Source organism: Elephas maximus, chromosome 15, assembly GCF_024166365.1.
Source record: "Elephas maximus indicus isolate mEleMax1 chromosome 15, mEleMax1 primary haplotype, whole genome shotgun sequence".
NCBI classification, from domain to species: Eukaryota; Metazoa; Chordata; class Mammalia; order Proboscidea; family Elephantidae; genus Elephas; species Elephas maximus.
The window spans coordinates 48,043,590-48,115,678 of NC_064833.1; the positions used below are offsets into that span (position 1 = coordinate 48,043,590).

Consider the following 72,089-nt stretch of genomic DNA (forward strand, 5'->3'; position numbering starts at 1 on the left):
CGGAATATTACACAGCAATTAAAAAGACAAATTATTAATACACACAACAGCATTGATGAATCTCAAAAACATTATGATGTGCAAAAAAGCCAGGCACAAAAGAGTACATACCGTATGATTGCATTTATGAAATCCAATTTCTATGATGATAGAAATCGGAATGTGCTTGTAGTTTATGGAGGGAAACTGAATGTAAAGAGGCACAAGGGAACTTTCTGGGGTCATGAAATGTTCTGTATATTGTTTGGATGGTAGTTATACAAACTTTTCAAACACAGCGACCTAAGACCTGTGCTTTTTATTGTATGTTAACTTTACCTCCTTAAAAAATTATAATGACATGTTATCTTATAGCCATAGGCCAGTGAGGCCTGATATGTTCCTATTATATGTCATTTATTTATTACCCATACTATTAATTCCTGTAACAAAATATTCTTTTCCCCTAAAAATGATTTTGAAGATAGTTAAACATACATGTTAATTTGTAAATGTCAAATTTAAAGCGTAAATAAATCTGCTCAGAATCGCAAAGACTGGCAGAGATAAATTAGTGAAAATTACCCCAGGGGAAAGTGATTTGGAGGGTGCATGAATTGGCCTGTCAACTGCGCCTCCCCTAGGTAGAATCTCCGTTCATTGTCAACTCTGGAAAACTGAAGATAGATAAAAGTTTTTTAAACATGAATGGGGTCATATTATACAACTTTTTTTTTTCCAGTCAGTAAGTCTCAGAAATTTTTTCATAAGGCTGTATACAGATCTACCTCCATTTTTTTTTTTTAAACACAGGCTGCCTTTAAACACATCACTTCTTGGTCATTACACATCTTATTTCCCAGGCAAAATTCAAACTGGAGACATTCCTCACTCAGGAAACAATTGGTGGTCAACGTCTGTGTGACCAAACTGAAAGAGTCTCAGAGTGCAAGAAGATACCCCAAACCTTAGTGTCTTGTGACAACTTATCTCTCACACTGTTCTGAGGGTTCAGAATCTGGGAGCAGGTTTTCTGGCTCAGAGTCTTTCATGAGGTTGTAGTCATGCCATTGGCCAGGGCTGCAGCCTTTTAAGAGTTGACTGGGGCTGCAGAATCTGCTTCCAAATTCACTCATGTGAATATTGGGAGGAGGCTTCAGTTCATGTGCAACCCTCCATAAGGCTACTCACAACATGGCTTCCCCCAGAGCAAGTGATCCAGTGGCCAAGACAGATGCTGCAGTGTCTTTTATAATCTAATCTCGGAAGAGATGTCCCATTACATCTGTTGTCTCTTCTATTCGTCATACAAACCAATTTTTGAACCAGATTACACAAAAGTATAATACCAGGAGGCAGAGAACATTTGAAGCCATCTTGCAGGCATGCTACCACATATTCCTAGTACCTAAAACCATAAAGAAGCCCAATAAACACCTGCTAGATCGGACTGCATCTGTCAGTTTGTTGTATCGTGGGGCTTGTATGTTGTTGTGATGCTGGAAGCTATGCTGCTGTTATTCAAATACCAGGAGGGTCACCCATGGTGGACAGGTTTCAGCTGAGCTTCCAGACTAAGACAGACTGGGAAGAAGGACCTAGAGGTCTACCGCTGAAAAAAATTAACCAGTGAAAGCCTTATGAATAACAGCGGAACATCGTCTGTTATAGTGCCGGAAGATGAGACCCTCAGGTTGGAAGGTACTCAAAAGACAATTGGGGAAAAGATGCTTCCTCGAAGTACAGTCTACCTTAACAACGTAGATGAAGTCAAGCTTTCAGGACCTTCATCTGAGGATGCGGCATGACTCAAAATAAAAAGAAACAGCTTCAAAGCCAAAGACCAAGGAGTGCCTGGTGGATCTGAACTACTGACCTTTTGGTTAGTAGCTGAACTCTTAACACCACTAGGGTTTCCGAAATAGCTGCAAACATCCATTAATAATAGGAACATGGAATGAAGTATGAATCTAGGAAAATTGGAAATCGTCAAAAAATCAAATGGAACACATAAACATTGATATCCTAGGGATTAGTGACCTGAGACGGACTAGTACTGGCTGTTTTGAATAGGGCAATCATGTGGTCTACTGTGCCAAGAATGACAATTTGAAGAGGAAAGGCGCTGCATTCATCGTCAAAAAGAACATTTCAAGATCTATCCTGAAGTACAACTCTGTCAGTGATAGGATAATATTCATATGCCTACAAAGAAGACCAGTTAATAGGACTATTATTTAAATTTATGCACCAACCACTAAGGCCACAGATGAAGAAATTGAAGATTTTAACCAACTTTTACAGTCTCAAATTGATCAAACATGCAATCAACATTCATTGATAATTACTGGAGATTGGAATGTGAAAGTTGAAAACAAAGAAGAAGGATTGGTAATTGGAAAATATAACCCTGGTGATAGAAATGACGCTAGAGATCGCACGATAGAATTTTGCAAGACCAACAACTTCTTTGTTGTAAATACCTTTTTTTCAACAACATGAAAGGCAACTATAAACATGGATCTCACCAGGTAGAATACTCAGTAATCAAATCGACTACATCTGTGGAAACAAACAATGGAAAAGCTCAATATCATCAGTCAGAACAAGGCCAGGGGCCAACTGTGGAAGAGACCATCAATTCCTCATATGCAAGTTGAAGTTGAAGAAAATTCAAACAAGTCCATGAAAGCCAAAGTATGACCTTGAGTATATCCCACCTGAATTTAGAGACCATCTCAAGAATAGATTTTATGTGTTGAATTCTAATGACCAAGGACAAAAAGAGTTGAGAAATGCCATCATACATGAAGAGAGCATGAGGTTATCAAAAAGACAGGAAAGAAAGAAAAGACCAAAATGAATGCCAGAAGAGACTCTGAAACTTGCTCTTGAATGTTAAGTAGCTAAAGCGAAAAGAAGAAATGATGATGTAAAAGAGCTGAATGGAAGATTTCAAAGAGCCCTTGGGGAGACAGAGTAAAGTATTATAATGAAATGTGCAAAGACCTAAAGATGGAAAACCAAAAGGGAAGAACACATTTGGCATTTATCAACCTGAAAGAACTGAAGAAAAATTCAAGCCTCGAGTTGCAATATTGAAGGATTCTACGGGGAAAACTCCCCACGCATCTGTCAGTTTGTGGTACTTTGTGGGCTTGCATGTTACTGTGATGCTGGAAGCTATGCCACCGGTATTCAAATACCAGCAGGATCATCCATGGCCAACCAACTGGAAGAGATCCATATTTATGCCTATTCCCAAGAAAGGTTATCCAACCGAACGCAGAAATTACCAAACAATATCATTAATATCACATGCAAGTAAAATTTTGCTGAAGATCATTCAAAAGTGGCTGCAGCAGTACATCGACACGTAACTGTCAGAAATTCAAGCCGGATTCAGAAGAGGACATGGAACAAGGGATATCATAGCTTATGTCAGATGGATCCCAACTGAAAGCAGAAAATACCAGAAAGATGTATACTAGTGTTTTATTGACTACGCAAAGGCATTCAGCCGTATGTGGATCATAACAAATTATGGATAACACTGCAAAGAGTGGGACTTCCAGAACACTTAATTGTGCTCATGAGGAACCTATACATAGACCAACAGGCAGTCGTTCGAACAGAACAAGGGGATACTTCATGGTTTAAAGTCAGGAAAGGTGTGCATCAGGGTTGTATCTTTTCGCCATACCTATTCAGTCTGTATGCTGAGCAAATAATCTGAGAAGCTGGACTATATGAAGAGAAATGCAGCATTAGGATTAGAGGAAGACTCATTAACGACCTGCGTTACTCAGATGACACAACCATCTTTGCTGAAATTGAAGAGGACTTAAAGCACTTACCGATGAAGATCAAAGACTACAGCCTTCAATACAGATTACATCTCACCAAAAAGAAAACAGAAATCCTCACAACTGGACCAATAAGGAACATCATGATAAATGGAGAAAAGATTGAAGTTGTCATGGATTTCACTTTACTGGATCCATAATCAACACCCATGGAAGCAGCAGTCAAGAAATCAAAGGCTGCATCGCATTGGGCAAATCTACTGCAAAAGACCTCTTTAAAATGTTAAAAGGCAAAGATGTCACCTTGAAAACTAAGGGTGCCTGACCGAAACCATGGTGTTTTCAATCACCTAATCTGCATGCGAAAGCTGGACAATGAATAAGGAAGATCAAAGAAACTGAAACGTTTTCCCTTGAGAAAGGGAACCAGACAAGGATGCCCGCTCTTATTCAACATTCTGCTGGAGGTCCTAGCCAGAGCAATTAGGCTAGACAAAGAAATAAAGGGCATCCAGATTGGCAAGGAAGAAGTAAAATTATCTCTATTTGCAGACATGATCTTATACACAGAAAACCCTAAGGAATCCTCAAGAAAACTACTGAAACTAATAGAACAGTTCAGCAGAGTATCAGGTTACAAGATAAACATACAAAAATCAGTTGGATTCCTCTACATCAACAAAATGAACATCGAAGAGGAAATCACCAAATCAATACCATTCACAGTAGCCCCCAAGAAGATAAAATACTTAGGAATAAATCTTACCAAAGATGTAAAAGACCTATACAAAGAAAACTACAAGGTACTACTGCAAGAAACCAAAAGGGACCTACATAAGTGGAAAAACATACCTTGCTCATGGATAGGAAGACTCAACATTGTAAAAATGTCTGATCTACCAAAAGCCCTCTATATATACAATGCACTTCCGATCCAAATTCCAATGACATTTTTTAATGTGATGGAGAAACAAATCACCAACTTCATATGGAAGAGAAAGAAGCCTCGGATAAGTAAAGCATTACTGAAAAAGAAGAACAAAGTGGGAGGCCTTACTCTACCTGATGTTAGAACCTATTATACAGCCACACTAGTCAAAACAGTCTGGTACTGGTACAACAGACACATAGACCAATGGAACAGAATTGAGAATCCAGATATAAATCCATCCACATATGAGCAGCTGATATTTGACAAAGGCCCAGTGTCAGTTAATTGGGAAAAAGATAGACTTTTTAACAAATGGTGCTGGCATAACTGGATATCCATCTGCAAAAAAATGAAACAGGACCCATACCTCACACCATGCACAAAAACTAACTTCAAATGGATCAAAGACCTAAACATAAAGTCTAAAACGATAAAGATCATGGAAGAAAAAATAGGGACAACGTTAGGAGCCCTAATACAAGGCATAAACAGAATACAAAACATTACTAAAAATGCCAAACAGAAACCAGAAAACTGGGAGCTCCTAAAAATCAAACACCTATGCTCATCTAAAGACTTCACCAAAAGAGTAAAAAGACCACCTACAGACTGGGAAAAAATTTTCAGTTAAGACATCTCTGACCAGTGCCTGATCTCTAAAATCTATATGATTCTGCTAAAACTCAACCACAAAAAGACAAACAACCCAATTAAAAATTGGGCAAAGGATATGAACAGGCACTTCACTAAAGAAGACATTCAGGCAGCTAACAGATACATGAGGAAATGCTCTCGATCATTAGCCATTAGAGAAATGCAAATTAAAACTACGATGAGATTCCATCTCACTCCAACAAGGCTGGCATTAATCCAAAAAACACAAAATAATAAATGTTGGAGAGGCTGTGAAGAGATTGGGACACTTACACAACTGCTGGTGGGAATATGAAATGGCACAACCACTTTGGAAACTGATTTGGCATTTCCTTAAAAAGCTAGAAATAGAACTACCATATGACCCGGGAATCCCACTCCTCAGAATATACCCTAGAGAAATAAGGGCCTTTACACGAACAGATATATGCACACCCATGTTTATTGCAGCACTGTTTACAATAGCAAAAAGATGGAAGCAACCAAGGTGCCCATCAACAGATGAATGGATAAATAAATTATGGTATATTCACACAATGGAATACTACACATCAATAAAGAAAAGTGATGAATCTGTGAAACATTTCATAACATGGAAGAACCTGGAAGGCATTATGCTGAGTGAAATTAGTCAGTTGCAAAAGGACAAATATCGTGTAAGACCACTATTATAAGAACTTGAGAAATAGTCTAAACTGAGAAGAACACATTCTTTTGTGGTTATGAGAGGAGGGAGGAAGGGAGGGTAGGAGAGGAGTATTCACTAATTAGATAGTAGATAAGAATTACTTTAGGTGAAGGGAAGGACAACTCTCGATACAGGGGAGGTCAGCACAACTGGACTAAACCAAAAGCAAAGAAGTTTCCTGAATAAACTGAATGCTTCAAAGGTCAGCAAAGCAGGGGCAGGGGTTTGGGGACAATGGTTTCAGGGGACATCTAAGTTGACTGGCAAAATAAAATCTATTAAGAAAACATTCTGCATCCCACTTTGAAGTGTGGCGTCTGGTGTCTTAAACGCTAGCAAGCGGCCATCTAAGATGCATCAATGGGTCTCAACCCACCTGGATCAAAGGAGAATGAAGAACACCAAGGACACAAGGTAATTACAAGCCCAAGAGACGGAAAGGGCTACATGAACTAAGAGTACATCATCCTGAGACCAGAAGAACTAGATGGTGCCTGGCCACAACCGATGACTGCCCTGAAGGGGAACACAACAGAGAACCCCTGAGGGAGGAGGAGAACAGTGGGATCCAGACCCCAAATTCTCATAAAAAGACCAGACTTAACGGTCTGACTGAGACTATAAGGACCCTGGCGGTCATGGTCCCCAAACCTTCTGTAGGACCAGGACAGGAAACATTCCCGAAGCCAACTCGTCAGACATGGATTGGACTGGACAATGGGTTGAAGAGAGATGCCGATGAGGAGTGAGCTATTTACATCAGGTGGACACTTGAGACTATGTTGGCATCTCCTGTCTGGAGGCAAGATGGGAGGGTAGAAGGGGCTAGAAGCTGGCAAAGAAGTCACGAAATGAGAGACTGGAAGGAGGGAGCGGGGTGTCTCATTAGGGGGAGAGTAATTGGGAGTATGTAGTAAGGTGCATATAAGTTTATATGTGAGAGACTGACTTGATTTGTAAACTTTCACTTAAAGCACAATAAAAATTATTTAAAAGAACTGATGCCTTTGAATTGCAGTGTTGGCGAAGAATATAGAATATACCATGAACTGACAAAAGAAAGAAGAAATCTGTCTTGGAAGAAGTACCACTAGAATGCTCCTCAGAAGCAAGAATGGCAAGATTACATCTCACATACTTGGACATGTTATCAGGAGGGATCTGTCCCTGGAGAAGGACATCATGCTTAGTAAAGTACAGTGTCAGTGAAAAAGAGGAGGACCCTCAACAAGATGGATTGACACAGTGACTGCGATGATGGGCTCAAGCATAACAACGTTTGTGACGATGGCACAGGATTGGGCAGTGTTTTGTTCTATTGTATGTGGGGTTGCTATGAGTTGGAACCGATTTGACAGCACCTAACAACAACAACAATGGAGAAAACACTAAACAACACATGATGCATCAAAAGAAGATAGAAGGAATAAACAGTCACTGCACCAAAAAGAATTGGTAGACGTTCCACCTTTTCAAGAGGTAGCATATGATCAAGAATCAATGGTACTGAAGGAAGAGGTCCAACCTGCACTGAAAGAATTGGTGAAAAACAAGACTCCAGGAATTGACAGAATACCAAATAAGATGTTTCAACAAACAGGTGCAGCGCTAGAAGTGCTCACTAGTCTATGCCAAGAAATTTGGAAGACAGCTACCTGACCAGCTGACTAGAAGAGATCTATATTTCTGCCCATTCCAAAGAAAGGTGATCCAACAGAATGCAGAAATTATTGAACAATATTACTAATATCACACACAAGCAAAATTTTGCTGACGATCATGCAAAAGCAGTTGCAGCAGTACATCGATAGGCCATTTTCAGAAGAGGACGTGGAACCTGGGATATCATTGCTGATGTCAGATGGATCCTGGCTGAAAGCGAGAATACCAGAAGGATGTTTACCTGTGTTTTATTGACTATGCGAAGGCATTCGACTGTGTGGATCATAACAAACTATGGATAACACTGCGAAGAATGGGAATTCCAGAACACTTAATTGTGCTCATGAGGAACCTTTACATAGATCAAGAGGCAGTTGTTCGGAAAGAACAAAGGGATACTTCATGGTTTAAAGTCAGGAAAGGTGTGCATCAGGGTTGTATTCTTTCACCATACCTATTTAATTTGTATGCTGAACAAATAATCCGAGAAGCTGGACTATATGAAGAAGAATGGGGCATCAGGATTGGAGGAAGACTCATTATAACCTGCGTTATGCAGATGACACAACTATGCTTGCTGAAAGTGAAGAGGACTTGAAGCACTTACTAATGAAGATTAAAGACCACAGCCTTCAGTATGGATTACACTTCAACATAAAGAAGACAAAAATCCTCACAACTGGACCAATGAGCACGATCATGATAAACAGAAAAGATTGAAGTTGTCAAGAATTTCATTTTACTTGGATCCACAATCAACAGCCATGGAAGCAGCAGTCAAGAAATCAAAAGATGCATTGCATTGGGCAAATCTGCTACAAAGGACCTCTTCAAAGTGTTGAAGAGTAAAGATGTCACCCTGAAGACTAAGGTGCACCTGACCCAAGCCATGGTATTTTCAATCACATCATATGCATGTGAAAGCTGGATGGTGAATAAGGAAGACCGAAGAAGAGTTGACGCCTTTGAATTGTGGCGTTGGCGAAGAATATTGAATATACCATGGACTGCCAAAAGAACAAACAAATCTGTCTTGGAAGAAGTGTGGCCAGAATGCTCCTTAGAGGCAAGGATGGCGAGACTACCTCTTACACACTTTGGACATGTTGTCAGGAGGGATCAGTCCTCGGAGAAGGACATCATGCTTGGCAGAGTACAGGGTCAGCAGAAAAGAGAAAGACCCTCAACGAGGTGGATTGACACAGTGGCTGCAACAATGAGCTCAAGCATAACAACGATTGTTTAAGGATGGCGCAGGACCGGGCAGTGTTTCGTTCTGTTGTGCATAGGGTCGCTATGAGTTGGAACTGACTTGCTGGCACCTAACAACAACAACAACAGAAATTCAAGCCAGATTCAGAAGAGGACATGGAACAAAGGATGTCATAGCTTATGTCAGATGGATCCTGGCTGAAAGCAGAGAATACCAGAAAGATGTTTACTTGTGTTTTATTGACTAGGCAAAGGCATTTGACTGTGTAGATCATAAAAATTTTGGATAACATTGTGAAGAATGGGAATTCCAGAACATTTAAGTGTGCTCACGAGGAACTTGTACTTAGCCAAGAGGGAGTCGTTGAAACAGAACAAGGGGGGATACTGCATGGTTTAAAGTGAGGAAAGGTGTGCATCAGGATTGTGTTTGTTCACAATACCTATTCCATCTGTATGCTGAGTAAATAATCCGAGAAGCTGGACTATATGAAGAAGGCGGCATCAGGATTCGAGGAAGACTTATTAACAATCTGCATTATACAGATGACACAACCTTCCTTGCTGAAAGTGAAGAGAACTTGAAGCACTTACTGATGGAGATCAAAGACCACAGCCTTCCGTATGGATTGCACCTCAACATAAAGAAAACAAAAATCTTCACTGCTGGACCAATAAGCGACTTCATGATAAATGGAGAAAAGAATGAAGTTGTCAAGGATTTCATTTTACTTGGATCCATAATCAACACTCATGGAGGCAACAGTCAAGAAATCAAAAGACACATTTTACTGGGCAAATCTGCCACAAAAGATCTCTTTAAAGTGTTAAAAAGCAAAGATATTTCTTTAAGAACTAAGGTGCACCTGACCCAAGCCATGGTGTTGTCAGTCACCTCCTATGCATGTGAATGCTGGACAATGAATACGGAAGACTGAGGAAGAACCGACGCCTTTGAATTGTGGTGTTGGTGAAGAATATTGTATTTATCATGGACTGCCAAAAGAACAAACAAATCCATCTTAGAAGCAGTACAGCCAGAATGCAAGAATGGCAAGACTTCGTCTCACTTACTTTGGACATGTTATCAGGAGGGACCAGTCCCTGGAGAAGGACATCATGCTTGGTAAAGTAGACAGTGAAAAAGAAGAAGATCCTCAACGAGATGGATTGATACAGTGGCTGCTACAATGGGCTAAAGCATAACTAAGATTGCGAGGATTGTGCAGGACAGTGTTTCATTCTGTTGTACATGGGGTCGCTATGAGTTGGAACCTACTCGACGACACCTAACAACAGATTGGACTGAGCCAGCTGTTGTTGCTGTTTGTGGTGACTGGCAATTTAATCCAGGTGTAACAGTGCAAGATTTTGATGGATGCCTGGTTAGGCTGCCCAAGTTCAGTTGTTTCAAATTGTCCCATACCTGAGTGGAGTTCAGTGTGCACTATGGTAACTGTTATGAATTGAATCACATCCCCCAAAAATACGTGTTGTAAATTCTAGCCTCTGTGGCTGAGGTGGAGCCCCGGTGGCACAGTAGTTAAGAGCTCAGCTACTAACCAAAAGGTCACCAGTTCGAATCCACCAGTCACTCCTTGGGAACCCTATGGAGCAGCTCTCCTCTGTCCTATATGGTGGCTATGAATTGGAACCCACTTGAAGGCAATGGGTTTGGTTTTTTGGTTTTTTTGTGGCTGCGGTTATAATCCCATTTGGAATGGGTTGTTTTTGTTATGGTAATGAGACAGTATTGGTGTAGGCAGCGTCTTAAATCAACCTCTTTTGAGATATAAAAAAGATTAAACAAGAAAGTGACAGAAGCAGAGACAGGGGAAGAGGCAGGCCAACCTACAAGAAGACCGCCCAGGGGCAGAAGCTCAAAGAGGCAAGGACCTTCTTCCAGAGCCAACGGAGAGAGAAAGCTTTCCCGTACAGCCGGCACCCTGAATTCGGGCCCCTAGCCTCCTAAACTGTGAGAAAATAAACTACTGTTTGTCAAAGCCACCCATGTGTGGTATTTCTCTTACAGCAGCACTAGATAACTACGACAGTAATCAAGGAATTGAGAAAAAGTAAAATATGACCATGCATGAACTAAACTGATTTTGTTGTCGGATGCCATTAAGTTGATCCTGACTCACAATGACCCGATAGGGCAGGGTAGAACTGCCCCATAAAATTTCCTGAGCTGTAATCTTTACGGGAGCATACTGCCTGCCAGGTCTTTTTTCCCTCAGAGTGGTTGATAGATTCAAACCGCTGACATTTCAGTTAGCAGCCAAGTGCCTAACCACTGCACCGCCAGAACACCTTTGAACTAAATGAGAACTGTAGACATAAATGACTAATGACAATATGCGAATCACACAGATGTTCTCCTGGTTAACCACCAACCCTTCCTCGTTTAGAATTAGTCAAGTCTCCTACCTATGAGTGGCTAGAAGCCAGATCTCAGTCTGGCTGACCTTGCTTTGTTCTACTTCCTCCCACCCCTGCTTCCACCAACTCTTGAGTTCCATGCTTGCCTTGGCTAGTCTTTGCCTTCTCAATTAGTTATATCTCTAAAGGTAGGCTGGCTGCAAGGGTGCCTCTGAGCCTCCGTATATTTCCCTCAGGGTTTATTCTGCTGTACCTGACCTTTCTACCTCCTTTCCCACCATAGTCCCCCTCCCAGCGTGTTCCACTCACACCAAGGTACTCAGAGAATCTGGAACACATGGTGCTGTTTCGCGTCTGTGTGCCTTCTGCCAAGAACTGTCATTCCTGCAAGCTCCTTTACACCTTTCAAAGCTCTGCTCAAGCATTGTCCCTTCTAATGAAACTTCCCTGACTCTCCAGAGCCTGCCCTGCCCCTGTGGCACACCAGGACAGAGTTAATCACTCTCTTTTCTGGATTATTGTTGGAATTTATACTTGTTTTAATTTTTGAACTGTTTTTAATTACTGAAGAGTAATCACTTTTTTTATACCTGCATCTTCCCCCAAAACTGTGAGCTCCTTTAAGGCAGATCCTACCTTTTATCCACCTTTTACCCCCAACACCCACCCTAGGATCTTAGACTATAATATTCAATGAATATTTCAACAAAGGAATGAAAAGAATTGCATACCTGTAATGGTGCAAATGGTTAATGAGCTTGGCTGCTAACCAAAAGGTCTACTCCAAGGTGCCTTGGAAGAAAGGCCTGGTGATTTAAATCTTCAAAAATCAGCCACTGAAATGCCTATAGAGCACAGTTCTACTCTGATACATGTGGGGTCATCATGAGTTGGCACTGGCTCAATGGCAACTGCCACACTACAATGCACTGCTGAGAGACTTCCCTGCTTCTCACCTGGAAAACCACAATTCTTTTTACGTCTGGCAATTGGTGCTCTCCATTCATCTGTGGGTGGCTCCATCCCCCACGTGCTTGGTGGGCTACATCAATCTCTGCTACTTTCTGTGGATCTTTTCCTCTGCTTCTCAAGATGTCACTTGCTTATTTGGTCACTCATTAGTTATCTTACTTTCTAAGGCTCATTCTGGTTACATGGAGAGAACAGGCCACATGGTGTGATAATTAAACATGTAGACTTTGAAATATATGGATATGGGTTTGTTTATTGTGTGGTGCTGAATGAGTTATCTAGCCTCTTTGTGCTAGGTAGAAAAAAAAATTTTTTTTTTTTTTTTTATATAATAGGGGAAATAACACTTCAGCTTGGTTTGAGGATTATATTGGTCGGGTCCTGGCATGAATATGATTTCATCCCAGATGGTTCAAAGGAATGGACTACTTACAGAGGTATGAGCAAGATGGAGGGAACAAACAACAGCTGAGGCATCCAGAGACTAACAACGGTAGGAAGCCATCCCTTACCATCCCTAGGGCCAAAAGGTCAAAGGGAGGAAGCAGTGCTACGTGAGCCTGCTGAGAACTGGAATCCTGGAAGAGGGGCTGCCTAGAAGGAACTATAGTGTGGAGAGACTTACCTCTGACTGGAGATGCAGCCCAAAGCATGGAAGGAATGAGAAGGAAATTCCCCAGCCTCTCTCTCATCCACCCTCCAATTGCCTGCTGATGTTACCCATTGGTTGAACCCAAATGGCCATCAGAGGCCAGACAGCCCTGGGAAATGCAACCTGCAGTGTTGGGCTTCCTGGCACACAGAGCAGGGCTGGAGAATGGATTGAATAGCCAGACGGAGACCAGGCAGCACAGGATTAAAAGAGAAAATGTATATAATGTACTTTTCACAGGACCTGGCACTAGGAAATGCTAAAGAAACAGTAGTTGTGGTTACTGTTATTACTATGGCTGCAGGATCACTGGGCTTTCTGGCTATACCAGATGCCATCCTAGCGCCTCGAAGCATCAGCCTGGGGCTCTGACATCCCAGTCAACAGGCTTGCTCTCTCTCAGGTCTGCTTAGTCGCATGCACAGCTCTGTTTCTCCTGACACCGGGGCTTTAATAATCCCTCATTATGTTCTCATCAGGCCAAATTGGGCTGTTTAATCTGTTCCCAGGTTTGGAGCAAGAAACAATAATTTCTAGGCAAATCTCTTTTGAGAAAACTGTCCATCTAGGAACCACAGATCCCTTCTCCATCTGGTCAGGTTCAAAGACATTCCTTTTTCCCTCATATCTAATGGACCGAGACAAAGTGGCCATGCTAATGAAAACCATCTTGCATTTGAACTGCTGCAGCCTTAGCATAAAATATACGATTTCTTAAGGGCTAAAGATGATTTGTTTTTTAATCCTTTACCTCACCACTATTCAGCTTTACTGCTGTCTTTCTTCTGTTTTGCGTTCCTCCGTCACCAGGCCAAGGTGTCAGAGGATCTGACATTCCCTGCCCCAATACTGCTTTTAATCACTACAGCAATGGCTGACACCATTCTCTTACTTTTCTCCTTTTTCCTCTCTTTAGGTCTTTTGGCACGTTTCCCATTCTTCTCAGCTTTCATGCTGGAAGGCTGGCCTCTTAGCCAACACTATCAACCAATCAAACTGCTCCTGTCCTTCAAGGAGACAAACTGATTAATCACCCAGGTGAGATAAAATCTTTGGTTCTTTGACTCTTCTTGGCTGCTTGCTTGTTGCTCAGTGTCCAAGGTTTGGGGTTTCTGGAAGGCTGAGTGTGATCACTAACCTCCTCACACAGTAGTAAAATGTGATTGTGCAGTTTGGTTGTGTGCTACAGACTGAGCAAACCCAGTGAATTTGGTGTGGCTTAGAAAAGCAGAGAAACAGAAATGCAGAGAAGTTGTAACTGTAGACAGAGTCTAAGATGGAAAACTCTCTCTCCCCACCCACCTTTGGGTGGAGATAGTAAGGGAAACCCAAGATGAAATACCCAGTCCATTTGGAGATACAGAGTCCCTGGGTGGTGCAGTTAACATGCTCAGCTGCTAACCAAAAGGCTGGAGGCTCACGTCTACCCAGAGGTGTCTCAGAAAAAAGACCTGGTGATCTGCTTCCGACATATCAGCTATCGAAAACCCTGTGGAGCACAGTTCTGCTCTGACACACGTGGGGTCCCAGGAGTCTGAAGCAACTCAAGGGCCACTGGTTTTTTGGAGCTAGGCGCCAGATACTTCCGGCTAGCTCCTACAATCCTTGGTGGGCCCTCAAAGGCACACCTCTTCCATTCTGTGACCGATAGGGAGCTTGGGGTGGGGGAGTCATTAAAGGTTGGGTGGGAACTACTCAGCAACATTTTAGTATGGAACTTAGAACTGACTTTCTGGGTCCAATTCAGTGAAATGAGAAGTCCTTGAGCTCCCTCTCTATAAACATGTCATCTTCCCTGTGGTATACTGTATCTGCGAATGGGGACAATTTGTATATTGGCACTTTGTTTTAAATAGTTCTTAGTAATGGGTTTTAAAACCAGTTAGTTCAAGTTTTAGGAATCATGGTGGTGCAGTGGTTAAATTGCTCTGCTGCGAAGGTCGGCTATTCAAACCCATCAGCTGCTCCGTGGAAGAAAGATGTGGCATTCTATTCTCTGTAAAGATTAATGGCCTTGGAAACCCTATGGGGTCACTATGAGTCAGAATTGACTTGTGGCAGTGGGTTTGGTTTTTGGGGGTTGCCCCTTAACTATAAAATTAGGTACAGGAATAAATTGTCTGTATCTGGATTGAGATATAAACTTCTGACAAATAATGATATGTTCTAAAGGTTCACTTCTGTGCTTTTGATTGTATGCCTCCAGTGAAAAAGAAAGTGAATGGTGAACGTTTTTTATTAAACACTGTGCTCGCTCAAAGACAGAAACAAAACCCAGAGGCCCTGCCCTTCAAGGACTGAAAATCCTGATGGATAAACAAGATGAAGCTCAAAAATTATTAGAGCCATTTAAAACCTGATATGTGCATTTTTGTGGATCTAAATACTGGCTGAATAATTGAGCCTAAATTGCGTAGTTCTTAAAATATGTGCATTGGATAAACATTAATGGCACATGAATTACATGGATTTCATCATAATATATTCACTTTGAAGACTTGTAATATGAGAGCTATTTAGAAAACAATGCTGCATATCCTTAGGATTCAATTCAGGGTATAAATTTGATTGTCAGAAGAACTGCGCAGATAGGATATAATAGGATTAGACTTGGCTTTTAAATTCAGAAAGGAACAAATGACCTTCACACTGTAATAAGCCAATTCAGGTGCCCATTAAGACATCTTCATTTGCTCAGCTTGTCCAGTAAGTAATGTCACCATTGCATTAATTTTAACAGACCTCAGCTTCTGAAGATTTGAAAAATTCTATAATGAATAGCAATTGTTTTACTATTTATGAAAAAGGTCAGAATTAAGGCATGTTTACGTACAGACTAAGGATAACAATTACTGGACTCTCGTGCTATATACCCACAGACAAAGCTAACAATAATCCATATCCAGGCACATTTGACCAGTGAACTGGGAAGTTCATTCTAGGCAGTGTTATCCTTGCTTAATAAAAGCAAAAATACCCAAGTCTGTCACCCATCCCAGGCCTCATTTAACAGTCAGTGCTTAAATACCTACTTCCTTCCTCATCCCTTATCTCAGTAACAGCCACTGCAGTGATAAATCAAGACCATCAAAAACCAAGCTACAGTTTGACTTTTTCTTACAGGATAGTTACTAACGCAACCATTTAAATCTTAATGAACTCAACAAAACTCAGTGGGACAAGAGCAGAGGGGCCGATAGTACAGGACCACTCTGTAATCTCTCCAGTTTTTTCACCCTGAAAAATCCATCATTGATTTCAATGCCATTAAAACAAAAAAAACTAGTCCTACCATTGAATACAGAACATAAAACTCACCTGTAAGTATATTTACAAAGTTGAAGCTACACCTCAACGACATAGCACTCTTGAGAATTGTTAATGTGAAAGTTAGGTTTTAAAAAAAGAGGCCTAACAAAGTCCATCGAGAATGGTAAGTTGTGAAACATTCATACAGTGGAATGCTAATTCAGTAATAAGGAACAGGCTACAAATACATTCAACATGAATGAATCTCAAAATACTGCTGAACAAAACGCCCTACTCAAAAGAGTATCTATGATTCCATTTACATGAAGTTCTAGAACAAGCAACACTAATCTATGATGACAGAAGTCAGAACAATGGTCGTGTGAGGAGAGATTTACTAGAAAGGGGCATGAAGGAATTTTCTGTGGTGATAGAAATGTTCTATATTTTTACTGGGGTGGCTTTTACTGAAACTCAAAAGTAACTTAAAATCTGTGCGTTTTGTTGAATATAAATACGTCAATAAAAAAATGTAAAATATTATTTGTCTACTGGATCCTTAAGTTAAATATACCACTACAGAAGGCATCTATCATTTAAAAAACCAACACAGGCATTCAGAAAGCAGATATGAAGCTTTAATTCACTGTGGGCATTTCTATGACCATTCTCTTTATTATATACAAACATACATGTCTACACACAAATACATCTTTTATAACACAGTGTTCCTACCTAGTACTGTGTACCATACCAATATTCCATTTAACAAGGGAATACTATAAATACCATGAACCACTGATTAAATATAAATACGGAAGTTGAATACATACACTAGAAAGTTTAAACAATAAAAAATTTAAGGCTAAATACAATGAAAGTTTACATGTATTCTTTAATTCTAGTTATTACATCACAGTGACAACCAATTACAACAAAATCACAATTGCTTTTAGATGACAGTACATTTGGATTCTAATACGCAGTTATTCCCATTTCTACAATGACGCCATCCACACTGTGCATTTTCATTGCCACAGATAGTAGGCCAGCTTTCAGACTGCCCATCAAGTTTCCTGTGTCATCGTAAGACCTACCATCTTGGTCATGACCACAGGAAACCAATGTCTATGCACTGTATGATACAGATGAGACTTTATTAAGAACATAATATGGAACTCTTCTGTTCAAGAGGAATTCGAATAGTAGCAAAAAGGGGGTCTTAATTGCTACCACAGTCCACATACATTCCATTAAAAGATGGAGTCTCTGTCAAAACACCTACAAGTAAATATATAGTATAGCCTTTACTCCTTCCAAAATATTGCCTGGAAAAAAGTTCCAAGCGGACTTAAAAAAATAAAAATAAAACTCAGTAAATAAACAATATATGATGCTCTGAGCTGCAATCTTCCTGAGTCTATTTTCACTTGGAAAAAATCAGCAGCTAGTAATGCATTGCTTCAGTATCCACAGCCCAGAGGCAGCCCTCGCGTATCTAGTGCATATTCTACCAAAACTCTGAAAGGGCTCCTGAACACCCCCCAGCTAATTACACAACGGATGGCTGATGTTTTATATTAATATCTATATGAATATCAAACACGGTCTTTTTTTTTTTTTTTTTTTTACCAGTAATGCTAGAATAAGCAAAGAAAATAAACGCACAGCTGTACACAGATCACCATTAAACACAGGAATACCACTTGCTGCATATCAAATAAGCTCCCAAAAAGCCAATTTGAATATATTTACTTTCACTGACTTTGATAAAGCATCTAGAAGGGACTGCATATAATTAGGGAGACTGCTGCAAACACTTGATGCCATTAAGTGTTCATTTAAGCATCAGGCATGCACAATAGTTACCTTTAAAAATTTTTCATGTATTATCTTAACATTCCTATTTATAAGCTACACTATGTTTAAAGCACTTAGCAATTTTGAAACCAAATGTTTTAACTGACCTAGGGAAAAAATTAAAGCTCTTCTTCCTCCCCTTCTCAATACTGGATGGTAATATTAAATCTTACTCCCCAAACTAATATTTAAACGTGTGTTTATGTGTTTGTGTGTATATATATATACACACATATACATACATATACTGTGTGTATGTGTATATATATATATATGCCATCCTTAAAATTCCAAAAGGGATGACAACTGTTATCATTACTAAATTAGAAAGTATGATTTCCAGCAGCAGTCTACCCACCCCACACTCCCATCATGCCACGGCTTTGGGGATTACATGACAGGAGCAATCTGCTGGTGGCTACAGACAGCAATAATGGAACATACCAGTCTCCTCTCTGTATGCTGCTTTTTATTTCAAACTAAATAAAGCTTTTCATTAATACAAACTAAAAACGGTTTTCTTTAACATCAATGTAAGAGTAGATAAAACTAAAAATCTTTATTATCTTCAAGTATGTGGCAAAATAGAAAATGTTTAAATTACATTATGAAATCAGAGGTGGGGAAGGAAATAGAGCTTGTTCTTGCATGTAAGAAGCATTTCAGTAAAATCATCACTAAAACTTATGGGTTCAGACTGCTTGGTTTTTGGTCATTTATGGCTTAAGTACTGGATTAGAAAACCATTTCAGGCTAAAATAAATTTTGATGAATAATGCATAGATTGTGTATCTCAGAAATCACGCAATAAATAAATAAATGTTATTGTCTGCAATAGAACCTTAGCGATGAAAGGGGTCTGCAGGTGGGAGCAGTAATGTTTCTTCCCTTTTACCATGAGAATATGCCCAGTAAAACACCTGTTTTTGGACTATTTAAAATCCTATTTGCCAGGTCATCCTGATTTTCTCAGACTGGTAAAAGTCAATGTCTTGAGACACCCGCAATAAGGGGTGCCTCAAGTGCAGGTCTGGGAAGTCCAAGCTAGGCAGAATTAGACCCTCGCGATCCTGCCACCCTCCTGCAAAGTCAATTTGGAGTACTTGACTAGCTACATTATCAAACGGGTAAATGCTTAGAATGACCCATGGCAATGTTTATGATATCCCGTTTCAATCTATCTGCCCTTTAAACGTATTTCATTTTAGAATTGCCAGGGTAAGATACATTCACTATTCTTGGTTTTGATATGCCCCTACGACATGAGAATTGAACTGAACAACAATGATTGTAATGTCATCTCTGTACATCCGAGCAAGCTCTTCAGGAAGACTAAGCATTTTGGAGAGGCGCTCGTGATCAACTGCTCCAAACTCATTGTTGCCCACAGCATGGCGGATGAGATGGGTTGCTGCATTCTGATCCTCAAATACTGAGGACATCTTGGCTCTCCTTTCTGTTAAAAGGCCATGCATCTGTCCCAGAGTCACCTTGTAGCCACCAACAGCTATTGGCTGTTGGTGATGCATGCCAGTTAGATACTCACCCACAATTCTAACCACATCCTGCCTATGCATAGTCTCCCACAACCCATCAGTAGCCAACACCAGAAACTTATCCTGTGGCCTTAATCGGTGGTAAGTTACCTCTGGCTCAGCAGTGAGATAAGGAGGTGTGTAGTAATTAGGAGGGATAAACTTGGTATATTCATTATCATTCAATTGGTCTGGGCCAGATTCTATCACTCTCTTTTGAAGGTCAATGCTCCATTTGAACTTGACATCTCCAAAAGCCCTAAAAGGCATCAGCAAGCCAAGCAGCCGATCCTGCTTCACCACACTCTTGGCCTCATTCTTCGGGTGTTCCAATTTCAGCCGTTCCAGTTCTCTCTGATTCTGAGCATTGTGGTCATTAGAGAGAGTAACTGCTGACCAAGAGCCGTCCTCTTCCTGCACACCCAGCATGGCTCTGCTATCACCCGTATTGGCCACATGAAGGTCAACACCATCCACATGGGCCACACAAGCGGTGGCCCCAGAAAATGCCACTCGAAGCACCAGGTAGTTGAGGAAAGAATTGGGATCACCAACTTGGGCCTCCAAGGAGATGTCATTATCAAGCCTCTTAAAAGCATTAATCAAAGCTTCCTTAACATCAATGTCGGCTGACTCCCCAGTATTGAGGTCTATAAGCTCTTGCCAGTAAGTCCTTAAGCTGTTGAAGTACAATTTGGATGCCTCCTTACTGAAGTAATCATTAGGGTGCTTGTGCCACTGGAGAATGGGTAACAGTGCTCGACCACTCTCCACTGCATTTTCAATCTCTAACAAGGTCTCGTGGGGCAACAAAGAGACAGCGATATAATAAAAGAGTCTTTCACTGACCGCCTGGGAACAAGCACAGCCTGCATGGCCATCGAAAACCCCCAAGAGCATCCCTCTGGTTTGCAAGCAGGTTGCTGCACTTCGCCGGTCCTCGATAGGTGCATTTGCAGGCAGCTGGTTGCTGTCAAACCCAAGGATAGAGCTGACATTTTTGCCATCAAATTCTGGCACCTTGAAACTATATTCATTAGCTTTAAGAATGCTGTTGACCTGTGGAGGCGTGAGGTAAAACTTCTGTGGTGTGGAAGCATATCTCCTTCCTTGGGTGTACTGCCACCAGGTCTCCTTTGGCCTGCAAAAGGTAGCATATGCTGGATGGGGTGTGCATCTCAGGCGGCTCTGAGGAACGTGGGGTGACGAGCAGCAGAAGTGCTTGTGGTGACAGTAACATACAGTGCCGTAGATTCTGCTCAGTTCACAGTTACGGATCAGGGGAAAAAACAGTTGAGTTGGTGCTGGCATGGCATCCGAAAATAACGGCAGGCTGGAACTTCTGACTGGGATTCCTAGACATCAGATTAGACAAATACACACAAAGAAAAAAGAGTTACAGTTGAGATCACTTCATCTATCCTTGCTTTTAATAAATATTTAGAAGGTAAATCTAAATGCTAAGTCCTTTGCTAGGAGGCACTATGTTTTACACACATATCATGTACTATTTCTAGAAAATACATTCTGCTAAGTGCAACTCTCAATCATTTATGGAGACAGGACTGAACCGCAGTCTAGCTTCACTTTTCTTTTTTCTTCCTATTCCTTTGTGCAGTACAAACTGCAAAATGTACAATAAATTTGGCTGGGGAAAGGAGAAGAGATGAAGGTTATATAACATTATGCAACAGCAGTCTACCTGGCCAATCATCCTTCTCCTTTTATATCCTTAGAAAAGGCCTTGGATCTCCCAGGTTACAAAGGGATTTCTCTTATTTATGAAGATCCTGTTTCTAGGCCCAGGGTCAGTCATTAGCATTTGATTACACATGGCTGTCAGAGTGTTAAGATGCACCCCCAAATAAGCATATTTATAAATTATTTGTGAATGATATTCATATTAAAAACAAAAAAACAAACCAGCTGCTGTCCAATCAGTTTCCACTCATAGCAACTCTACACTGCTGTATTAATGTAATGTTCATTATAACACAAACAGAAAATAAATTTTAAAATAATGAAATAGCAATAGAAATTCCAATTTCCTTCCTGTACCCCAGCGGACAGTCTTGCAAAACCCTATTTCTCTAGACCACTGCACCAATCTGGCCCACTGAGGGATTCAAATCTGCCACCAACTCGCCAAATAACCCTGGAAAGCCAGCTCACTTCTTTGAACCTCAGTTTCCTAAATTTAAGTGAACAGATCAGAGTAGATACCATCCAAGGCCTCTTCTAACACTGTATGCCTTTAGAAGGTTTTTATTTTTGTGAGTCTCGAAATCAAATGCAGATTTCATTTACTCACTGTTTAATTTTACTGTGGCCTTTATAAAAAAAAAAATTTAAATATTTGTGTAACTCTAAAACTTTGTTAGTAATGTAAACGGTCTCAGTTCTAGAATTTAATTTACTTGCGAGCGCTGTCCCTGTTTATTAGCCACAAGGGAAAACTATGGAAATATTATTTCCATCTGCTATGAATCTCAAGTAGAATTCTCTACTAGAAAAATCTTTTCCACTAAAAAAAAAAAAAGATATTTGCCCTATGAAAGCAATGAATAATTATAGAATAACAGTCTGAAGTCTGGATTAAAAAAGTACAGCATTGTTAGTGTGAATAAAAAAAAATTCTCATCACTCATGATACAACATTGAAAATATTTTGCTGGGCAGTTATATGGAAAACTTGAAGAATATGTATCATTAATCCAGATAACTCATGCAAAAAAAAAATTCCATCTCCCTCAATAACATATATTTCCCCTTAATTTTTTAGGTACTACCTCAAAGTATTCACTTGGCCTATAGAGAAACAAGTTTTAGAAATACTTTAAATAAGACAACAAAAGCAGTGAATAAAAAGGAATAAGGAAAATAAAACCATTTAAGTCTTAATACCAACAATTCTTCTCCAAGCTAAATACATAAGAAAAAAAAAGTCATGAGAGTGTTAGCTATATACTAATTTTCACATATCCTTTTTTGAAGAGTAAAGTAGAAAAGAAGTGCTAAGCGGGGTTGGGGGTGAGGAGCAGAGAAAACCAAACACTGAGTTCACCAATGCTTGTTTGCTTCTGAAATAAGCACTGCGTAAGCAAGCCTTAAAGGACCCCTTTCATAGGGATAGAACTGCACTTATTTTAACTGCACTAAGAGAAGATTAGGCAATAAAAGTGATAGTTAGGTTTTTGGAAATAAGAATCACAACTAAATAAACTTCCTGAAATACAGTATAGAAAAATACAAATTCCAGAACAAGAGGAAATTTATCAGGACTAACCAATTAAATAACAGCACTTCAAACTGAATACCTGAAAGTCATCCAAAGGTTAAGTGTACATGACTGGGCCAGGAGATGTGCTCAAATGTTGAGCCACATGATACTGGCTTCTGGAGATAAATCAGATCTCTTTTTAGGTCTGCTTGCAGAAAGCTCGTCAACTCACTCTATGCATAAAGATTTTCTATTATTAAAAATGTAAATATACGCTAATCTTAGTGAAAAGAAATTTTCTTCCCAATTTTATGTAAGTTTGCATTTGTTCTTACTTTAAAACTTAAAAATCTTACAGTAAACAAAGTATTTCTGTCTGTAATGCAGACTGAATCTAAGTACCGTTTGTGTGTGTGTGTGTGTGTGTTGGGGTGGAGTTTGACAGACAAATACATAACAGGGTTTGAGTATATGACAACCTAGCCAAAGTGTAACAAATCCAGGAAACCTGCACTTTCCTGAAATTCCCTTGTTTTGACAATTTTTTTTTTTAAATTTTTGTAGCTGACTGCAAAATGAATGAAATCTTTTGGCAAAAGAGCTAATGATTCATGGATGAAGTGCTCTGAATAATACTTTAAATGGCGAGCAACTCAAACACTCAAATAATAACCTACCATTTTCCATCAAGGTAAAAGTTCTTAAAATTAAAAACAAAAAAGCAGAGTGAATTTTATCAACTCTACCTTTCAGCTGTTCAGGGGCTCAGCATATGGACTGAGATTGTATCCCAATCCTCCAGCTCCCAACATGTCTTCAAAAGACACATTCTTAGAGAAGGTGGAATTCATGAAAACCTTGCTCTGTGATTAGTGAGTACATCATCATCACTGGTATAAGTGATATATTCTCTCCACCAGGCCAGATACCCTCCGAAGTCAAAGTATTTTCAAATGTTTTCATAAACAATAAGTGAGCATTCAAAAACTGAATGTCTGAGTATCCTGTGATTCAACAACGAAAACAACCCTATGAAATCAAAACTTTTGCTGACAAACTTACTAAATTAATAAACTAGAAGGCTCTTGACTAGGCAAAAAGAACAGCAACCAAGGTACAGTTGTTAGTAAACTGGAGCAGTGTCAAATTTTCAAGTTATTTCTGAGCAGAATTTCACTGAGGAGCTCCTGCTCTCTGATGGAGATGCAGCATCTCAGTCCCAGGCAGATTCTGCCGATTTTGCCAATGACTAACAAAGGTGCGCTGCAACCAGAAACACACACAGGAACCCATCCTTTCTTACTGATGTGCTTGGCAGAGCCTGTGCCGAGAAATGATTCCACTTCATCATCAATAAATCTGCAGACCAAATTTATTAGAAAATGCCGTTACTGCACCTACTCCGGATCTCTTCAGCTTTGCAAAGCTTTTGGGGTAAATGAAAAAGGAAATGCTTATATCAGTCATTAAATGTGTGTCATAACTCCAATTTATGTAATCCGATTGCATTAAGCATCGTGCATAAGGATTCTTCACGATTTTCCAGCATTTTCTAGCCATTTCACAGCTCCTGTTATCTCTGCCTGAAGGAGGAAACCGATTTCCTTTGCAGTACAAGAAGCATCAAGCCAGCACTTGTTTGATTAGTTTCCCTTGTCCCTACCTGAAAAGTGTACTCCCTAAGCCATCAAAGCTATCCCGGACCGGGACACCTTTGTTCCCTTTTCCTATCTACCTCACCCCTAATTCCACACCAAACCACCTAAAACTAACTACACACGAAACCGGTCAGCATCCTTCCTGGGTACCCAACAGCAGGTAGTTAAGTGAATACCTACCAACTCGTCTGGGCCCGGGACACACACACATTCTCCTGTCATCACGACACGGAGCCGACAACATCCACAACCCGCGCGGACAGCAGCAGCGACAGCGGCACCGGCCCATTGAAAGCAAGGCAGAGATGCTCATTAGAGGAGGCGGCGGCGGGGGAGGCGGGAGCGCAGGAGGGGCGGGGGCTCGCTCCAGCCGGGTGAATGGGGCTGGGAGGGGGAAAAGGATGGAGGCGGCAGAAAGGGGTGGGGAGGAGGAGGAAACCAACCACATAAGCCCACCCCGCGGGAGAGGCAGAGCCACCACCGCAGCCCGATTCGGCGGGGGCCCTAAGCGCGGAGCCCACGGCGCGCTGCATCTCCGCCCGCTGTCCACCCCCACGCGGTGCGGGCTTCAGTCCAGACAGCGGGGGCCGGTCGGCGGCGGGCTGCCCGCGCGGTTACACCGGACCCCCGCTGTGTGAAGGGAACCCCCGGCAGGGACCCCCGCACCTGGAGCGCCGCCGCCTCCCCGGAGCTCTCCCTCCACCGGGTCCCCATGGCGGCCCTGGGAATGACAGCGGAGGCGGCGGGCCCTGCGGAGGGCGGCGCGGCTGCCCCCTAGCCCGCCCGCAGCCCCCGCGCACACCTGACCCTCCGGAGTCGTCCCTCCCCCGCCCCGTCCGCCGACGACCCACCCTGTGCACGCCTCGAGGCCACAGCTTCCCACACGCACGGGACGCCCCGAGCCAGCGCCCTCCTCACAACTTTCGGCGGGTGGAAGGAGATCCGAACGGGGCGGCTCGGTGCCCTGAGCAGGGAATACGAACCGGGCTCGGCAAGAAACGAGCTGCTTCTTTCCCGCAAGGCGACGGCAGCAGTGGCGGCAGCCCCCGGCACTTCTTCCACCCAGCTCCACGCGCGTCCTCCGCGCTCGACCCCTCGCCCCGGGCCGGCCCACTCCGCACCCCTGTCCCGCGGGGCCGCCACCCTGCCCCGCCCGCACGTTCGGGCCGGAGCACTTCCCGTCTCCTGATTGGCTGCGCAGTGGCGGGTGGGTGGGGAGCGAAGAGCGGGCCGCGGCCGGGAGGGCGGGGGCGGAAGAAGAGCACTCTTCCCACCAGCTTTGTGACGTCATGGGGGTCAGACAATCCCTTCCATTCGGTGCCAGCCGCCCATTGGTTACACGGGTGGAAGGTGGGGCTGCGCAGCGCTCGGAAGGCGCGGTCGGCGGGATGCGGCGGGGTTGCGAGGGTTGGCGGCGGGCGGGGAGGGAGGAATCTCATGGGCCGGCGCTTGCCTCTCCACGCGCGTGGGCGCCGAGGGCAGCCAGCTTCCCCCGCCGGGCGGGCTTCCGCGAATCCCTGGCACCTTGGCTGGGGGCCGGAGGCGTGGTTGGCCGGCCTCAGTGGCCGAGCCTGCCCCACTCCTCACTGGAGGGCCCCCGGCTTCCTATGGTGGGCTGCAGGGCGCCAACGGGAAACCAAACTCCGTGCAGCTCACCCCGGCCTGAACTGTAATGCATGGCAAAGAGGCTCGGGAGTTTATTGCTTCTGATAAGTGCTCTGTCTTTTTCTGGACACCGCTTAGATCCCAGAGAGAGGAAGCAGATCTAAACAGCAACAGGAAGCTTGATGAAGGAATTCTTTTCCCTTTAGAGTTGGACTTTCTCTTATTCCTCTTGAATAGTTAAAGGAAAAGGGGTAGGGTATAGCCTGCGGAAGTGGGAAGAGCTCTGGACAAGGAGTCAGAGGACGTTCACCCAAGTCAGTCCCAGGAAATCATTACCTTCCAGGAGACTGAAGTCTCCGCAATTGTAAGATGCGGACTGGCGTAATGACTCTTAGCATCCTATGATTATTTTAACCAAAGGCATCACAAATGCTTCTTCACTTTTCTCCATCCACACATAGCCCCTCTTTATGGGAACTGAGGCACTGGCTTCCTTGGAGATGTCAGGTGGATCATTGCACCTGTCATCCTGCCTAGTGTTAACGAGTTTGATTTATTCAGCATCTGTGAGCTACATATAAAAACTGGCATGTTAACTGAAGTTGTCTAGGTAGTATTGTGGAGTTTTCCTTATTTTCATTAATCCCACGTTATCTGATTTTTCTGTAATGAAAGAAAGACTTTGCACCCCCACACACACACAAAAAAAACCCATCTTTATTCTTCTTAGTGCAGAACCTTATTTTTCTCCATCCCCAGGCTGCCCTTGGACTCTCGTGGCTGGTCTCCCTGGCCTTCATTCCAGTTTATATGTGTCCTCTACTTTTCAGATGAGCTGTAAGTATGTTTCGTTGCTCATTTTCCTGTGGGCTTTATGTATCTGGTTTTCTCATCTGAGAGGCAGTATAGGGTGGTATAGCATAGTGATTAAGAACACAGTGATTAAGAACATGGCTAGAGCCAGACTGCCTGGGTTCCAGTCCCAGCTCTGCAGTTCACTGTGTGGTCTTGGGCAACCTCTTTGTGCCTGATTTCTTTCATATATAAGATAGGAATAAAATTAGTATTAACTCGCATTCTATCCAAGACCATCTCTTGTGTCCCTGGTCAGAATGGCTATTAGTGGTAGCTGGGTACCATCTAGTTCTTCTGGTCTCTAGATAGATGAGGCCATGGTTCTTGTAGGCAGTTAATTCTACAGATTCTTCTTCGAGTCTTTAGTTTCCTTCTTTCTTTTTTGCTGCAGACGAGTAGAGACCAACAGTTGTATCTTAGATGGCAGCTCACAAGCTTTTAAGACCCTAGACACTATTTCCCATACTAGTATGTAAAAGATAAACTTTATAGACTATGTTGTGCCAATTGACCGAGTTGTCCCATGAGACTATAGTCCTCAACCTTCCAACCCAGTAAACGTATCTTGCAAGGTGTTTGATAATATCTAGGAGGTAACCATGACTGTGTCTCCTCTGTGCTGTTATATATGTGAATATATGTGCAGCACACAAACACTTATATATGTATGCCTACAGATACACCTATATATGCGTGTGTATATACACACATACTCCTTGCTGTATACATATGCATATATGTACATACACACACATATATGTAAAACCAAACCCATTGCTATCAAGTCAGTTCCAACTCATAGTGACCCTATAGGACAGAGTATTTTTTTTTTGCCCCATAGGGTGTATATATATATATAGCCCTGGTGGCGCAGTGGTTATGAGCTCGGCTACTAACCAAAAGATTGGCAGTTCGAATCCACCAGAAGTTCTACTCTGTCTTGGAGGGTGGCTGTGAGTCAGAATCAACTTTATGGCAATGGGTTTGTTTTGGTATTTTTGGGTTGTTACTGATGTTGTTGCCAAATTATATATGCAATAGCTTATTTACCATAAGGCCCCTTAATCTTGTATATTTCTTATTGTCATCATTTACCTTGGTTGAGCTGTGCATACTTCACACAAATTAGGTATTGCCTTTCCCATCATTGAAAATGCCAAGTATCCACTGTTTAAAGAGCAGACTACCACAGAATGTTGATTTCTATATGTATACCAATTTTTGTCTATTTATATAAGGGATATTATACAATATTTGTCCTTTTGTGCTTATTTCATTCAGCATAATGTCTTTCAGATTCATCCATGTTATGCTTTTCACAGTCCCATCATTATTCTTTATAGTTTTGTAGTATTCCATGGTATGGTGCAGTGAGTTACTTAATATGGCCCTTCTAGCCATAGTCTTTGTAACTCCCACCAAATGACTGGTGAGGACTATGCAACTGAGATACTTGTGGCCCACCAAGAGGGTTAGATAGCTTGATAATAATGTAAATAAGGTGCATGGCATCCTTGTGGGGATGGAACCATGCAAAAAAGGTGTATGGAACCCTAAAGAGGAGATTGATTGGTTTTGCCATCCTACTAGGCTTAAAATGAGGCATCCCAGAGGCAGAAAGAGAGGATCTTCATCACCACCAAGAAAAAAGAGCCAGGAGGAGAATGCCTTCTTTGGATCCAGGATCCCTGCATTGAGACGCCCCTGGAACTGAGAGAGGGAGCTGTAACACCAAAGACAGCAAAAGGCTGCAGCTCAAAATAGCAGGAATCAGGAGACCAGCATGAGATGAACGCGATGGGGCTTGCCAACCCACCACAGAACTAAGAGCTGTAATGCTTGCCTGAGAAGGCCCCCAGCAGGGCCCAGCAGCAGAGGGTGAGAAGAAGCTGTCCTGATTGAGGAACTGCGTCCCAAGTTGTTCCTGTTACTTCCAAGTGGATCCCAATCCTGAGTTGTACCCTGCTACTTCCATAATATACCCCATAATGGTATTATCTGTGAATTCTGTGTGACAATTGCAATGAATTATCGAACCTAGCAGAGAAGTAGAGAGTGTCTCATAGGAATCAGCCTTGGGCAGTTGATCTTTTTTTTGTGCGTGGGTGCTTTAGATGAAGGTTTACAGAGCAAATTAGTTTCTCATTAAGCAATTAATATACCTATTGTTTTGTGACATTGGTTGCCAACCCCACAACATACCAACAGTCTCCCTTCTTGATTTGGGGTTCCCCATTACCAGTTTTCCTGTTCCCTCCTGCCTCCTAGTCCTTACCCCTGGGTTGGTATGCCCATTTATTCTTGTTGTGTTTTATGGGCCTGTCTAATCTTTGGCTAAAGGGTGAACCTCAGGAGTGACTTCAGTACTGAGTTAAAAGGATGTCCAGGGGCCATACTCCAGTCTCTGTCAGACCAGTAAATTTAGTCTTTTTTTGTGAGTTAGGATTTTGTTCTACATTTTTCTCCAGCCCTGTCCAGGACTGTCTACTGTGATCCCTGTCAGAGCAGTTGGTAGTGGTAGCTGGGCACCATATAGTTGTACTGGACTCAGTCTGGTGGAGGCTGTGGTAGTTGTGATCCATTAGTCCTTCAGACTGATCCTTCCCTTGTGTCTTTGGTTTTCTTCATTCTCCCTTGCTCCAGAAGGGGTTGAACCAGTGGAGTATCTTAGATGGCTGCTCACAAGCTTTTAAGATCCTAGACATGACTCACCAAAGTAGGATGTAGGACATTTTCTTTGTAAACTGTGTTATGACAAGTGAGGTAGATGTCCCCCAAGGCCATGGCCCCCAGCCCTTATGGACTGTTGATCTTGATTTTCCTTTTTCCTTGTAAAGTTAGAGGAGGTCAGAAGCCCCTGCCACACCATTTTTACACACCGTATGTATATAACACATTTTGTTTATCCCTTCATTCATTGATGGACATTTACGTCGTTTCCATCTTTTTGCAATTGTGAATAATTCAATGAACATAGGCGTGCATTTGTCTATTCAGGACACTGCTATTAGATCTCTAGGGTATATTCCTAGAAGTGGGATTCCTGGGTCATAAGGTATTTCTACTTCTAGCTTTTTAAGGAAGCGCTGTGTTGTTTTTCATAGTATACCATTTTACAGTCCCACCAGCAGTGGATAAGGGTTCTAGTCACCCCACAACCTCACCAGCGTTTGTTATTTTCTATTCAGAGCTCTTTTGAAATTCCATTGTCAATTTGATTTTGGAACTGCACAGAGAATGCCAACTTGTTTAACCATAGCCAATACCTGCTTTTGTACCAAAATAGTATTGATTCCCCATCTTATTCTCCTTAGTTCTGAATGACTTGGCTATTTCTGAAAATAACTAGTACTTACCCAACCAAAACCAAACCCAGTGCCGTCGAGTCGATTCCGACTCATAGCGACCCCACAGGACAGAGTAGAACTGCCCCATAGAGTTTCCAAGGAGCGCCTGGCGGATTCGAGCTGCCGACCCTTTGGTTAGCAGCCATAGCACTTAACCACTACACCACCAGGGTTTCCAACTAGTACTTAAAAAGTACTTACCACCACTAAATATAGTCAAAAGAATTTATCATACATATTGATGACGTGCCAAGGTATTTCTGGAACCAGAATAAAGTGACTGAAATAAACTATCTCATTTAGAAGTGTAAGTTTTATTCTGTAATTGCAAAGTTTTAAGATTCAGTCATATGGATATTTTAAAGTCACAGTTCTTCTGCAGAGCCACTGACTGTACCACAGGTGGATATCCTTTAGACTCTCAACCTTGTCTACCCTCTGGCCTGGCTTCGTTCCTGTATCTAGATCAAGTTTCATTTGGCCACCCAATAGGGTTGTTTTAAAAGTGCTGTTTGATATCACATGGCCATCTGGCCAGGGCTTGGGCTGGTCCTTGGGCTTGCCGCACTGACCCCACAGACTGTTTTAGCCACCAGAACACCTGATGACACTTAGACACAGGAAGGTGTTGTAAGTGGCACCGAAACCACTCAGGATTGTTGTGGAAAAAGACAGTCAAGGCGAGAGGAAGCAGCTTCAAAAATAGTATCGTCTAAAGAAAGCACTGTACAAAAATCCTTGTTTTGCCTACACAAATGCTTTCTTTGAAACCAAAAATGCAAAGACAATTCCTGAATGTGACTGTTAATACTTAAGTAGCTTTCCTGTACTGGAATAAACCAGATAATGAGCAAATGTATGACCAGGTTGGCCTGGTGTTCTTGTGGGTGGATGATAAGACTCTAGGGGATATTCATGGTTAGCTATGATCCCTTAGAGATGGTCCAACAGAGTCTAGGCAGTGCCAGCCGGGAAGCTTAAAGTAGATCTGTACGTGGGTCTGAGATGCCGTCATCCTGATGGTTCCAGACTCACTGCGGCTTTTGCCAAAATTAGCAGTCAGTGGGCATAGAGACTGGCTCTTAGCACTCCTCTGTAGCTCCTGCTTCCTACAGGTCTTGGATAGGAAATCTGGCAAGTAGTTACCAAGTACTAAAGCAATAGGTACCTGTTGTATTGCCACCCTAGTGTTGATAATTGCTTCTTTGAAATTGGGTTATTTGGAGCTATGCACTGAGATCAACAAATGATGTGTAAGAAAGAAACAGATTCAGGTGATATAAAACGTTTGGAAATGGGTAGTGATGATCGTAGCACAACATGGTGGATGTAATTAATGCCTCCTGAGTTGTACACTTAAAAATGTTTAAAATGCAAGGCACAACAATTGGTCTCTATTCACTTGGAGCAACAGAGGATAAGAGAGAGTCAGGAATAGGAGGAGGATATGGAGTGTGTGACTAGTTGCCTCCATGAACAACTGCCTCCTTTGACGTGAGACCAGAAGAGCTGGATGGTGCCCAGCTACCACTACTGAGCATTTTGATGGAAGATTCCATAGAAGAATCCTGATCAAAAGGGGGAAAATGCAGAACAGACTTTCAAAGCCTTATAGACTCTAGACTTTCTGGAGCCACAGAGGGTGGATGAACCCCTGAAACTATTGCCCTGAGATAATCTTTAAACCAAAAATATCCCCTAAAGTCATCTTAAAACTGAACAATTGTTCAGCTTAACTAGTAAAAAAAGGTCTGCCTTGAGCATTATGCTCTTTTAAGAACTAAAAAACTAGTACTATATGGGATCAAATTGACAACAGCAACTCATTAAATAGGAACCTTAGGGGGCAATGAGTTTATGTTAATGGAGGAGGAACAGCTTAGTAAAAGAGGGTGATGATGGTTACACAACGCAAAGAATGTAATCAGAAACAGTTGAATGTAGACACGATTGTATGTTTCACTGTGTATATTCTCAACAACAGCAAAATAAAATTTAGGAAAAAGTGAACTGAGAAAAAAATGGTTAAGGTGGCAAACTTTGTGTTATATATATGTTTTACCATAATAAAATTTAAAAAAGAAAGAGAACATGTGTTGTAGCATTTGGGCCAGAGACTGTGCTAGATATTTTCACACTGTTCTCATTTAACACTTTAAAAGTACTCAGTTCTTGAATCTTGAAAACATTATGCTGAGTGAAATAAGTCAGTCACAAAAGGACAAATATTGTATGATCCCACTTACATGACATGGGCAAATGTATAGACACCAAAGCTTATTAGTGGTTACCAGGGACGGGACCCCCATCCGTCTGTCAGTTTGTCCTACAATGGGGCTTGCCACCGGTATTCAAATACCAGCAGGGGCACCCATGGCAGACAGGTTTCAGCTGAGTCTCCGGACTAAGACAGACTAGGAAGAAAGACCTGGCAACCTACTTCTGAAAAGAATTAGCCAGTGATAACTTTATGAAGTGCAGCGGAACATTATAAGGATGGCACCGGACCGGCAGTGTTTCATTCAGTATTTCATGGGGTCGCTATGAGTGGAAACCGACTCCAGGGCACTTACCAACAAAGAGCAGGAGGCAGGAGAAAAGGGGAAGTCTTTGCTTAGGAGGCACTGAATTTCTGTTAATGGTGGTGGAATAATTTGCAGATGGATAGTCGTGATGGTTGTACATGATGAATGTAATCAATGTCACTGAATTGTACATGTAAAAAGTGTTGAATTGGCAAGTGTTTTGTTATATACATTTCACCAGAATAAAACAATGAAAATAATTCTGAGAATTCCTGGGACAATAAAATGTTTAAGGGAAAAAAATAAGCCTTCATTCTCTTGCAAAATTAGAGGACAAAAGCCTCCTGGCTTTTAGCATGACAAAAAATGTGAAGGGTAGGCCTCCTTAATTAGAGATTTTGGTGCTTTTAGCCAGAGGGCTGTAGGTCTTTGTATGCAGACTGGCACATACTCCAAAAATCCCTGTTAGTGGGCTATCTTCAAGTATCAAGAAGGGTATTCATGAGAGGGGTCGAGGGAGCGGGTACTATTGTCTAGCTGCCAGCAGATCAGGATCAATTTTTCATTCAGTGTAAATCTGTAGACGGAGTTCCCAAAGTACAGAGGTGAAAGGTAGGGGAAGGGCTTCAGCGGAGCTCGGATGATAGGGTGGGCCTAGAGCCCATTCCACAATAAGTGCCAGGTCGCAGGTGCTTCCGAAGCAGGCACTGCTGATAAGCAGTCTTCCACAGTCCCCAAGCTGTGAACTCGAGAAGAATAGCTGCTGATTTATACACTTCTTAAAAGCTATAAATCCACCGTAATTACTAGAGTATAGGCTTTTCAAGGGCAGGGACCATGTCTCTTGTTTGCATATACCAGTACAAACACAAGGCCTGACACAGAGTAAAAACCAACGGGTGGTGAGTTCGTACTTTATACCACCCCTGTTCTAAGTGCATTGTCTCATTAATTTCCCTTAACACCCATATGAGATAGATACTATCATTATGAGCCCTGGTGGTGCAGTGGTTACGTGCTCGGCTGCTAACCGAAAGTCGCGGGTTCAAACCCACCAGCTGCTTTGAGGGAGAAAGATTTGGCAGTTTGGTTCCCTAAAGATTTCAGCCTTGGAAACCCTACTGGGTTTGGTTTTTTTGATACTGTGTGTAGTGGTTACTACAGCACAGCGCCTTAAAGTGCAAGCTGTGGGGTAGATGGTTCCACTACTTCCTGCTTCAAATGACTCTGGGGCAAATTAACCCTTTTGTGACTCAGCTGCTTCTTTAAAATGGCTACAACAAACATAAACCAAAAAACCAAACCCGTTGCCCGTCGAGTCGATTATAACTCATAGCGACCCTGTAGGACAGAGTAGAGCTGCCCCATAGAGTTTCCAAGGAGTACCTGGTGGGTTTGACCAGCTGACCTTTGGTTAGCAGCCATAGCTGTTAACCACTACATCACCAGGGTAGTAGGTGCTCGATAATGAACGTATGAACTCAGTTCAAATGAGAAAAAGTGACATGTGCAACAGGTGAGTGCTTTGAGAATTTTCATGAATGAATGAATGTGTCATCTTTCATTCTACTCCTCAGGTTTCCAAAACGGTTTTGTCGGAATTAGGATTCAATTAATTATAGCTTTGTGAGAAGTAAAGAAAGTTTGCATTTTCATTATGGATTTGAGAGCAAACTATCATTATTATTACATAATTTCTACCCATGCTTATTGGATAAGCAATGAATTTTGTACTGCAGGTATATCAATAGCCACTCTCGTCAGAGAACTGCAGGGTTTGGTTGTGATATTTCAGGCGAACCAGTTGTGGCTTATAACAGCACATTTTTTATTGGAAACCAGGTGTTATAAATATTTGTGGATAAATACCTCACATACGCATTTCCCTATGGGGCAGTTCTACTCTGCCCTATTGAGTCACTATGAGTCAGAATCAACTGGACAGCAATGGGTTTTTTGGAGCCCTGGTAGTTCAGTGGTTAAGAGTTTAGCTGCTGACCAAAAGGTTGGCATTTGAACCTACCAGCTGCTCCTGGGAAACCCTATGGGGCAGTTCTGCTCTGTCCTATAGGGTCGCTATGAGTCAGAATTGACTCCACGGAAATGGGTTTGGTTTTGTTTGTTTATATTCATTTCACATTGTCAACGAGAAAAAGTAATAATGACAGTTTACTTTGATTTTAAGTTTTTTCTTATCCAGGAAATCAAATATTAAACATAAAAATTCTTGATCCCAAATTAATCCTGCCAGCAGCTTTTTTTTTCACCTGTATTTTTCTTAATTTAAATTTCACCTGTCTGCAGGTGGGTGGAGGACCGAGGATCACCTTGTGACCAGACAACAGTTGATATCAGTAAAATGAGGAGGGTAGAATTCAGACAATCATGTTAAGATTAGCCAACGGGTGCTCTTCAGTTCTTCTCCCTCCTCTTCTCTTTATTAAAAAAAAAAAAAAATTTTTTTTTTTTTTTTTTATAAGCTTCACTGAAACTAGCCTACTTGAGCCATTTGCTTTTTTTTTGGAATTAGAATGGTCTCCCTATGTGTATATAGAATAACTGCTGAGAATAAACCTAGGTTTTAATTTCTTTGAGTTTTGATTATTTTTAACAACATCCTATAATTAAAAGAAACTAGTAGCAATTTTTTTTTTTTTAGTAGCAAAGCTGTAGTTGATTACATGTTGTTGATTACATGTTGTTGTTGTGTGCTGTCAAGTTGATTCCGACTCATAGCGACCCTATAGAACAGAGTAGAACTGCCCCATAGGGTTTCCAAGGAGCAGTTGGTGGATTCGAACTGCTGACCTTTTGGTTAGCAGCCAAGCTCTTAATCACTGCACCACCAGGGCTCCAGTTAACTACAGGTTATGAACAATTTGACCTATCAGAAGCAATAAGTACATGTAACTTTACACAGAACTGAAACCACTTCAAAGACCACCTTTCAGACAAAGATTAGACAGGCCTATAAAACAAAAAAATAACAATCAAGTTTATGAGACTGAATGGGCAACACCTACCCAGAAGCAGGAAGGGACAGGAAAACTGGATGAATGAACATGGCGGGGCCGGGGCAGAAAGGGAGAGAGTGCTGACACATAGCTGGGATTGTAACCAATGTCACAAAATAATTCATGTATAAATTTTTGAATGAGAAACTAATTTGTGCTGTAAACTTTCACCTAAAGCACGACAAAAATTTTTTAAAAAGTAACTTTATTTTTAAGCAGTATCAACTGGAGAGATTAAAGTTCAAGAAGAGAGAAAGAAGGCAATAAAGAGGTATGTTAATAATGTGTGCCATCCAGTCAGCCTGACTCACAGCAACCCTGTAGGATAGAATAGAACTGCCCCATAGGGTTTCCCAGGCTGTAAGCTTTACGGAAGCAGATCGCCAGATCTTTTCTCCCAAGGACTAGGTGGGTTCCAACCTCTGATCTTTTGATTAGTAGCTGAGCGCACGACCATTGCACCACCAGGGCTATTTATGTTAATAATAGCTATCCAATTATGCATCCTGTTTCTGCTAGGCACGATGGGCTCTGGAACCTCTAAGCAGAAAATTTAGAGAATTATGTCGGCAGGGCTGCCTTTCCTTCTGGAGGCTCTAGTGGAGAACCTGTTTTCTTGTCTTCTCCAAGGCTATCCTCATTCCTTGGCTCGTGGCCTCTTTCTCCATCTTCAAGGCCAGCAGCATAGCATCTTCCATTCTCTCTCTGACTCTGACCTCTTTTTCTGCCTCCCTTTTTAAAGGACACGGGTGATTAAGTCCACCCAGAGGTGTCTTAGAAGAAAAGCCTGGCAATCCGTTTCTGAAAAATCAACGATTGAAAACTCTATGGAGCACAATTCTACTCTGACACACATGGGGTCGCCGTGAGTCATAATTGACTTCATGGCAACTGGTTTTTTTGTGATCACATTGGGCCCACTGAGATAATACAGGAAAATCTGATGTGAAGGTCAGCTGATTAGCAACCTTAATTCCCCTTGCCATGTAATCCAACATACTCACGGGTTCTGGGGATTATGACTGGGCATCTTTAGGGATGGGGGACATTATTCCAGCCACCACAGCACTTTCCTCCCTTAATACTCCTTCATTCATTCATATACTTATGGAGCACTTACTGTGTTCATGACATTAAAGGAAAATATGAATAGTAAAAATATCTTTACCTTCAAGAAATCTTCTGTTTAGGTAGAGAGCTTAGATATACACACAAAATTAACCAACAATACAAGGCAGCATGTGCAAGCCCCATTATGAGCCGTTCAAGTTTGTGCTACAGACTTTTCGGGGAGAGATCACTTAGATATGTAAGATAGAAAGAAAAAAAAAAAGAATCAGTAGAAGTTTTGATTGTAGGCAACAATGTAATGAGGGCACTGACCTCCCTGTCCCCAAAAGGTAAATATGATCTTAGGCTGCCATAAGAGAAGTTGAGAATAAAGTTGGTGACAGCCTTCATCCATTCTGCCTTGGTGAATACCCACCAAACTTTGAAGGACAAAAAAACTCTGCCAGTGTAGCCAGAGGAAGGCAGACAGCACAGTGAAGAGCCTAGAATCAGCACATACAAGGAGCTACACAAGATAACGGTGTTTAACCTTAAAGAGGAGTCCAGGTTATTCATAGCATTGTCTTCAAATACTTAAATGGCAGTCATATGAAAAGAAACCTAGATTTCTCTTTGAAGGCTCTGGGATTTGAGAAAACTAGAATATATGTGTGGAAGTTAGATTTAACCTCAATATGATTACCTTAAGGAGCCCTGATGGCTCATTGGTTAAGTGCTCGGTTGCTAACTAAAAGGTCAGCAGTTCAAACCCGCCAGACACTCCGTGGGAGAAAGATGTAGCAGTCTGCTTCTGTACAGATTACAGCCTTGGAAATCCTATAAGGCAGTTCTACCCTATCCTATAGGGTCACTATGAGTTGGATTTTTTTTTAATGTGGTTTGAATCCACCAGGCACTTCTTGGAAACCATATGGAGCAGTTCTACTCTGTCCTATAGGGTCGCTATGAGTCGGAATCAACTCGATGGCAATGGTTTATGGTTTATGTGGTTATAATTTTCTGATAACAGAATGAGCTACCTTTTTAGGTAATGAGTTTCCAATGACTAGAGGTATTCAAGTAGAACCTAGACAACAAGTGACAAAGAATGTGTGTGCACAGCACTTTGTTCACGTCTTGAACATTGTATTTACCTTCATGTAATCATTTGCATACTGGTCTCCCTGTATAAATTGTGACCTCTTTCTCAGCTGGAACCCTATCATATTTATTTTTACTTGCTTAGGAGGTACCCAATACACGTTGGATGAGTGAGTGGATGGAAGGCTGGATGAGGCTGAGGGGTGGACTCAGTGCCTCTAGAGATCCTCCAACTCTGAGACTGTCAATTCTCTGAGTGAGGGTTTGAGCTAGATTTAAAGAATGGGATGGGAACCCATAAAGGGAGTGGTGGTGGTGCTGTCCAGGTGGGAACCACAGAGTAATAAAGGGCCCAGAGAGGAAAGTTGGTAAGGTGTGAGTGGAGGAGCTGTGTTGGGTGAAGAGCAGGAGTTAGTACTGGGGCAGAAGACTGGATCTTAATTCTTGAAAGTCTTCAATTTCAAGGATGTTGGACTTTCTCATCCTGCAATCTACACTCGGGCTGACATTTGACTGAATCATGATGAAAGAGTGCTCTGATGATCTTAGGTATCATGGCTCTGTTGGGAAGGACAAAAGGCAGGAGACCAGCTGAGGCTATTGCCTAAATACAGGAGTAAAGAAATTAAAACTCAGAGCTGGCCAGCAGCAGCAAGAATGTCAAGGAAGGAACAGAAAAAAAAGTCAGGACTTGGTGGCAAGGTAAGTAAGAAAGAATGAAAGGGAGGAAGGGAACAAGGAGGACCAAAGGTTTGCACGTGGGAGATCATGAAGATGGACATTCAAGCCCACTGAGTTCCTCTTCTTTCTTATTGAGTTAGAAGAAATATAGGAAATATATCCAGGACTTTCTAAAATTGTTTCCATTAAATACATAGCTGAAAATGGATGTTTTTAATGTTTATGAGAATGGGAAGTCATGAAAGTGCAGTGAATTACTTACTATCGTCCTTTTAGCCATAGTCTTTCTAACTCCTACCAAACGACTGGGTGGGACTATGTGGATGAGGTGCCTGTGACCCACCAAGGGGATTGGATAGCTTGCTAAAAATGTAAATAAGGTGCATGGAACCCTTGCGGGGGGGCATGCAAATAAGGTGTGTGGAACCCTAACTAGGGGATTGGTCAGTTTTGCCATCCTGATAGGCTTAAGGCGATGGGGGAGGGGGAGGGGGCAAGGAGTTGTAACATGGAAGACAGCTGTCTTAGTCATCTAGTGCTGCTATAACAGAAATACCACAAGTGGATGGCTTTAACAAAGAGAAATTTGTTTTCTCACAATCCAGTAGGCTAGAAGTCTGAATTCAGGCCATCCGCTCCAGGGGAAGGCTTTCTCTCTCTGTCAGCAATGGAGGCATGTCCTTGTGATGCATCAGTCTTCCCTTGTTCTGGGAGCACCTCAGCGCAGGAAGCTCAGGTCCAAAGGACATGCTTTGCTCCAGGCACGGCTTTCTTGGTGGTATGAGGTCCCCATGTCTCTCTGCTTACTTGTCTTTTTCATATCTCAAAAGAGATTGGCTTAAGGTACTATCTAATCTTATAAACCTCTTCAATATAACTGCCACTAATCCATCTTATTACATCATAATGATAGGATTTATAACACATAGGGAAATCACATCAGAAGATAAAATGGCAGACAATCATACGATCCTTTAAGGGAATCATGACCTAGCCCAGGTGACAGATATTTGGGGGAAACACAATTCAATCCGTGACGACAGCAAGAGTCAGCTGCACAGCAGTAGAAAGAGCGACAGGAAGCAGGAGACCATCGCGAGACAGCTGCGATGGGGCTTACCGACTCACAGAGCTAAGAGTTCTAACACGTCCCCAAGAAGTCCCCGAGCAGGGCCTAGTGGCAGAGGGCAAGAAAAAGCTGTCCTGATGGAAGAACTGTATCCTGAGTTATTCCTGTTGCTTCCAAGTTGTACCCTGTTACTTCCCTGATAAGCCACTTAACTGTAAGTACGGTTCCTGAGTTCTGTGAGACGTTGCAACGAATTTTGGAACCCAAAGACGGGAGGGAGAGTACTGAGGGGAGGGGGAGTAGTCGATGTTACAGATGTTGAAGTGGGGCCGCAGCTTGGAAAAGTTGGACATTTGGGATCTTTTTAACCTCTGGCTCATAGGATCAGCTTTGTGCTGATCCTTGTAAAAGAAATTATTTGTTTAATGACTATTAGTCCCTGAAAGACAAACGTTTTTCAGAGTTGAACTGTAGTGCTGGTAAAACCTTTCACTAAATAGTAACAATGGCAGGCACTGTTTTTCGAGAGCCATTGTGTGATGCACAAAATGAGACACTTTGTCTGTATCATCCCATTTCATTACATGACGAGTGGGGTGAAGGCATTATTAGCTTGTACTCCACACGGTGTCTGCTTTAGGGCGGCACCCAAAGAGAAGTACCATCCGTGTGAGTGCCAAGAGTAATTATGTCTCTTAAGTAATTGGATTTTCTTTTTTTAACTTTTGAACTCTGAACTGACTAATTAGCTGACATGTTTCTCCATGTGTGTTGGGGGAGGAAGAAGTTTGGAGGAGTTACTCAAAGTTTCAGAGCCAGAATTGTGGCCTAATTACAGGGTATGTGTAATATATTTATTTTTTAGCCTCTTTCCTATTTCCACTGTATATCCTTACCCTTATTTTTCCTTTCTCCCTGTCCTTTTAACTTTATGCTATCTTGTATTTCATGCATTCCCGAAAGTAGCCATAAATTCATTCTGAAATGAAGGAGAGAAAAAGCATATTTCCCTTTACATTAACCCTCACTATATAAATGACAGATGAGAGTAGCTCTAGTGGTACAGTGGTTAAGTGCTCTGCTGCTCACCGTGAGATCAGCAGTTTGAATCTACCAGCTGCTCTGCAGGAGAAAGATATGGCAGTCTGCTTCTGTAAAAAAAAAAAAAAAAAAAACCCTACCGGGCAGTTCTACTCTGTCCTACAGAGTCGCTATGAGTCAGAATCAACTCAATGGCAATGGGTTTGGTTTTTGGGTTTTTTATATAGATGAGGAAGGACCCTAGTGGCACAAGGGCTAAGCCCTCGGCTGCAAACTGAAAGATTGGTGGTTCAAACCCACCCAGCCGCCTTTGGGAGAAAGACCTGGCAATCTGCTCCTGTAAAGATTGTTGTGAGGTGCCGTCGAGTTGATTTCGACTCACAGTGACCTCAGATGACAGCGTAGAACTTCCCCATAGGGTTTTCCAGGCTGTGATCTTTACGAAAGCAGACCTAGAAAACCCTATGGGGCAGTCCTACTCTGTCGCATGGGGTTGATAACAGTCAAAATCCACTCAATGGCACCTAATAACAATAATGTAGTTGAGGGAACAGAGGCTCAATTGAGTTATCTAATTTACTCAAGATCATAGTAGGTGTATTACCTATCGTTGGGTAATAAATCACCCCCAAAAGTAGCAACTTAAAACAACAAACATTATTTCACAGTCTTGAGGGTCAGGAACCTGGTAGCAGCTTAGCTGGGTGGGTCTAGCTGAAGGTGTCATAAGGTAACAATCAGACTGTCAGCTAGAATAGCTCTCAGTCATTTGAGGCTTCATTGTGTCTGGAGAATCTTCCTCCAGTTCACTCACATGGCTGTTGGCAAGAGGCCTCAGTTCCTTGCCAAGTGGACCTTTCTATAGGGCTGCTTAAAATATGGCAGCTGGCTTCCCCCAGAGCAGTACCCTGAAAAAGAGAGACAGACAGAGATACCAAGATGGAAGTTGCAATGTCCTGTATAACCTAATCTCAGAAGTGATGTTGTATCACTTCTGTCGTATTCTGTTGGTCACACAAACCAACCCTGGTAAAATTTGGAAGGGGACTCTACAAAGATGTGAATTCCAGGGGCAAAGATCACTGGGGCCATCTTAGAGGCTGGTGGCCTCCGTAGATTCTGGAGCTGAGCCTACATAAAAGCATGGGATAGTTCATCTAGGTCGTGTTGTTGTTGGGTGCTGTAGAGTTGATTCCGACTCAGTGACCCTATATAATGGGGGTAAAACTGCTCCACAGGGGTTCCTAGGCCTGGTGTCAGAGTGGTTAAAGTACTTGGCTGCTAACTGAAAGGTTGGCGATTTGAACTTACGAGCCATTCCACAGGAGAAAGATATGACAGTCTGCTTCTGTAAAGACTTATGGCCTTGGAAACCCTGTGGGGCAGTTCTACTCTGTTCTATAAAGGTCTCTATGAGACGAAATCAATTCAACGGCAATGGGTTTGCGTTTTTAATCTTTACAGGAGCAGATCACCAGGTCTTTTCTCCCACAGAGTGGCTGGGTAGGTTCAATCCATCCACCCTTCAGTTAGCAGCTTAGCACTTAAAAATTGCTCCTAGGTCCTAAGGCCTACAAAAATGAGCAGTTGAAAAAAATTTAGCCATTGGCTTGAAACATGCTCAAGTTTTATCTTGACATAGGGAAATGAGCACCAGCAAGTGACGGTGTTCTGGGTTTCCAGTTTTCTTCCTGAGATCACAATCGCCAGTGCTGCCACAGTTTCATCCACAGAGCTTCATGTGTCTCCCTGTTCTACTTAATCACAACTAAAGGTAAGTCCAAATTTGAACCTTAAGTCAACACTAAACAATTGCACTTTTGGATACCACTAAAAAAAAAAAAAAAAATTTTTTTTTAATCAATGCTCATGGAAGCGGCACTCAAAAAATCAAACCACATATTGCATTGGACAAATCTGCTGCAAAAGACCTCTTTAAAGTGTTAAAAAGCAAAGATGTCACCTTAAGGACTAAGGTGACCCAAGCCATGGTTTTTTCAGTTGCCTCGTACCCATGCAAAAGCTGGACAATGAATAAGGAAGACTGAAAAAGAATTGATGCCTCCGAATTAAGGTGTTGGTGAAGAATACCAAATATACCATGGACTACCAAAAGAACGAACAAATCCGTCTTGGAAGAAATACAGCCAGAATGCTCCTTGGAAGCTAGAGTGGTGAGACTTCGTCTCGTGTACTTTGGACATGTTATCAGGAGGGACCAGTCCCTGGACAAGGACATCATGCTTGGTAAAGTAGAAGGTCAGCAAAAGAGAGGAAGACCCTCAACAAGATGGACTGACACAGTGGCTGCAACAATGGGCTCAAGCATCGCAACGATTTTGAGGCTGGTGCAGGACTGTTGTACATAGGGTCTCTATGAGTCGTAATTGACTAGATGGCACTTAACAACAACAGTAACAAGGAGTTAAAATAACAGCTAACACAGTGTTGATGTATGCTTACATTCTCTGAATTTGATAGTGTAAGAAACAATTGATTATAATTTTAATTCCTTGTACTTTTATTCTCTTCGTTTTATGAGAAATGTGCACATATAAAGGATAGAATTTTTTGTTGATTGCATCCCTGTAAGAAAAAATTGTCAGTGTAACGAGAAAATCCATAAAGATATTTTTATGGAAAATATTTGTGCTGCATTGCTGAAATTTAGTCAGATTTTGCCAGGGAAATACATTAGGACGTGTTGTTTTCCTGGTCTCAGGGAACTGCTGGCTGACTCAGTGTTCAGTATTCAGACCACAGATCCATGACTCACCAATAACCAACCTGGGGAAATGAATACAGAGGTTGTCATTTGCTGCTGGCTATTGTTCTACTTTTGATGATTCTCACCCTGTTCTGCATCGGGAAATCCCATTTTCATTTGGAGTATGTATAAATCCAATGCCACAATCAGTGTTTCAACACCATTGAAAACGAACTTCTTAGCAAACAATGATGTTCACTAATTATTTCATCTTCAATTTAAATCTGCAAGCCATTGCAGTTGAATGTTTTGGCAACTTTCTTTACTTCCCTAGGCCTTCCCTTCAGGGCGTTTTGTTGTATGCCAGCTTGCAAATAAGGTGATCAGTCTTGTCTAGGGAGAGAACCTTCTGTTTACATTTGAATTATTTATGTGCAGATCAAGTTGATAAACACTGTTGGTGCTTACTGTGCTCTAGACTTCCGTGCTCCGTTCTTGAAGCAGAAAAATAAATGATACAATCTTTATACCTTTAAGAACTTGTGGTCTAATTACTGGATAAACATTAACAGGAATAATAATGAAGCTATGTGATATAGCAGAAGCATTCACAAAATGCTTGTGGAGGAGAGGGGGACTCGTTCCGTCTGGGGGTAAAAGAGGGAGATGTCAGTTAAAACGTTCTCTTAAACCGTTGCTGAGGAGTCGATTCCAACACATCATGACATCATACGTGTCGGAGTAGAACTGTGATCCATAGGGTTTTAAATTGCTGTTTTTTCAGAAGAAGATATCAAGCCTTTCTTCCAAGGCACCTCTGGGTACCTCCAGCCTTTAGATTAGCAGCCAATTGGTTAGCCATTTGTACTACCCAGGCACTCCTCTCTTAGATCAAACCCAAAAAAACCTCCTAACCTAGTGCTGTTGAGTTGATTCCGACTCATAGCGACCCTACAGGACAGAGTAGAACTGCCCTATAGAGTTTCCAAGGAGCGCCTGGTGGATTTGAACTGCTGACCCTTTGGTTAGCAGCCATAGCAATTAATGACTACGCCACCAAGGTTTCCTCTCTTAGATCAGTGGTCCCCAAATGTGGGTCCCAGGGCCTGAGCTAATTTATAATGGAATTTTCACTGACTTATAGCAGAATGAGAAAAAGAAGAATAAGGTGGTGATTTTTTTCTATAAATAAACTAAAATTCATAAACTAACTTTAAGGGTTTTTTTTTTTTTTCAATTTTTTAGCCTGAAATTACACACTTCATTGTTTCTTCTGTTATGTTGTCCTTTACTTTATGAAGTCATCATGATAATATGCATTATTGTATGTTTTCCTTAGTTGCAAAGTGACACTTGGCAACTTCACATCAGTCTACCTTTTCTTGTTTTAGTTCATTTATTGGTCCTTGAAATCCCAAAGCTTAAGAGCCATTGTTAGGGGTAGTTCCATTTGAACTGGAACTGGAAGAGACACATGCCTATGCAAAGGAGTTCCTGATACTTGCCTGTCAGCTGTTTAACCACATCTGTATTAAAGGGAAATAAATTTGAGAGAAAGAAAATATATATGCTTTTTTTAAATTTTAATTTTACTGTCTTTATTAGAAGGAGCCCTGGTGGCACAGTGGTTAAAGCAATTGACTGCTAACTGAAATGTCGCAGTTCGAAACTACCAGGGGCTCCACAGAGAAAGATGTGGCAGTCAGTATGCTTCTGTAGAGATTTACAGCCTTGGAAAACCCTATAGGGTCGCTGTGGGTTGAAATCAACTTGACGGCAGTGGGTTTTGGGTTTGAGTCTTTATTAGGATACCATTTTCATATAATTTAATTTTATTTTTGTTGTTGAAAATATACACAGCAGAACATACGCCATTTTAACAGTTGCTGCATGTACAGTTCAGTGACATTGATTACATTCTTCCACCTTTTCTGAGTTGTTCCTCCTGGATTAATATAAACTCACTGCCCCCTAAGGTTCCCAGCTAATCTTTTTAGTTGCCCTTGACCATTTGACCCCATATAGATAGATCTTGTAAGAGCATATCGCTCAACGCAGACATTCTTTACTAGTTGAGCTAAGCTGTTTTTTGGTTTTAAGGAGACTTCAGGGCATATTTTTGGTTTAAGGTTTGAAGATTATCTCAGGGCAGTAGTTTTGGGGATTCATCTAGCCTCCATGGCTCCAGAAAGTCTGGATTTCATGAGAATTTGAAATTTTGTTCTGTATTTTCCCTCTTTTGATTAGGATATACACTTGCTTTTGAAGACCGGTTTTTGAATGTTCATGTATGTGGCTGTGGGCATGTAGGGTAGGGTGCGGGGTGGGAGCTTGGAGGCAGGGGGAAATGAGTAGTAAGAGAGAAAACCTGTGCCCACAGTGCAGCAGAATTTGAACTGCAGCTTTGTAAAGTGGCTGTTGCCAATATGAAAAGCAGTTTTAGGAGAACTTCCCCCCGCCATAAAATCTTGTAAAGTTTCAATAAGATTAAGCTGATGAATACAAACCTTTTGCTTATTTCTAGGTGTTAGGTTAGAAAATAAAAAGAAACCTTTGTATATACGTGCTTTTCCCTCCTAATTTTTTGCAAGGGGAAAGGGAAGGGATGAGCCGTTTGGATCTGTGTGTGTCATGGATTGAATTATATCCCCCCAAAAATGTGTATCAACTTGGTTAGGCCATGCTTCCCAGTATTGTGTGGCTGTCCTCCATTTTGTGATTATAATTTTAAGAGGATTAGGGTGGCATTGTAACACCACCGTTACTCAGGTCACCTCTCTTATCCAGTGTAAAGGCAGTTTCCCTGGGGTGTAGCCTGGACCACCTTTTATCTCTCAAGAGATGAAAGGGAAGCAAGCAGAAAGTTGGGGACCTCATACCACCAAGAAAGCAACACCAGGAGTAGGGCCCATCCTTTGGACACGGGGTCCCTGCGCCTGAGCAGCTTCTCAACCATGGGAAGATTGAGGACAAGGACTTCTCCCAGAGCTGACAGAAAGAGAAAGGTTTCCCCTGGAGCTGATGCCCTGAATTTGGACTTGTAACCTACTAGAATGTGAGAAAATAAATTACTCTTTGTTAAAGCCGTCTACTTGTGATATTTCTGTTATGGCAGCACTGGAGGACTAAGACAGTGTGTATAAGAAGGTCAGCAGAAATAGAATCTTTAACTCGGCCTTGGGGAAGGCTGAGTCTGCCAGAGTCCCGTGATCAACTCACCTGCGGTAGCAAACCATTTCATCTATTTGCAAATGGGTGCCTTGCAGGAACTGAGCAATATCTATTATTTTAGCAAATGTGTCATTTTTGGAGAGGGATCCAAGGAAGGCCACAAAGACAAGAAAAGGACTGGATAATGCAAAAAAGATACTTAAAGAGAGTACAGGGAACCTCACTCTGAACTCTGGGGCTTATCTGCCTCAAATTCCTCCCAACATAAGCACTTTAAGAAATAATCAAAGATTTCCTTGTAAACTTGCCAAACAATCCTTGTAAACAGCAATCTTTTGTCTCTACTGTGTACTTGGAAGCATTTCCTGTGTATGACAAAGTAAGAGGGCTATGAGGTCAGAGATGCTCGGCTCAAATTTTTGTTCTACCCTTTACTGGTAAGTCAGAGCATGCTAAGCCTCAGTTTTCTCCTCTGTACAATGGGGATAATACTTAGCCCCTATTTCATAGGGTTGTTGTGAACAGGATTAATAAACATGCAATAAGCACAAAGTACTACTCTTCTTATATTTTAATTTTTATTATTGCTGCTTTCTTTTGGGGAGAGAGCCTCTTTCCTGCCCCCTTTTTCCTTCTCTACGGTGCGCCATCTACCATCTTTGAGTCTGGAGGATCCTGGTTCAAGGGAACATATAGTCTGCTTGGTTCTTTCAGGTTACCTGAAACCAAAGCAACTACACGTGAGTAAAAAATACACTAGTATAAAAATGGCATGGCAGGGGCATCTGACCTCTTCGTCTAACTTCACAAGGGGGAAGGAGAATCAAGATCAACAGCCCAAGGCTAATTCTATGAGGCAGAGGTAAGACATACCTCCTGTCTCCAAACTTTTTACCAATTCTGATACCAACTGCTCCTCCCACGGCACTCTCTTCTTCTCTGCTGGGTTCGATAATTTGTGGTAGTGGCCACACAGAACTCACAGACCATACTCATAGTTAAGGGGTTTATTAGGGAAATAACAGGTTCCAGTTCAGGTTCAGAAACACTCAGGATACAGTTCTGTGATCAGGACAGCCTCTTTTCAGCCGTGCTTGGAGGCAGGCCTCTCTGGCCCTTAGCTCCTTGGCCTGGCCTCTGCCCTGCTTGGGCAAGTGTTACAAAGCTCTTTTAGCTCTGCCAATAAGTGCCCAGAGGCACCCCACTCCACCAACCAGCCTCCTGCCTGAAGGTGCTTAGCTTTCTCGCTCCATAGGTCAGGAAGCCCACCGTGCTGTCTCCTGCCGGTCTCCTGCTGGTCTCCTGCCTCTGCTGCTGCTGTTTCTCTGCCACTGCTTCTCGCCATCTTTGGTGTTACCCAGTCCCCTGGCTCCAGGAGCTTCTCAGCTCAGGGATCCCAGATCCAAAGGACCCTTCTACTCCTGGCTCTTCTTTTTTGACGGTGGTGAGATCCTCCCTTCCTGCCTCTGGGATAGCTCCTTTTAAGCCTAGCAGGGTGGCAAAATTGACGAATCTCCTCATTGGGATTCCATATGCTTTATTTGCATGGACCTACTGCCACACAAATGCCATGCACCTTATGTACATTCTTAACAAGCTATCCAATCCCACCGATAAGCCACAAGCACCTCATTTGCCTCGTCCCACCCAGCCATTTGGTGGGATTTACAAAGACCATGGCTAGAAGGGCCAAATTAAGTAATTCATTGCAACGCAATTAGTGTTTCTAAAAACCAGTCGTTGGCAAGTTGATTCTAACTTATGGCAACCCTGTGTGTATCAGAGTAGAACTGTGCCTTTAGGGTTTTCAATGGCTGGTTTTTCAGAAGTGGATCACCAGGTCTTTCTTAAGAGGCACTTCTGGGTGGACTCAAACCTCCAACCTTTCAGTTAGTAGCTGAGTACATTAACCATTTGCACCACCCAGGCTGTGAAGGGCAGTGCCTTCGATGGCACCATGAACCGCCCTTCAGGCACAGCTATGGTGAGGGGGCTGGCAAGGGCATCAAAGACGTCGAGTGGGTGGTGGGCAAGGACAAGCCCACCTACAATGAGATCTTCTACACCCTGTCGCCCATCAACGACAAGGCCACGGGGGCCAATGCCAAGAAAGAGATGGTCAAGTTCGAGGTGCCCAACATGGTGCTGGGTAAGATTTGGAAGCTGGCTGACGTGAGGAAGGACGGCCTGCTGGATGATGAGTTCACCGTGCTTCCTCAGCTCTTGAAAAGGAAAACCACTGTCTTTCTTTTAAGTCTGTTCCTGGGCCAACAGGGGAGGAAGGGGTGATACGTATATGTGAATGATGGAATTTTGTGTGCAGCAACTATGGATATTTTTAATATATAACATTAGAGGCATTAAAAAAAAATTAGGGACTCCTACAGTTTACAGGGCAGATAATTTTGATTAACCACCACGGGTTTATGTAAATTAACCAAAATTTTATATCACAGTGCTTGTACATGAAGTCATGCAGATAAACAATGTTAAGTATTCAAGCAAATTATGCATTCTATTGATAATCCTCAGACTTCTTTCTCCCCATGACCTTTAATAGCTCAGCAAAGGCAACACTGGAAGGAGGTAAACACACTAGTGATGATGGCACATTTCTTCCTAGTTCCTGCTTTGCAAAAAAAAAAAAAAAAGAGTGACACGTGGCCTTGAGGGGTTGAATTGTGACTGACCTGACTCACAGAGGTGTGCCTGGAAGCCTGCTCTGCCTCTAAATGACTGGCTGAGCTGTTGGAAGTTGAGAGAGAGAAACTAAGAAGGCCCCCTTTACTCACACTCCCAAAACACAAGTTTTGTAATTAAAAGGAGATGAAAGTTCATGAGGTTACATTGCTTGCTTGGAAAGTACAGGGAAATGTTGAATTGACTTGATCTTGAAGAGTACTACTTTTAGTTATTAATTCATTCAACCAGTAATTATTGGACATGCAATGTACAGGGCCAGATAAGCAAACTCTTGTTCTCATAGAAGTCCCTGGGTCGACTACTATCTGAAAGGTTGATGGTTCAAATCCACCCAGTGGTAACTCAGAAGAAAGGCCTGGCAATCTGCTTCCAAAAGGTCACAGCCTTGAAAACCCTATGGAGCAGTTCTACTATGCAACATATGGCGTGGCCATGTGTTGGACTTGACTCTATGGTAACTGGTTTGGTTTACTTTGGTTCTCATGGAACTTACAACACTGTGGAGAATAGAAGATTTCCACAGGAGTCCTGGCCCTCTCATGGCACAGGAATGGCATGAGGATGGGCTTTGCATACATTGTGCAATGTGACCACCATGTTTAATATGCTAAGAGACTTAGGTGTGCTTTTCAGTGTTGGAATACTAATTACCAATGCAGCATGTTCTAGTTAAAGCAGCAAGGATTTTTGACCTCTCAAAAATGATTGACATTGGACTCTAGACTTTCTGGAGCCATGGAGGGTGGAAGAACCCCTGAAATTATTGCCCTGATATAATCTTTAAACCTCAAACCAAAAATATCCCCTGAAAGTCAGCACAAGTGGACTAAACCAAAAGTTAGGAAGTTTCCTGAACACAACCAAACACTTCGAGAGACAGAGTAGCAGGGGCAGGGGTCTGGGGACTATGGTTTCAGGGGAGTCTAGGTCAATCGGCATAACAAAGTTTATTAAGAAAATGTTCTGCATCTCACTTTCGTGAGTGGCATCTGGGGTCTTAAAAGCTAGCGAGTGGCCATCTAAGATGCATCAATTAGTCCCAACTCACCTGGAACAAACGAGAATGAAGAATACCAAAGACACAAGGAAAATATTAGCCCAAGAGACAGAAATGGCCACATAAACCAGAGACTCCATCAGCCTAAGACCAGAACTAGATGGTACCTGGCTACCACCAATGACCGCCCTGACAGGGACCACAACGGAGAGTCCCTGATGGAGCAGAAGAAAAGTGGGGTTCAGAGCTCAAATTCTAGTAAAAAGACCAGACTTAATGGTCTGACTGAGACTGGAGGAACCCCGGAAGACATGACCCCAGGTTCTTTGTTAACCCAAAACTAAAAACAATCCCAAAGCCAACTCTTCAGACAAAGATTAGACTCGACTATAAGACATAAAATGATACTCGTAAAGAGTGTTCTTCTTAGTTCAGGTAGATACATGAGACTAAATGGGCAGCTCCTGTTCAGAGGTGAGATGAGGAGGCAGAAAGCGACAGGAGTTGATTGAAGGGACATGGGAAATCCGGGGTGGAAAGGAAGAGTGTGCTGTCACTTTACAGAGAGAGCAACAAGAGTCACATAAGTTTTTGTATAGAAACAGAACCTAACTTGAGCTGTAAACTTTCACTTAAAGCACAACTAAAAAAAAAAATCCATCGACGTCATCTTAAAACTGAGTAATAGTTTAGCATAACTAGTTAAAAAAATATGCCTTGAGCATTATGCTCTTTTATGAACTATCTATATGGGATCAAACTGACAACAGCAACTCAAAAGATTACATAGAAACCTTAGGGGGAAGTGAGTTTATGTTCATGAGGGAAGGACAATTCAGAAAAGGAGGTGACAATGGTTGTACAACTTGAAGAATGTAATCAACATCAGTGTTCAATTGGTGTGTTTTGCTGTGTATATTCTCAACAACAAAAAAATAAATAAAATTTAGAAGAAAAAAAAATATTGACATGGCTGTGGAGATCTATTTTTGTCCTGCTTTCTCAAGTTCATGTCCTTTGTGCTAGCCAGCAAAGAAAATACCACCCTGCTGCAAGTATAATAGAATAAGCTCTATGTTATCTGTGATACTTCAGCCTTTAAGTACTGAGAAGCAAACACTGGTTCACCTAATGTAATTTTGTGTTTTAAGCATTGGGATTACCTACCTAGGATGTTGTTGGTCTTTGATAAGGTTAATTTTTTTTTTTTTTGGTACAGCTTCTTAAATTTCACTGTGAATTTTAATAAGGGCCAGAAAGCTTGAACGAGGCCAAAATCCTGTATAATAGCAGATGTGCTGGAAAGCCATGAGAATGACCTTCAGATTTCGGCAGGCTGGTGGTTTGTAAAGGAGGAGGGTTAGTTTTAATCTTTCCCCCTCGTGTAAAAAATATGTGGTAAGTCAAGCAGGGCATGGGAGGTGTTGCATTTCAGCTGTGGGGTGATATCTAATATCAAGTCAACTTTTTTTTTTTTTTAACTCTAGCTGCACTGCATTAAGTAATTAAGAACAAGCCTTCCCTCAAAATATTCCCCCCAAAGCTTATTCACTCATTACTATGGAAAAGGATACCTTGAAAATGGGGAGTCCTGGTAGATACCGCCTTAACCAAGTGATGCGACATCATCAGTCATGGTGAGCAGTGACTAACATGTGCCTCCCAATGAGATGCAATTGGCAGTACACAGCATCACTATGTAACTCTTACCAAAAATGTGTAGTGTGAATCTAATCAAGAGGAAAGAAGCAGACGAATGCCGATTTGGGGACATTCTGTAAGGCAGCTGGCTTGAACCCATCAAAAATGTCAATGTTGTGAAAGATAAGCAAATTAAAAATAAAATAAATAAGGCCAGGACTGTTCCAGATTTAAAAAAAACTAAAGTGACATGACAGCCAAATGCAACAGCTGGGTGAGTGGGTGCTGGATCCAAAAATGAAGGAAAGGAGAAGAGAGGGGAGAGAGGTGAGGAAGGAAGAAGGCAGCTATAAAGGACATTTTGGGGACCATTGGGAAAATTTAATGATACTCTATTTTTTAGATAATACTTTTGCGTTGGTGTTAAGTTCCTTGCATCTATCTGACAGCTATGAAGGAGAATATCTTTGTTCTTAGGAGACACATACTGGAATACTTTAGGTGTGAAATGTTATAAAGTCTGCAACTTTCAAATGGTTCAAGAAAAATGTATGTGCATATATGGAGGCAGAGAGAGAGAAATAGACAAGGCAAAAATATTTATTGCTCAATCTAGGTAAAGGGACTAGGTGTGTTCATTGTTTTATTCATTTAATTTATCCATAGGTCTCAAATTTTTCAAAATAACCCAAAAGCAAATAGAAAGGAAAAAAAGAAAAACCTATCTGAGGGAAATTATTATAATAAAAATTCAGAATGAAAACAAAAGATGTAAGAAAACATATATACATACAACTTATGTGTGATGTCTCAGAGGAATAAAGCCCAGGACGGTGGTGGACAGAACTCTGGACTGGGAACCACAAGGGTAAGTTTTGGTGTTGCCACTGCCATCACCAGCTTTACGATGGTGGGCAGTTTGCTTTAACTCTTTTTTTTTAATTGTTGAAAGTATACACAGCAAAACATACACCAATTCAACAATTCTACATGTACAATTCAATGACACCGATTACATCCTTCAAGTTGTACAATTCTCACCCTCCGTTTCCAAATTGTTCTTCCCCTATTTTCATGGACTCACTGACCCCTAAGCTTCCTAGCTGACCTTTCGAGTTGCTGTTGTCATTTTGATCCCCTACAGATAGTTCTTCAAAGGAACACGATGTTCAAGGCAAACATTCTTTACTAATGACGCTACCCTATTGTTTGGTTTAAAGAAAACTTAAAGGGATATTTTTTGTTTAAGGTTTAAAGATTATCTCATGGAAACAGTTTTGGGGGTTCATCCAGCCTCAGCGGGTCCAGAAAGTCTGGATTCCATGAGAGTTTGGAATTCTCTTCTGGATTTTCCCCCTTCCAATCAGGATTATTCTATAGAAGTTTTGATCAAAATATTCAGTAATGATAGCCAGACAGCATCCTGTTCTTCTAGTCTCATGGCAAGGGAGGAATTTTTTCATGGGACCAATTAGTCACGCATTCCGTTTCCTCATTTGCCTAAATTCTTGACCCTTGTTCTCCAACTCCCAAATGGGGCTTGGCAATGTGGTGGTGGGGCTGGTGAATCAAAATGAACTTCTGAAGTCCCTTCAGCTCGGGGAGTCTGAAGTTCTGCATGTCGTCGTTCCAAGTTCACGTTAGTCGTCACCCTTGGGCAACTAAGGAGCCCTCATGGAGCGGAGGAGGTCTCCAGATCATTATAAAACATAAAAAATAAAGTGGCTTTTGGAAAACCTGATTCACACAAATTCTTGGCACAGCACGCTGTTTTATTTTGCTCATCATAAGTCATCCTCTTTGTCCTCATTTTTATTTGTTTGAATGATTGTTAGTCAAAAAGTTTTCTAAGCTGAATTCCCTTCCTGTTGCTCATAAAATTACATGAGTTGTTAGCCTCCCCCCCCCAAATAATTGTTACAGCAGAAGTGATTTCAGATGTTGGACAGGCAGCCAGCTGGAGCAGATTAACAGGGAAAACCAAGACTCTTCTCTCAGTCTTTGTCCTTCAGGTTAAAAAAAGGCAAGATGAGAAGAGAGAATGTTCTGTAATGAATCAGGGCAGCTGCACCTTCAAACTGGCCAGGGCCCCTCCTGCTGGGTCTCCTCTGGGTGTCTGGAGCAGTAGACCCTTTGAACGCTCAGGGGAATTGCAGGCAGAGGAAGCAGGGGGTGGAGGGGGGATCATAAATGGAGATGAGAATCTATCCAAATTCTTTCCTGATGTCCCTGTGCTTCAAAAAGAGAACTGTGTTGAAGACAGGGAAGGGGGAGAGCACTGAACAGAGCTGAAAGAGGACATTTTCCCAGAACCCCAGGCCTACCATCCATCCTTGGTGAGGACGCGTTCTATACAAAGATGTTTCCTCCACCCCCTCCTGCTTTCCCCACCACATGACCGGAGGTGGACATTATATAAACCAGGACAGGGTAGTGTCCCATTGGAGAAATCTCTGACTTGTGAGCAGGAGGCAAAAGCCTTAGAGAAATGGAATCTTATCCAAAATTAAATAGTGTACTTTTCCCTGATTTTTAGAAACTATTTAACAGAAACCCTGGTGGCATAGTGGTTAAGTGCTACAGCTGCTAACCAACAGGTTGGCAGTTTGAATCCACCAGGCGCTCATTAGAAACTCTATCGGGCAATTCTACTCTGTCCTGTAGGGTCGGTATGAGTCGGAATCCACTCGATCGATGGCAGTGGGGTTGGTTGGTTGGTTATTTAACTAAACAATTTGTAACTTAATTAAAATATTGTCATTACGAAAGCCTGTTCTGTCACTTGCTGCCACACTAAGCAACAACACTGGGAATTCACACTGGGTCATTATTATTCTGGTCTTTTTTTTTTTTTTTTTTTGCCATTCCTTCAGCAGTGGGAGTTATGGGTTTGTCAGCATTTCCGTTATTACCTCTTATTTTCTAATGCATTTTAAAATTGCATTGTATTGGATGGAAGCCTAGAAGTAATTTCCTTTAGTGTTATAGCAGCTGTGGTCCTTTATGGCTGTGTGTGACTTTGCAAGTGATTTCAATGTCTTTTTATTTAAAAAAAAAAAATTGTTTCATGCCTAAGTCCCAACTCTTTTTCTTATGCATATATGTCTTATCCAAGATTGAGATACGAATCCTGTGAAGTAAATATTTACAAACAGTACCAAAGTTAAGAAAGGCTCTGCCTTGTGGCAACAGAGTATAGCATGACCAGATCAGCGTGTGTATGATAATCAGCCTTAGTTCTCTGTGGTCATACATTATGTGTCTCTGGGATTTACAATATAAAAGAGTGGGAGAAAAGAAGACATAGTCATAAATACTAAATATAAATTATATCTATTACGCATCATGCTTGGTAAAGTAGAGGGTCAGCAAAATAAAAGGAAGACCCTCAATGAGATGGATTGACACAGTGGCTGCAACAATGGGCTCAAACATAGCAATGATTGTGAGAATGGCACAGGCCTGGGCAGTGTTTTGTTCTGTTGTACGTGGGGTCACTAAGAGTTGGAAGTGACTTGATGGCACCTAACAACAACTACAACGATGCTTTTTGTAGACATTGAGATTTTATTATCAAATCATAGAATTTCACTATCTGAAAAGGACCTTAGATCTTATCTCATCCAACTTCCCTTCAGATGCTTATTTCATCCAACTTCCCTTCAGATGCTTATTTCATCAATTCCACATTCTGTCATCTGTCCTCCCAAAAATGTGTCAGTTAACTATCGCTGCATAACAAGTCAGCTCAAAACTAGGTGGCTTAAAATACAATCACTGAGTAGGTCACGATTTGGGGTGTCAGCAATTTGGACTGAGGTCAACTGAGTGGTTCTTTTGTTGGTTTTGTCAGGGCTCACTTATGTGGCTACAGTCAAATGGCTGGTCATCTGGGGGCTGGTTGATCATGGATGGCCTCACTCCCATGTCTGGTGGTTGGCTGTGGTGGGGAGGCAACTGGGCCATGTGTCTGCAGTATATAGCGGGCCACTCCAGGCTTTTCATTGGCTGTTGGGTTCCGAAAGCAGCAAAACAGGGCAGACCCCATTGTACAAACTTTTTTCAAGCCTTTGTGTCACATTTACTGTGTCATTGGCCAAAACAAATCACATGACCAAGCTGACATGCAAGGAGGTGAAGAGATACGACTATACCTCTTAATGGAAGAAATGTTGTTGTTGTTGTTAGAGGCTGTTGAGTCTATTCTAACCCATAGTGACGCTATGTACAACACAGCAAAACATTGCCCGGTCCTGCGCCATCCTCACAATCGTTGTTATGCTTGAGACCATTGTTGTAGCCGCTGTTGTCGATCCATCTCATTGAGGGTCTTCTCTTTTTCATGGATCCTTTACTTTACCAAGCATGATGTTCTTTTCCAGGGACTGATACCTCCTGATAACATGTCCAAAAGTATGTGAGACATAGTCTCAACATCCTTGGCTCTGAGAAACATTCTGGCTGTATTTCTTCCAAGGCAGATTTGTTCGTCCTTCAGCAGTATATTCAATATTCTTTGTCAACACCGTAATTCAAAGGCATCAATTCTTCTTCGGTCTTCCTTATTCATTGTCCAGCTTTCACGAGCATATGATAAAATCAAAAGATGCATTGCATTGCATTGGCAAATTGGCTGCAAAAGACCTTTTTAAAGTGTTGAAAAGCAAAGATGTCACCTTGAGGACTAAGGTGTGCCTGACCCAAGCCATAGTGCTTTAAATCACCTCATATGCATGTGAAAGCTGGACAAAGAATGAGGAAAGCACCACTACTACCACCTTCACCATTATACTCACATACAAAGCTTTCTTTGACCAGCTTGCCCCATTGTCTCTCCTTTTCTTCCACATTTTTTCAGAGAGTATTTTATACTCCCTGCATTGGTCTTGTACCCCACTATTTCTCTACCCTTGGAAATCTACTTTTATTCCCACGGAGCAGGAATGGAACTAGCGGAAGAGCAAAGAGGCCAGTTGGGTTGGAGTAATGTGAGTGAGGGAGAGAATGGGTGGAGATCAGGTGTGAAAACATGCCTAGGAGTCTGCTACATGAGAAGGTCTTTGACAGTATGGTGAGTTCTATTTGGAAAATGTCCCTGAGTGGTGCAAACAGCTAATGCACTTGACTGCTAACCAAAATGTTGGAGGCATGTCAGAAGACAGGCCTGGTGATCTACTTCCAAAAAATCAGCCATTGAAAATCCTAGGGAGTACAATTCCATTCTGACACAGATGGATCTCCATGAGTCAGAATTGACTCAATGGCAACTAGTATTTGGAAAATGGAGGTATGCATCCATTTGCCTTTATTTTGAAGCCAAAGTCCTATCCTGACAGCCTAGGCTGGGCCCTCCCTAGTATTCAGTCTTTCCTGAAAAAAAACAGAAGAGGAGATAGTTATGAGCCTATTTGCATAAAGGACTAAAAAGTTTCTTAAGGGAAGTGAGAATTCACCTTAGGGAAAAAGAGAGTGGAGAGTCACAAGGCTGTCCAAGGACTCTGAGTTGTGATAAAGGGTGGGATTGTCTCAGTACGACACTAGTCTATCCCTCTGATGGCCCCTGCCCTGCCCCTGTGATCTGTGCCCAAGGCCAGAGAAGACGTTGCAATAAAAAGAACAAAAGAGGGATTCAGTGAAGTCTCTTAGAAAGGGTGATAGGAACATTCCCCATTTGGGTCCCATTTTAGAACTCAAAAAAGGCAGAGCAGTTGAGGGTGCAGCTGAATCCAGCCTTCCTCTGGACCAGAGATGATGTGGGAGAGGAAACCAGCCTTGGACATGCGTCCGAGCCCTTGACACCAGCTTTGATGCAAGGTCCAGGAGGAACTCACTGCCTCTGGGGGTAAGGCAGAGGACAGGATTCATTCTTAAGTGACACCTTCCGAGGGTGTCACTAGATACCCTCTGAGGCCTCCCATAACCAACTGTAGAAAACTGAAAAAAAAAAAAGAAATTTTTTTTTTTAGAACTGAAATTCCTACAGAGACAGCAAGGCTGGAGCCAGAGAAAGGTCTTTTGGCAGCTGGTATCCTGACCCAATTTTTAGTTTCAGTCTGTCCTGGCCTGAGCAACAGGGATTATAGTTGTCCCCTTTCGGTGAGCCCTGTTTGTTTTTTTAACTTGGCCTTAGGCAAAGCTGTAAATTGTAGTTTTTGACATGTCTTATCCTTCCACATAGATTCTCTTATTTTTCTTTCTTGTCCTGTATCCTCTATATTTTATTTACCGTAACAAAGGGCTTTTCCTTTCCGTTATTTGACAGTTAATTCACTCTAGGCTTAGATTACTTCCCCCACCTTGCAATATTTGCCTTTTGATAGGAGATTCCTGATGATCAAAAATTCCCCTTAGATCCCCTTAGAATAAATCCTTAGCAGCATCCCTCCGTGGTGCAAATGGTTGGAAGCTTGAGTAAAAAGGCCTGGCAATCTCCACCTGAAAAATCAGCCATTGAAAACCCTATGGAGCACAGTTCTACTCTGATACACATGGGGTCTCCATGAGTAGGAACTGACTTGACAGTGTCAAAGAGAGAAATTGATAACAGATATTTTGCTTTGATTTTGGGGTTTTCTTACCCATGAAACCAAATATTCGCTTTAAAGAGATCCCTGACCAAAATTAATCTGCCAGCAGCTTTTCTTTCACCGAAGTTGTAAATCCTTTCTTTCCTATTCAAAGCCAGGCTTAGTAACTTTGAATCTCAAAAGATATGGCTGAGTGGAAGAGCAAAGGCTGTCTTGTGAAGTAATATCCTTTGATCTCAGTAAAAGGGGAAGGGCAGGGTTCAATTATGTTAAGATTAGCCAAGGGTTAATCTATATTTCTCCCTCCTCTTTTCTTTATTAGCCCCATTGAACCTAGCTTCTTTAAGCTATTTGCTCTTTCTGGAATCAAAATCATCTCCCTATATGCATATGGAAGCCCTGGTGGCATAGTGGTTAAGAGCTCAGCTGCTAACCAAAAGGTCAGCAGTTCGAATCCACCAGGTGCTCCTTGGAAACTGTATGGGGCAGTTCTACTTTGTGCTATGGGGTCGCTATGAGTTGGAATCCACTCAACAGCAATGGGTTTGGTTTTTTGGGTTTTATATGCATACAGAACAACTGCTCAGAATAAACCTTATGTTCAAATTCTGGTGAGTTTTGGTTATTTTTAAAAACAGCAACTGGTAAAAACTTTCAGGAGTTGCAACAGGAGAAGAGGTGGGGGATGTTGAGCAGAAAAGAAGGCCTCTGGAGTCCCTCAGATAACACCATATAGGTATCTCTAGTCACAAGGCTGTCTCTGTACCTCCAGGAACTGGGAGACCCAAAGGAAATACAAAGCGGAGGATGGATGCACCAATTTTGGAAGATGAGAGAAGCTAATGAAGTTTCATTTAATATTTTGTTATGAAAAATTTTCAAACATATAGAAAATTTGAAAGAATTTTACACTAAATACTCATATACCCATCACCTAGCTTCTATCATAATATGTTACTAGGTTTGTCACATATCTACTAGAAATTTCTTTGTTCTGCCTTCATTACTGTTATCTGATGAGATAAAAGCCAATTAATTCTAATTGTGCTAGGTAGCAGAATATGCTAAAGTTTAAGTTATAGTTGCTGTTCTCAAGTTAATAAGGTAATTATATAAAAAAAAAATTATATATGTATTACTAAATGATGATACACAAGTAATAATTGATATCTAGATACGAGTGCCATAGGAGGGAAGCTGAGGAATCCTAGATTAAAGCAAGACTTCAGAGAAAAGACTAAAGTTTGGTCTCAAAGACTGGAGAGTATTTAGATAGACAGTGAATACTACAAAGAGTAATACCCATGAAAATAAATTAATATTTTAATGAGAGCCTTACTCTTTTATTAAAATTACTTTGTCTTAGATCACTATGGCTGAGACACTAGAGCAGGAACATTTGGAAAATTTTAGGACCAGGGGAAGTTGCGAATGATATTCACAGGTGCCCTTGGAATCTCAATACTCAGAATCACTAGTGAAATTAAGTTACCTTAGCAACGGTATTTGTCTTGTCAGAAATATCACAAGTGGATGCCTTTAACAAATAGAAGTTTGTTCTCTCACAATTTAAGAGGCTAGAAGTCTGAATTCAGGGTGCCAGCAGCAGGGGAAGGCTTTCTCTTTTTGTCAGCTCTGAGGGAAGGTCCTTGTCATCAATCTTCCCCTGGTCTAAGAGCATCCCATCACAGGGACTTGGGGTCCAAAGTACATGGCCTGCTCCCAGCTCTTCTTTCTTGGTGGTTTGAGGTCCCTCTCCTAATCCTGTAGATTGAGTCCAGCCTCATTAATATAACCACCTCTAATCCTGCCTCATTAATATTGTAGAGGTTAGAATTTACAACACAGGATAATCACATCAGATCACAAAATGGTGGACAACCACACAATACTGGAAATCATGGCCTAGCCAAGTTGATACACATTTTGGGGGGACATAATTCTATCCATAACAGCATTGGTAAACTATTGCCAAAGAATAAATGTGTATGTGTGTGTGTGTGTCTGTGTGTGTGTGTGTGTGTGTGTGTGTGTGAGGAAACCCTGGTGGCATAGTGGTTAAGTGCTACAAGCTGCTAACCAAAGGGTCGGCAGTTCAAATCTGCCAGGCACTCCTTGGAAACTCGATGGGCCAGTTCTACTCTGTCCTATAGGGCCACTATGAGTTGGAATTGACTCGACAGCACTGGGTTTGGTTTGGTTTTGGGGTGTGTGTGTGTGTATGTGTGAAATGGGAGCAAGAGGAAGCAGAAAGAAGAAAGAAATAGGATTTTCGGATAAAACAATGAACATATAACAAATTTCTTGACATATACTTATTTATCGTATTTATACATACCCCTACTTTGATATGTGGGGCAGTGGTGGTTCGGTGGTAGAATTCTCACTTTCCATGTGGAGACCTGGGTTTAATTCCAGGCCAATGCACCTCCTGCTCAGCTACCACTCATCTGTCAGTGGCGGAACTTCAAGACTCAGATGGACTTGGAAGAAAGGTCTGATGATCTCCTGAAAATCAGCCAATGAAAACCCTACAGGTCTGTCAACGAGTAAGAACACATACTCTGTGAACAATAAAAGCAAAGAGATTCTTTGAAGTTTCAAGACAGTTCCAACTAAGGACACGTCTAATCTCACAAAGTAAAACTAAACTCCAAAATGGTGGAGTTACAGAGGCATTTTTATGAGGTAAAATACAACGTTCTGACTGGAAGTTGCAAGATTAGGTAAGCAGGAGGTGGGACAACTTGAAGGGGGTGGAGGGCTTTACAGTGATTGGTTGGAAACACAAATATGGGCAATTTGGATTGGTTAGTTTAAATACACGACTAAGGGGGATTTTACAGCGTGGTCTGAGTGGATTCCTAATAAGGGTCTTGTGTCAAGACGCTACCTTAGGAACATTCTTCAGTTTAACCACAGAGAAAAAACATTATTATGTACTTAAGTCCATCTAAGGGTTTGAAGGTTGCAGGGGAAATAAGCAAAAGCTGAGATGGAGTCAGGGCTCAAATTGGGCCGATAATTCTGACATGAGACTAGCGCCTCAATTTTGGAACTCTCATACAGATTACAACGGTCTCATCTGCAATCCATATTTAGGATGGCTCTGGACTGGGCAGTGTTTTTTTCTCGTGCATGGGGTTACCAGGAGTCAGGGGCAGATTCAACAACAGCTAACAACAACCTGTTCAGGAATGAAGTTAAAAAAAATAAGGTGACTTAAATGGAGACATATACGATAATGAGAAGGCATATATTTTAAATGGGAGAAAAGAATTTTGCATGAGTTTTTTTCTGTATCATTTTATTAATAGTTTTGAACTGGTAGGAACAATTGAGTGCCAGAATTGACTCAACAGCAATGGGTTTGGTTTTTTGGTTTATATTCTTCTACCTACAAGTGTCTGACTATTATGCATCAGTTTTGGGAACAAATGCTGCAACCTCATCTAGCTTAAGTTAAGAAATAGGTTTTACTGGGCAAAGGGAAAACCTATAAGACCAGGTCACAAGGGAAGAGAAGACATGGGTTCTCTACCTTCCATAACCCACAGACAAGCCAGGGTGCTCTGTAGGACATGTAGAATGGGTCTGCTTTCCAACAGAGGAACAATATCCCTCCTCTTATTCTAGCTTTTTTATAAGGCAAGTATGAGAAAGCTACCTTATCAGTGGGAAAATGCCCAGGCAGCTTGGTTCAGGCAGCCTGGATTTGGGGGCCAGCTGTTTACAGGAATTGCTGGGAAAGCCACCGGCCTAGCACCTAAAGACCTTGGCATCCATGGGATGCTACAGTCCTCCTTTGGACGGGGGAAGGGACTACCAGTCCCATGGGAAGCTGAGCTTAGGTGCAGCTTCTTCCATTGGAAGAGGAAGGCCTTTGGTCCCTGCTAGCTCTTTGTCCAGGTAACCAGAGTGAGCTTCCAGGGCCATTTTCGAACTATCTCATTCATCAGACTACGTCTACTGAAGCATCTAGAGCCTAGAAGCCTAAAACTTGCTATGTAACCTTAGCAGAGTCACTTCACCTCTGTAACTCTAATTAGAGGGGCTTGTTAGGGAATCAAATAAGGCTGACCAATAGCCAAAAACTAAAATGGGAGACCAGCAATATTTTTCAGCACTCTCCTTTTAGAATTAAGAAGTAAATTATAGCCAAACAAGCAAATGTTGGTAATTGTTTAAAATGTAACTTCCAAAACACCTCCTAGGAAAAAAAAAAAAAAAATAGGAGCCAACATAAATTCAGTTAATTATTTCCAACTTCCTAGTCCTAGGCTCCAATATAATGAAAATTTGATGCTTAGAATAGAGAACTGGAGCATTTCAATACCCTCAATCATTAAAAAAGAGGAACGCGGGTAGGCCAACACACATGAGGAAAAAAAAAAAAAAAATAGGATGGCTGTGGCAGCCCCCTTCTTCCTTGCTAATACAGCCCTAATTTTTATTAACCTTCATGGGATTAGGAGAGTCCTTCACAGCCCAAGGAGTAAATCTTTATTGTTCTTAGCCAATCATGGTGATTCTAATGGTTTATGCACAGGCTTATGATATGATTCTGACACGAGAGAAGTTCTGTGGGGACTCCTGGGACAGGGTCTCCTTGCTCTTGAAAGTGGATGAATGCAGAGAATTATTTGGCCTTTAGACTTGCTGTGTGAAGAGGTGGTGCCTGGGGTTGTGGTGTCTTTTTGCAACTCAGGAAATTGCTGAGAATGAAGCCAGCTTTCTGAGGATGTCACAATAGAAAGATACAAATAACTTGGATTCTCAGTGACATCAATGAACTCTGGAAACCCTGACACTGCTCAAATCTGAGCTCATGTTATGTAAAATAATAACTTTCTTTTTTTTTTTTAAATCAATCGAGTCATGGTTTCTCTTACTTGCAGCCAAATACATTCCTAACTGATGTACTGGCTAAAGTTTACTTTTTAACTAGAAAATGTTAATTAAAATACTTCATTTTGTTACATAAAGGTTTTATGGTGGTAAGTATGAAAGAATCTTTTTTTTAAATTAAAAAAGTAAGATGTAAATTACTAGGATATCTTTTTAAAAATCTAGTTCTTTGTATAGTGCCATTCTTTTTGCAATTATTTTTAAACACTTCCTTTTGCAGTCTACTGCCCAATTCATTTTAGTGAGTAACAGAAAAAAAAAAAAAAAAAACACTGATTATCTTGGAGAATTTTGCTATATCCAACTAGGTTGTGCTGCGGTAGAATTATGTTCAACGATGCATGTTCAGAATTTCCTGTGGTATTCCACATGCCAACAGAAAACATAGTAGCCAGCTGTGGATTGAATTGTGTCTCCCAAAACATATATTGAAGTCCTGGGCCCTGTACCACGGGATGTGATCCTGTTTAGAACATAGGGTTTTTCTTTTGATATGTTGAGGGCATACCAGAGTTATGTGGGTCTAAAACATAATCGTTTCTGAGTTATAAAAAGAGAAGAATAGACACAGAGACACACACAGGAGGAAGATGGGCACCAAGGAATGCCAAGGAACTCCTGGGACTACAGGCAAGGAAGAACTTTCCCCTAGAACTATGCCCTCAATTTGGACTTACAGCCTCCTGAACTGTGAGAAAACAGATTTCTGTTATTTAAAGCCACCCACATATGGTATGTTTTGTTACAGTGGCACTAGGTAACTAAAATACAAGCTCATGGCCAAATGGTTCATGAAAGCCCAAATTCACTGAGAGGAAGTTCAAATTGAAGACAACCTGTGTTGGAGTCCATTCATTTTCTAGTATAGAGGCGGCCTCAAGAACACAGGTATAAGACAAAGAAGATGCAGAAGATAACACCAAAATTGTAGTTCTCTTGCAACTAAGAAAATACAAGCATGCACAACAGCAGGAGCTGAGGGATTTAAAACAGCTGTGGCTAGAGTTAAGCAACTGCTTGGAGTCCTTAGAAAGGGGAATGTGGAAATAGCGAAGGTCCCTGTTTGATTAAAGGGAAAGCTGAAGTTAAAGGAGGCCCATGTCCCACTTCCAGTTTGGTCTTCTAAGAAGAGCCCACCTCACCAGGGAAAGTGCAAAAGAGCAGAAATGGCGAAGTGGCATAGGTAAGCAGAGGGCCTGAGGGAAGATTCCAATTTCCCCGGGGCCTGCACATTTCTCTGTCCAACTGGAGAAATGCAGAAGTTTGAGTGGACAAGAGGGACCTGGGGTTGTAATAAGGAAGGAGTGCAGTACACAGGCAAAAGATGTTGGTGCACACTCAAAGGCTAGATGGGCCCAGTTGCATCAGATTAAAGGCCAGGTGGGCCCCAGAGGGTGGTAAACGTACCAGTGGCCCCTTCTCCTGTGAATGGGTTAAAAAAAAATTAGATGTCTGCTAATAGCTCATTAGCCAGGGCTGTCTCACCCTTGTAGCTGAGCACATTACTACCCAGAACAAATTCAGAAGAGGAGGAAAATGGATATTGGAGAATACCCTTCACTATGATATTAACACACTCTTCCCCTGTGCCAGATGCTTCCAAAGCAAAGAGAAGGAGCAGGAAAGGTGAAGAATCTTGAAAGATTATTTTTCCCAAATATAGCTCAGCTTTAAATAGGACAGTGACTGAAAATCACAGTTGAATTGTGCTGGGGAAAAGAAATCACTGGTTGGGATAATGATAATAGAATAAGATAGGCTTAGTTGTCTGCTTTAAATAGACCAGGACTGTCCGAGAGGGGCAGCCATTAGCTACATGTGGCCATTGAGCACTTGAAATGTGGCTGTGCAACTGAAGAACCAAATTTTTAATTGTATTTAATTTTAACTAAGATTAAAATTCAAAAACTGATAATTTAGTTATTGGAAACCTTTGAAGTATGCTTGGAATTCCTTGGATATGTGAGTCTACGTTTTCAAGTGTAAATTTTATAAATCTTCGAACAGATCAAATATTCCTGATGACAATATGTAACAGCTGAATTGAGATATGATGTAAGCATAAAATATACACCAGGTTTTTAAAACTTAGTATGAAAAAAAGAATGTGAAATATCTCATTAATAAATTTTATATTGATCATATATTAAAGTGATAACAGTATTTTGGATATATTAGGTTCAATATAATATGTTCTTAAAATAATTGTTTTTTTTTAATTCTTTTTATTTTATTTTTTCTAACTAGCAAATTTTAAATATTATAGGTGGCTCACATTGTTTTTCTTTGAACAGCATCGAGATGGACATGACTCAAAAGCAAAGTTGAACTTATAAAAAAAAAGAAAAGAAAGTCACTCTTGTGGCAATATCTGAATTATAGCTATAAATTCTATGAGTGTATTAAGCATTTACCATGCCCTGGTGGTGCAGTGGTTAAGAGCTTGGCTGCTAACCAAAAGGTCTGCAGTTCGAATCCATCAGCCGCTCCTCGTACCCTACGGGGCAGTTCTACTCTGTCTTATAGGTTCTCTATGAGTTGGAATCAGCTCGATGGCAATGGTTCGGTTTGTTTTTTGGTACATTCCAGGTACTGTTCTAGACACTAGGAATATTGAAACAATAAGGTGCAAACTCCTCTCCATAGTTACAAATTTTTAGTGAGAAACAGACAAATTCACCATGGTGGAGGAGCTGATTTTCAGCTTCATATGACCTGGAATTTGATCTTGTTTGTTCCTTAGGAAAAAGCATCCTGGAACACTGACTGACAGCTACCATGCTCATGAGAGACTGGATAAACCACAATGCCACTGTTTATTTGTTTATAATGAGATCTGTAATAATAAGTTACTGTTATCGAGCACCTCTGTACCAGGCATTCTACATGCGTTATATCACTAAGTTCTCACAACAACCTTTTGAGATGGGACTATTATCATCCCCATTTTGCACATAGTCCACTCGTACCCATTGCCGTGGAGTTGATTCCGACTCATAGTGACCCTATAGGACAGAGTAGTATTACCCCATAGAGTTTCCAAGGGGCGGCTGGTAGGTTAGTACTGCTGACCTTTTGATTAGCAGTCAAACTCTCAACCACCGCACCACCAGGGCTCCGTATAGTCCACAGTAGGGTCAAAATATAACACTGCATAATGGGACAATTGAATTTGGGGGAACATGGAGCCTCTTCCCCTAGATACTGCCAGGTTCTGCCTCTGTGATTATGTTTTTCTTTTTAACTGTTTCTGGAAGAACAACGTCTTTTCCATTGATACATTCCTTCTTCTGACTGCAGATTATCTGCAGTTAAGTTCTTGCTCTTTCTGTTTGTGGCCTAGAAAAATATTTTGCTTTTATTCTGACCATGGTTTACTGTACTCCTCCAGTGGGTGTTGGCTGATTAGTCAAAGTAGCAGACTGAATGGCCACATTCCATCTTCCCATCCCTTCTCATATCTAATCTACTGCTTCAAGTCCTGAGAATTCTCCACCACCACCACCACCATGCATATCCCAATACCTCAGAGAGTTGATTTAGACTCATAGTGACCGCATGTGACAGAGTACGACTGCCCCATAGGGCTTTCTAGGCTGTAATCTTTACAAGAGCTGATTGCCTGATCTTTCTCCCATGGAACCGTTGAGTGGGTTCAAACCTCTGAATTTCAGTTAGCAGCTGAGCTCTTAATCATTGCACCACTAGCGCTAGCCTGGATTAAAACAATAGAATTTCACCTTCTTGGCCTCTCCCCCCTAGAACCTTTTTGTTTCTTGTCCAGCCTCCACATGCTACCATGCAAAAGAGCTCCAATCTTGACATACTCCTTAGTGGGCTTCCTTTAGACTTCAGAATAAAGCCCAAGCTCCTTATCATGGCATTCTAGGCTGCTCATGCTCTGCCCACACCCTCAGCTCCAATTCTCCTCCCATCACGGATCCTATGTCCTTCAGCCCCTCTCCCTTTGCTTTTCATAGTCTCACCACCTAGAATGTCTTGTCATCATCCCCCCCTTCCCCCCACATGTCAAAACCTGTGCCCCTTCTTTTGAAGCCTGTCTCGTATAAGGCTATATGGTCTCTTTGACTGATCTCCTTCCACCCCTGTCAGCATTATTTTTCACTTCTCACTCTTTTCCTCTCTAGTGTAGCCTAAGTTATGTTTAGCTCTGTGGTGGTGGAAGAACCATGGGCTCTGGAGTCCCACTGCCTGAGGGTGCCCCCAGGGCCCTAGCTGCCTATTTTAAAGGCAAAATATCTTTATACCACTATTCTGTCATAATTTGGTTGCAGTCTGTTTCCCCTTTTGACTGTGCCCCACCCCAGCCCTGATCACCACTTTCTTCTCAAGCCCAAGCCCATTGCCATTGAGTCTATTCTGACTCATAGTGACAGTATAAGACAGAGTAGAACTGCCCCATAGGGTTTCCAGGGAACGGCAGAGTTGGACTGTTGACCTTTTGGTTAGCAGCTGAACTCTTAACCCCTGTGCCACCAGGGCTCCGTGGTCTCCTCAGGCTCTAGCAAAGTTCATGGCATCAAAAGCACCCAGTAACTCTTTCCTGAAGGAGTCAGACAGTGAATTAATTACTACGAATAGCTTTTCTGTTGGAGCCCTGGTGGTGTAGTGGTTAAGAGCTTGGCTGCTAACCAAAAAGTCGGCAGTTCAAATCTACCACCTGCTTCTTGGAAACCCAATGGGGCAGTTCAGCTCTGCCCTATAGGGTCACTATGAGTTGGAACCGACTACACGGCACCTAACAACAATAACAACAACAGCTTTTCTTCCAAACAATATGATCTTGGGAAAGATACATAACTTGGCTGTGACTTCGTTTACTCACTTATAAATTGGGACAATAACACCTACTTCTAATGCTTACTGAGGTAATGTATTTTAAAAAATAAAAAACTAAAAATGAATCAGAGGGAAGATCCCTGTTACTTGACATGGGTAAGGAACAAGTCACATAATAAGGATAATATAATAGGTAGAATTTTTTCAATAGCTGTCACATACTAAGTGCTTATTATCCCATTAACTCCTTACAACTCTTGAGGATTAAATTGAGTTTTATCCTACAGGTGACAACACTGAGACTCCAGGAAAGGAATGTCCATGTGTTGGAGCTGGGATTGAGAACAAACCTTGCAGGCTAAGCTTCAGCATGCCTGTGCCCTTCTCGGGTGAGAGCTGGTAGCTGGTTCCAGGGAGGTGTGAAGGGGAAGACCTGGTTTAGGCTGTCCTCATTTAACATCTATTCTTAATAACCAGAGGATGAAACCAAAGCAGATGCTCAAAAGAGCTTGTACAGAACAGGAGTGGAAGATGGAATTCAGTTTGGGGAAGTACAAACCAAGGTAGCCACAGGGAGCTAAAGCACAAGGAAGATAGAGAGGTCAGGAGAGAAAAAAAAGGAGAGCTGGAGGGTGAAAAGCAGCTGATGGGGGCGATGGGCAGTCAGCAAGATACTGTTCTGTAATGTGATGAGGCACGGAGAGGCGAAGGCTATTCTGGGCAACGCTGACTGGAGCTGCTGAAGTACAGAGAGGTCCTAGATTCTCTTTCATGTTCACAGAGGTAAATCCATATTAGAGGCTAAGGACACACTCGGACACACACACAAAAACACCCCTTGATACTGAGCCCCAGGACACCTGATGAAATCTTTTTTAACTCTCTGTTTTCCAATAGTTGCCTATACATCTCCTAAAGTTTCTAAGAGAAATTGTGGGGATGTTACATCGGTAGAATATAGGGTATAGATAAGAGTGGAAAGGGAGACAGTGAGAAAGGAACTGAAACAAGCAGCACTAACGCACTGAATGAGCTCTGGTGGTGCAATGGTTAAGTGCTTGCTGCGAATTGAAAGGTTGGCAGTTTCAAATCCACCCAGCCGCTCCATGAGAGAAAGGCCTGCTGATCTGCTCCTGTAAAGATTGTTGTTGACGTTGTTAGGTACCATCGAGTCGGTTCCGATGCATAGCAGCTCTATGTACAACAGAACGAAACACTGCCTGTTCCTGCACTATCTTCACAATTGTTGCTATGTTTGAGCCCATTGTTGCAGTCACTGCGTCAATCCACCTTGTTGAGAATCTTCCTCTTTTTCACTGGCCCTCTACTTTACCAAGCATGATGTCCTTCTCCAGGGACTGGTCCCTTCTCATAACATGTCCAAAGTCTGTGAGACAATATCTCACCATCCTTGCTTCTAAGGAGCATTCCGGCTGTACTTCTTCCAAGACAGATTTGTTTGTTCTTCCGGCAGCCTGTGGTATATTCAATTTTTTTCACCAACACCATAATTCAAAGACATCGATTCTTCTTGGGTCTTCCTTATTCATCATCCAGCTTTCCCATGCATATGAGGCAATTGAAAATACCATGGCTTGAGTCAGGTGCTTGAGTCAAGGTGACATCTTTGTTTTCGAACACTTTAAAGAGGTCTTTTGCAGCAAATTTGCCCAGTGCAATATGTCATTTGATTTTTTTCACTGCTCCTTCCATGGGTGTTGATTGTGGATCCAAGTAAAATGAAATACTTGGCAATTTCAATCTTTTCTCCATTTGTCATGGTGTTGCTTATTGGTCCAGTTTTGAAGGTTTTCGTTTTCTTTATGCTGAGATGTAATCCATACTGAAGGCTGTAGTCTTTGATGTTCATCAGTAAGTACTTCAAGTCCTCTCTACTTTCAGCAAGCAAGGTTATGTTATCTGCATATCATGGGTTGTTAATAAGTCTTCCTCTAAACTTGCTGCCACATTCTCCTTCATATAGTCTAGCTTCTCAGATTATTTACTCGGCATACAGATTGAATTAGTGTGGTGAAAGGATATACCTCTGTGATGGTTAAAGCTGTGTGTAAACTTTGCTGGGTCATGATTCTCAGTGGTTTGGCAGTTATCATGTAGTTTGGCAGCTATGTAATAATGTAATCACCTCCATGATAAGATCTGTTACCAGCAGCCAATCATTTGAAAGGGAGTTTCTTTGGGGTTGTGGCCTGCATCCAATATAGGTGAACTTTCTGGCAAAGCTAGTTGGATCTGGCTCCCTCTGGATCCTGCAGCTGGCTCCTGTTCATTTGACCCCCGGTTTTTGGGACTTAAGCTAGCAGCTTACCTGCCGATCTTAGGGTTCATCAGACTCTGCAGACTATGAGCACGAAACCTGCTGTCTGACCTGCCGATCTCGATTTTCCCAGCCCCTGCACCTACGGGAGTCAAGAGAAACCTCCAGCTTGACCCACAGACTTGGAACTTTCCAGCCTCTACAAAATGAGCCATTTCCTTGATATAAATCTCTCTCTATATATATTTACACATTTTACTGGTTTTGCTTCTCTAGAGAACCCAGCCTAAGACAACCCCTGATGCACATCTTTCCTAATTTTAAACCACGCAGTATCCCCTTGTTCTGTTTGAACGACTGCCTCTTGGTCTATGTACAGGTTCCACAAAAGCACAATTAAATGTTCTGGAATTCCCATTCTTTGCAATATTATCCATAATTTGTTATGATCTACACAGTCGAATGCATTTGCATAGTCAATAAAACACAGGTAAGCATCTTTCTGGTATTCTCTGCTTTCAGCCAAGATTCATCTGAGATCAGGAATGATATCCCTTGTTCCACATCCTCTTCTGAATCCAGCTAGTGTTTTTGGCAGTTCCCTGTCAATGTACTGCTACAACTGTTTTTGAATTATCTTCAGCAAAATTTTACTTGTGTATGATATTGTTCAATAATTTTCACATTCTGATGGATCGTCTTTCTTTGGAATGGGTACTAGGTCTCTTCCAGTCGGTTGGCCAGGTAGCTGTCCTCCAAATTTCTTGGCATAGACCAGTGAGTGCCAGTTGCATCTGTCTGTTGAAACATCTCAATTGGTATTCCATCAGTTCCTGGAGCCTGGTTTTTCACCAATGATTTCAGTGCAGCTTGAACCTTTCCTTCAGTGCCATCAGTTCCTGATCATATGCTACCTCCTGAAATGGTTGAATGTTGGCCAATTCTTTTTGGTACAGTGACTCTGTATTCCTTCTATCTTCTTTAGATGCTTCCTGCATCTTTCAATATTTTGCCCATAGAATCCTTCAATATTGCAACTTCAGGCTTGAATTTTTTTTTTTTTTTTTTCAGTTCTTTCAGCTTGAGAAATGCTGAGCATCTTCTTCCCTTTTGGTTTTCTAACTCCGAGTCTCTGTACATTTTATTATAATACTTTACTTTGTCTTCTTGAGCCACTGTTGGAAATCTTCTGTTCAGCTCTTTTATTTCATCATTTCTTCCTTTTGCTTTAGCTACTTGACGTTCAAGAGCAAGTTTCAGAGTCCTTCTAACAACCATTTAGGTCTTTTCTTTGCTTCCTGTCTTTGTAATGCTTTATTCATGTATGATGTCCTTGATGTCATTCCACAACTCATCTGATCTCTGGTCATTGGTGTTCAATGCATTTATTCTTGAGATGGTCTCCCAATTCAGGTGGGATATACTCAAGGTCATACATTGGCTCTTGTGGACTCATTTTAATTTTCTTCAGCTTCAACTTGAACTTGCATATGAGCAATTGATGAACTTTTCTGCAGTTGGCCCCTGGCCTTGTTCTGACTGATGATCTTGAGATTTTCCATCATTTGTTTCCACAGATGTAGTCAATTTGATTCTTGTGTATTCCATC

The 72,089-nt window shown here is 41.8% G+C and overlaps 1 protein-coding gene and 1 long non-coding RNA gene across 6 annotated transcripts; one reads left to right on the forward strand and one right to left on the reverse strand.

Annotated features, from left to right (window-relative positions):
• Window positions 1–16,803: 16,803 nt before the first annotated feature.
• Window positions 16,804–25,615, reverse strand: PDP1 (pyruvate dehydrogenase phosphatase catalytic subunit 1). 5 transcript variants are annotated; one of them, XM_049854134.1, is made up of 3 exons: window positions 25,444–25,522; window positions 24,641–24,675; window positions 16,804–20,937 (listed from the first exon to the last, which is right to left on the reverse strand). In XM_049854134.1, the coding sequence occupies exons 2-3, from the start codon at window positions 24,669–24,671 to the stop codon at window positions 19,280–19,282; spliced, it is 1,689 nt and encodes a 562-aa protein (XP_049710091.1). In that variant the 5' UTR covers window positions 24,672–24,675; window positions 25,444–25,522; the 3' UTR covers window positions 16,804–19,279. The 5 variants fall into 5 exon arrangements, with proteins under 5 accessions (XP_049710091.1, XP_049710092.1, XP_049710094.1 ...); XM_049854135.1 differs by lacking the exon at window positions 25,444–25,522 and adding an exon at window positions 25,312–25,365; XM_049854137.1 differs by lacking the exon at window positions 24,641–24,675 and having other exon boundaries at window positions 25,312–25,615.
• Window positions 25,616–25,878: 263 nt separating this feature from the next.
• Window positions 25,879–33,053, forward strand: LOC126058824 (uncharacterized). The gene is made up of 3 exons (XR_007513296.1): window positions 25,879–26,429; window positions 26,825–26,902; window positions 28,511–33,053. It is a non-coding gene; the product is annotated as an uncharacterized LOC126058824 (long non-coding RNA).
• The last annotated feature ends 39,036 nt before the right edge of the window (window positions 33,054–72,089 follow it).

What these genes read in the sequence shown, in the direction of transcription:
- PDP1 (XM_049854133.1), bottom strand. Translation starts at nt 24,908, where the DNA reads ATGTGGTTGGTTTCCTCCTCCTCCCCACCCCTTTCTGCCGCCTCCATC. An exon ending in TCCCGGGCCCAGACGAGTTG is followed by an intron (nt 20,938 to 24,640) that starts GTAGGTATTCAC and finishes TCTGATGTCTAG; the next exon opens with GAATCCCAGTCAGAAGTTCC.